This window comes from Microtus oregoni, unplaced genomic scaffold (assembly GCF_018167655.1).
Source record: "Microtus oregoni isolate MIOR12 unplaced genomic scaffold, Mior012 000067F_ref0000223, whole genome shotgun sequence".
Taxonomy (NCBI): Eukaryota; Metazoa; Chordata; class Mammalia; order Rodentia; family Cricetidae; genus Microtus; species Microtus oregoni.
In genome coordinates this window covers 1,070,232-1,141,452 of record NW_024543974.1, presented here as the reverse complement: position 1 = coordinate 1,141,452, position 71,221 = coordinate 1,070,232, and the positions used below count along the sequence as shown (strand labels likewise).

Genomic DNA, 71,221 nt, shown 5'->3' with positions numbered 1-71,221 from the left:
TAAAGCTGGCACCAACGCGGTGAGGTGTCACCCGAGGACAAAGAGACAGGGCTGGCTGAGCACCAGTCCTTGGGGCTTCGCGTCAAACAGTAATAGCCAGAACCTTTCCTGTCCCACGAAAGAGCCAGCACGTACCCACGGCACACTCACGGGCCCAGCTCACATTCACTCAGGATGGCTGCAGGCACCTACCTGTGTGCCTCGTGTGTCTGTCTAGTGATCCCACGTCTCCGCTCTGTGAGTATCTTTCGCTAATATATCTGTAACCAGGAAAGAATGGCTTGTCCCCATTGTCATGGCAACCACAGTGTCATAGGAAAAACGTTCTCCCCTAGTAAGAGGCCAGTTCTCGGTAGAAATCAGGAAGGAGGCTGCCTGACTGTTCACTTACATCTCTGTCACCTAGTTCCCCCACCATCCCCTGCAGCTGCACGCATGAAACAGAGTAAGCATGCACACAACGACAGAAGACGATGTTGCCTGCCATTCCAGGGTGCAGGGGCCTTGGTGCTGGGCTTTGACAAGGGGCCGGGACAAGGCAAGACAAGAGCTGACAGGCTCCGTTCTACCTTCTACTATAATAAGATCAGGCAGGGGCCAGGTCTGAGAAGGACACCTTTTCACCTGACAGAATTTGAAAGGCAGGCACTTTGTCTCTCCAGCTGGAAATAAGTGTTCTAGGTCACTTTGCAACAAATATGGAGGACCGGGAACCTCCAGGAAATCAGGTGGCAGCATCATTCCCCCCACCCCGTCCTCACAAAAAAAAATTACACGGTGAATCTCAAGCAGAAAGGAGAGAGAACCCACTTCAAATGGCAGGAAGCTTTGGAAACCTCAAAGCCATGCACAGTGACATATTTCCTGCAGCAGTGCCACACCCCAAAACAAACCCAAACAGCAGCCATCTAGGAGAAAAGAAGTATTCAATATCCCCAGGCGGTGGAGGCTATCTCATTTAAATCAACACACCACACACACTCACACACACACACCACACACACACCACACAAACACACTTATACACAGACACACTCTCACACAGACACCAAACAATACACACACACCACACAAACACACTCAGACACACTCTCACACAGACACCAAACAATACACACACACACACACACACACACACCACACAAACACAGACCTCTTACACCTGTTTAAGGTAATGGCAGAACAGAGAACAAAGTTAAGTTTAGGGGAAAAAATTAGGACCAGGGAATTGAAGGGGGCGTTTCTGACTGTTTTTTCCTGGAACTCACAAGAATTCTTAGGGTTTGTGAAAAAAGAAGTTTCAGACATATACATTGTATAAACAGTAGCATATTTATGTCAGAATGGCTGTGACAGATATTATTGCACAATGAAAAGTGTTAAGACTACGGAAGACAGCGTGTGAGAGAAATTTGATAACTTGTGTTCAAACTTGTGTTTATAAAAGCTCACACCTTTATAACCTGCAGGTCTTGTATTTGTATTTACCTGAAATTTGTTTGGTGAGGTTGTCCTTTTAAACTGACAAAACCTCTCAGCTGTCAAACTGCATCAGAGACCTTTGAGAAGGATGAAATTTTACTTGAATTACTGATTAAAAAACGACAGAGGACTTACTTGTTTGGCACCTAGACCTCAGGGTTCTCCGTGGTCACTGAAGGTCGCGTTTGTCTTTTGATGTTTAGAGCAGGGCCTGCCAGGCTCCAGAAGATCCTGCGGGCTACGAAATCTGTAGGCAGACAAGCCTACCTTGACCTGAGCAGCTAGGCTGTCGATTCCAGAGATTCTTTTCGTGTCTGGAGATCCTCAGTTCAGATGAAAGGCAGTTTTTCTCGGTGGTCAGCGCTTGGCAGTCGAAGCAAAGTGTGGATGGACGTTGTTCTGTGCCCATTTGCTTTCTGTCTTCTTTGAAGGAAGTAGAGTGCTGCTGCTAGGAGCCAACCTGTCTCTTTTTGTGAGGAAAAGTTTATTAATAATTAAATATTTAAATGCCATGTCTCCCAGATCTCGGAGCAGTTGTGGGCCGTTTATCAGGTGGAACTACAGTATAGAATCTGCCTGGAGAGCCGGGCCTGAGCTTGACTGTACCGGCTCTTAATTTACCAGGCAAGATTTACATTTGTAAAAAGACAGAAAGAAAAAAAACTGCTTGCAATAGAAGGTTAAGGGCAGAACTGACAATAGTAGAGAACATCTTACTACATTTTAAATGAGGTTTGGATCAAATATAAAGTGTTTTTGTAAGAAACTTAAAAGTACATGCCAGCATAAAACATAAGACTTATTGTTTCTGTAGTCTGAAATGAGATGCAATGAACAGACAATTATAACATTTAACGGTAAACATAGGTGCACCTAAGTTACATGTACGAACATACACACAGAGGGAACAGGAATTGGGCAAAGTGGATGTTCTTGGTGCGGCCAACCTAAGGCGTGCCACTGCACAAAACACACAAGCAACAGAGTCAGCACTGGGGGAGCAGACAGGGAACACTTCAGTAAAGATGACAGGACTTGGTCATCTACCTGGCTCTCAGTTAAGATGTCGGTGAAGTCATCTGACCTCAGTTAAGATGATGGTAAGTTCACCTGACCTCAGTCAAAATGGCAGCGGGACATATAGTGTATGGAAAAGCCACGAAATTTGAGCCGCAGGGATTTTAAGTTTAATAAAAAGAGAGACCCAGAGGCGTGATCCGCCCTGTACCGAACCACCATACCACAAGCCGTGGTGGGGAGCAAAAGGCTGGAATTGAAAACAGCCGCCTCATGGATCCGACCAATCTTGTTGGCAGCAGTAGCGGTGGCAGGGACAGTTTGAGGAATCTCCTTCCGTTTGTTTGTATGTTGACAGTAGTTAGAAAGCTCCCATAAAAGTGGAGCCTAGGGGACACTGGCGGAGTGAGGGAAGGAGCTGAAGAATTAGGACATTAAGGCCTGGGGTCTTAGGGCCTCTAAAAGGCACTCATCCCAGGGAATGGCTGGACTGACAGACATGGATGAAAGCCTGTGAAAATGGTGACACCACAAGGCCTATAGGGGGACATCTCCCATCTAAGGGCGGGTGACTAGGCTTCAGGGCCCGCGAGGTGATCATGGGCCTCACTTCCACCCTGGAGTGGACAAGGCCCAGAAGGGCTGCCTGGGAAAGCTTCCTGAAGGTGCTAGGGACCCCGACGCATGAGCAGGACCGCTTGTATGCCCCTGCAGAGACTCGGGGCCTTCCACATGGCTCGTTCAGTACCCTTTGAGCATTCCCGCCATTCCTCACAGGTCCTTACTTCCACATGTGGGAGCATTGCAAACAGGGAGCAGAGGTGTTCCGGGCACTTTCAGCCCTTCCTAGGTGAGTTTCCAGTTTGTGCATGCACAACCGAAAGCTCCAAGTCAAGTATGCTTCATTGCAGGGTCGGTCTCAAGACGGACCAGCGCCAGCCTGGCTCACATATGCTGACATGGTTTTCTATAGAGGTAGAACACTTCCCCATAGTGAGGCCGACCTGGGATGCCGGCCCCTCCCTCGCCCACCCGGAGGACCAAGAGCTAAAAGGGAGTCTGAGGATTGTGGAGAGCTGCGTCCCTCTGGGTGAGTGAGTAGTTACTGAAACCCAGGTTAGTCTCTGAGATGACGTCCTGAGCCCAAATTCCCCAGTGGAGTGGAGGAGGCCTGGAAGGGCTGTGTGGAAAGCTCTGATAGGAAGCAGGGACTGAGAAGAGTGGGCGGGACGATATGTGTGCTCACAAAGGACCAGGGACCTACCACATGGCCCTTTCTGATGTCTGGGCCAGTGAGACATTCATCCGGGTCCACAGGTCCACAGTTGTGCTGAGTCAAAACACGAGTGTGGGTGTTTAAGGTCCTCCCGAGCCTTAAAGGGAAATTTCCCCTCGACGCGTGCATACGTGTGTGCATGCCTGCGTGCGTACGTGCTTGTGCGTGGTTGTGGGCGGGCCTAAAGACATTGGACAGGAGCACGCATGCTCACGCGCCCACGCTTTTCCACAGAGGCCGACGATTTACCGGAAGTGAGAACTAACTGGCTGTGACCACTGCCGAGGGGAAGCCGGGTTTCGGGTCGCCCTCCCGAGGCCATTCCTCTAGGTGAGTGACCAGGTGTTAGGACCCAGGATCTTCCCTGAGGTGGTTGGTGCCTGGCTCCTGAATTCCACACCACATCTCCTCTCCTCATGGCCCAGGTTCCCGGAGGAAAGTCTAGGAATGCTTTGTGAGGGACGCGGGACTGAGAAGAGCGGACCAGAAACAGGGGTGCTTGGGGAAAGACTTAGGGACCTCCCCATGGCCCGTTCCGAGGTCTCTGGGCACTTCCGATGTCCTCCGGGACATCCGTGGAGGGCGGGCCTAGGTGAAAGGGGCGGTGGGTGTTCAGGTTCTCGCAAGCCTTAATCCGCTCTATTCCGGGACACGCGTGTGCCACCCCAACACTCAAGTCACGTATGTGTCATTGCCCCGTGGGCCTAGCTAGGTGTGACGCACCTTCGTGGGTAAGGAGGGTCTGTGGGGATCAACGTGAATCCTGTCCTCCTAGGTTTGTGACGAGGTATGGGGCCCCAGGAGAGCCCGTGATGTCCAGAGCCTCGCTTCTGAATGTGACTGGAAGAGGCCAGATTGAGCAGTCTGAGAAAGCTGTGCTGGGGCCCCACGGCCTGAGGGCACTGGGCAGGGCAGTTTTGCCTGCTGCTGGAGGGACTAGGGACCTTCCAGGAGGCACCTTTTGTACCTCTTGGGCATTTTCCAGATTGGTCCAGGGCAGAGAGCTAGACGGGCGGGCACACCGAGAAGAAGAGGTGCTCTGGGCCTTTCCCACCCTCGATAGTGGGGTCCCGTTTCAGCCATGTGTGACTGCAAGCCCAGAGTCCCTAGACATGATTTCTAGGTGAACCTTACCATAGAAGTGGAAGAGCCTAGGTTAGACCCTTGCCTACCCTCCTTTCCGCTCTTCCAGAATCAGGGATTCTTAGGTTCAGGAAGTGAGGACGAACTAGGTGTGATCCCCCTCGAGTGGAAGGACAGTCTCAGAGGATGGTGGTGAAGCAGGTCCACCTTGGCGAGTGACTGGTCACTAGGGCCCACCATGGTGGCCCTTGAGGTGATGTCTGGAGCCTCCCTTCTGCATCAGACTGCAATCAAGGACAGAGGGGAGATCTGAGAAAGCTCTGTCAGGACCGCAGGGCCCTGAAGGAGTGGGCAGGACAGCATGTGTTCTGGTGAAGGAAGTCCTGTCCCTTCGAGCCCCCGTCACTGCAGTTCCCGGACCAGTCGTGTGCACCTTCAAGTCCAGGTCAACACACAAGCTTCCTTACTTGCATGGGTCTAGTCCTTTAGCTCCTTGCAGCAGGCTCATCCATGCATGCCTGCATGCTTCTCCACCTGATCACACATCATCCCATTCGGGGATGTGGGGCCCACTCAGGTGGGACAAGCTTCCCAAGGGAAGAGAACTCTCAGGGAAATGTGGCTGAAGTGTGGTCACGTTATCTGGGTGGGTCCCTCTTCTGAAGATCTGGTGGTTCCAAAATCAGAGTCAGCCTGGATCCACAGTACTTGGTGCTGTATCACCTACCACACACGCCAGGCACTACCCCACCCCCATTCTGCCACACACACACACACACACACACACACTCACACACGCACGCACACACACAGACAAACACACACACTCTCCTCATGTCTGTGCACCAGCTGGGCCCACATGCGAGGCATCTCTCATGCATAGGAGTTGTTCCAGCCAGTAGGAAAGCATGCTTGTGGAGGCAGGCAATGTCTAGGTGTTACCTTCCTCTAAAGAGAAAGAGGTTTCTGAGGGAAAGGTCTTGGAGTAGGCTCCTCTTGGTGGGTGACTGCTTATTCTAAGAGAAACTGTGTCAGAGTGTGCGGAGGTGATCAGGCTTGTGCCTGGAAGATCCAAACTTGGCCTGTGAGGTGACTTGTCGAGGGGCAAATAGAAGGGCCCCCGGGGGCTGCACTTCATCACAGAGGGGTGTGGATCGTCATGGGGCTCCCTACAAATGCCACAGTGAAAAGAGTAACGATCCCCACGAGATCAAGATGAAATCTGTGTGCAAATACCTTAGTTATTTAGCAGATGTTGGTTCAAACTTCTAGAGGCTGACCCCAGGCGGGTTGTTTTTGACACGATTAAATAAAGCACAATTTGGGGGAAAAAATTCTTGGTAACGATGATCTCAGTAACATGTGCAGAATGAATATGGAGGCCTGACTACATAGAAACTCTCTTGCAACGTACATGTGACCTCTACCACGAAGATGGGTTCTATAGCTTAGGGACCTGGGGTCTGGTGTGGCTCAGTCACGCGGATAGCGTTGAGGTCACCAGGCCGTAACGTCCATGGGCCATCTCCCCTAAGGATGGGCTCTGTTGACCGAGAAACCAAACTAAAGGTGAAGGTCTAGGGAGGGAGAGTCAAACATAATAATCTGGGAGATCCGGGTGTGGCCTGGCTCTGCAGGCAGCACAGATCACCAGGCTGTTAACAGCATCCTCTCCAGGTCTTCTGGTTGGAAAACAGACGTAGGCATCCCTTCTGTTGACGAGACTAGCCTGGGTGCTTACCGTTCCTAGTTCCCATAGTGCTTGTCTGTGAGCACAGGGGCCTCATGCCCGCTTACAGGCTGTGTGTCACTCCCTGTGCGAGGGTATATTGGCGAACCTCTGCATTTGCCTCCATTGGGTCCTTCAAGGATGTTGGAGTCCATGTGTTGCTTCTGAGACATGCAGACTCAGAGTGGGTAGGGATTTCAGCTGAGTGTTCAGCAGGACTCAAGCGTGAAGTGCAGGGACTTGGCTCCAGTGACCCCATTGGCCGTCAGTGGGCTGGTGTCTGGGTTAATGGCCACTTGGTTTGGGGCCAGCCCAAGCAGTCCTATCCTGGGGCCAAGAAGTCAGCAGAAAGGGCCGAGACTGAGGGCTACAGGGCTGTGGAGAGCTCTGCATTCAGACAGAAAATTGGGACAGAATGTGATTGGATGTTGCGGGATATCGGTGTCATCCTCCTACCTCCTCTTGGCTGCAGCACAGAGAGTGCCAGGACTCATGGCCACAGCCTGTGCAGTCCGGGTCCCTGTTTCCATTGCGACCACGACATTCTTCTCGGTGTCTTTACTGTCTGTGTGCACCAACATTTCAGGAGTCGTCCCCAGCCCCGCAGAGCCCCAGCCATGTCAAGCAAGGAGCAGAAACATACAGAGAGAAGTGCCAAGCGCCCTAGGGTTGATCAGAATCTCCCACCAGATGACTTGCAGAACCCAGGTCGAGTCACCCCCGGTAACAACTGATATGGGGCATATGGGTGGGGGGATCCTAACCGAGGGGGGACATTCTGCTACTCCTCGACGGGTGGAGCACCGGGGTGGCCTAGTACTCACCGGGTCTTTCCCCGGAGTTCCAGGTGTGGGTGTGGGGATTCGCGTGCTGAGAAGTGATTCTCAAGCACGCTCTGGGTTTCTGTCCCCACCCGATGTTCTTCCCCGTGGCTGGGGTGCAAGGGAGTTGGCCTTGGCCAACAGGCCTCTGAAGAACCCGTGGGCCACGGTGGTTTTCCTTGCAAGGCTTGTACAAACACAAGTACCTGCTGTCCCCAGACTCAGGCCTAGTTGAATTTCACCTGGGTGGGACTGGGGTGGGTCATGAGTTCCTGGAAGAGTACTTTAAAACTGCCCTCGGCGATGGACTCTGTGGACCCCAGACTGAAGCTGTTTCCCACGTGGGACCATGAGAACAGCACACTTCATTCACAAAGGTTTTTCCTTTCTTCTCGGTGCAGCAAACAATCCGGCGGCTGATACCAGTGAGATGGGCAGCTGTTCCTCAGGATCAAACGTGCAGGAGGCCAGGTGATGTCTTAAAGCAACTTTGGCCTGACCCAGGAAGTAGTTTCAGTGTTGTTTTCTGCAGAAACTTCTGCCCTTTTCTGGGAGACGGCTACAAACGGAGAGTTTGGTGTTTCGTGAAATAAGCCAGCACCAGAGACGACAGTCAGCTGTTTTCTCTCATTTGAGGATCCCAGATTATAAATAGGTCCATAAAATGATATCACCCGAACTCAGAAGGGAGACTGGGGAGAGGCAGGCAATGGCCAATAGAGGGGAAGGTTTGAGGAGTGGAGGCCGACTCTGGAGGTGGAGTGTGGTCACGTGGCATGAAGGTTGAAGAGACACTGCTGGGTAATAGAGGAGGAGTAAGTAGCGGGAGGGGATTGAGGATGGAGGAGAGTGAATACGGCTGTAGTTCACGAAAGACGGCTGGGCACACCTCTATGAAACCCGTCAGTGCTGTACAGTGAATGGGCTCCGGTCAGCATGTAGTATACCAACCCCTAGGCTGTCACAACATAACACAAAGCCGCTGCTTGCGGAGAGGAGACTCTTTGTGGAGCCCAGTGCAGTTGGGCTGGGAAGGCCAGGGATGCAGTTTTCCTGAGTCATCCAGCACCCAGCCTGAGGTTGGTTTCCTGGGGATATGGCTGACTTTGAGTCACCCACGCTCCAGTAAGTAACCCTTAACCGTGTGCCCATATGTATCTGCAGTGAGCTCTTTGGTTCCCTGTGAAAACCTGAGTAAAGGAGTAAGACCAATGACCCGGGAGAGGCAAATCCGACTTTGCCTCACATGAGCGCTGGTCTCTCCGAAATCGCGTGCCTCGCCTGCCTTTCCTTCAGAGCGAAGTTAGGATGTTTGTCCTCAGTTAAGGATTCTTGTGTGCATTTTCCACAGGGAGCCTGTTCAGAAGAGGATACGGGATTTCAAAGGTGTGTTTGAGCAGGTCTTGCTAGTCCAGGAGCTTTCTTTCCGACCCTACAACTCAAGCGTGGTGAGAACGTGGTCGCCTGTCAACAGGACAACAGGAGTCTGTTAACAGTTCTGTCGCTCAGGGGATGGATTTTTATCATCATTATTATTAATTTTTGGAAGAGTAAATTGCCATTGTCGTCTAGGGGCTACCTTTAGCTTAACTTTTCACTAGCTGCTCTGAACAGGGGGATGTTGCAGCTGTCACTGAGGCGGGGAGATGGGGGGGGGAGAGTGTCCTGCTTCCTGCATTGCACTGGAGATGATGGGCAAGCAGGTTGATCTCTGCTTTTTATCTTACTGCACGAATGGTATGTGGCATTTCGGCAGCTGTTTTTCACCTTCTGAATTAAGTCACTTTTCTGGCTTTCCAAAGTTGCCCTCCTCCAGGAACCCCTGCCCAAGAAGGGCTTGGAGAGCAGCATTTAGGCCGTACACACCCGTGAGCCTGTCAGGGAAGGGTGAAGGCAGCCAGGCCGTGGCCCGGCAAGAAGAGTGTCATGGCGTGCGAACGAACATCAGCATCACGCATGCCACACTAGCTTGTGGTCTGTCGTCCACGGTAACCAAGTCAGAGTACCACACGCCCCTCAAGCTGAGACAGCTTTTTTTTATTACTTGTGTAGGTGACCCTAAAACAGCATTACAAGAGAGACATCGTCAATTCTTTGCCGGTGTATAGAGTCAGTTCATGCAAGCAAGGATGTCCGACAGCATTCCTTCTTTGTGGTACAAATGAACTGCTTGGTTTTTGAGGTTTCCAGAAAACGGTTTGTCAGTTCAGTGGTGGTCACTCGTCAAAGCACGATGCCCCCGTTTCTGTATTGCTAGCACAGAGGAGGTAGAGGCGGGAGAAACCAGAACTGGAGGTCGTGCTCGCTTACCTCTCAGGTTTGAGACCGGCCTGGGCTGCGCAAGAGGCGGTCTAAAATTTAAGAAAAGAAAAATAGAACAAAGAACAAAATGAACACCAGATCTGTACATACTCCTTCCTGTTACCGTGTAGGTGGTATGTCAGGGATGAAAGAGCGCCTCTTCCTGTGGATACTTGATTTAAAGTGATACCATTTCCTTTGTCGACTAGGGGACATTACCCGGTCCTTCCTGGCAAAGAGGAAGCAGTTTGAAAAGGATATACATGCCTCTTTCAGAATCCTGAATGCAAACCTCCACAGTATTTTCAAAGCGCAGCAGAAGTCAAGGTAAAGTTGTGACCGACCCTCTGTAAAGGAAACCTGTACCGCTTTCGCTCTTCCTTCCAAAGTCACTCCCGCCTGCCATTGTGACACTGTGCTGAGTGGAGTCGCTAATGGGACCTAGGTAGCACTGCATTTTCTCTGTGAGCTAGTCCTGTCCATAGCTGGAGGACCGCCCCCCTCGTTTATGCCGCTCAGGTGTGTTAGCTGCAGCAGGACTGGTAAGAGAACAGTTCCTCACCGGTCAGATGACAATACAGATAATGTCCTGTGAGGAAGGCCAGGCCTCTGTGGTCCTCAAAACTGTACCTTTTAGGATGTGCCATCGGCGCTCTCTTTGGTAAATCGTCGTCCCCGTGTGGGGAAATGGTTCTGTGCACTCTTTGTGTATGTGACTCCGAGAAGATGAAGGGTATGTTGCCTTCAGTACACGGACTTGGGCTTTCAGGATATCTAGGTTACTCCATAAGGGGAAGGGAAGATGAATCTAATTTTAAGCCGGAAATGCAATCTTGGGAAACGTATGCCTCCGAGCATCCTCGGCGTGCGAGAGGGAAGACGCACAAAGTGATGACACCGGTAGCAAATTAAGACAAGTTCTTCTGGGACGAGAGTGATATTTCCGCCTCTCAGGAGACAATTTAATTCATGCCCCCTTTCTCTTTTGCGCCTGGCTCTTGTCTCAAAATGTGAAGTGTGTGCATGCGTCCTTGCCGTAGCCTCACACAGCGTGACAGTGCTCAGTAATTGTGACTGTGTTTCACAGGCAAGAGCTTCACGCCATGCACTCCCAGATGTTTGAGTCGCTGCATCAGGGGTGGCTGGACGATGTGGAGAGTTCAAGGAAGCAAGAAGATCACCTCGCTGTGAGTGTCGCTCTTAGCTTGGAATAGAGCCACCTTGTCTGTTTCCGAAGTGGCGGGGCTTTGATGCTTTGATGCTGCATATCGCCACGGAAAGGGACCCGACAGGACAGGACGGGACATGAGCATCGGGAGACAGGGAGGGTGGTGCTTGTGTCCCCGAGAGACTGGCCGTCCTCTCCAGCTTGCTTCTTTTTCTGTGGAGGGGTGGTGTGGTCATGGCTTAGGAGCCAGCATAGGAGGGAGGCGGAGTAGGCACTGCTTGGAGAGCGCAGGAGAAGGTATGGGCTTGGGTGCTCAGAGGGAAAGCTATACCATCCGTGCAGTGCAGATGCCAAAGGTGCAGGACAGGGTGAGGGTGCGGTCCCAGGTAGACTTCTGACACAGTGACGAGGGAGGCAGAGTGAGAGCAGTGCCTGTGGCTGTGGCAGAGCAGGTGGAGGCTTAGCGTTCAGAGGTAGCTAAGTGTTCATGGACACAGACTAGTGCTGTCTTTGAGGAGTCTTTCATCCTGATGGAGGACAGGGCGGTACTCCCAAAGATGCTGACTTCCAAAAGTAGGGAAGCAGAGCCTGGAATCTGAGGGAGATGGAGACAGATTCCAGTCTGGCGGTGAGGAGCATGTTCTCCGGACCCCACTGATTGCCATGCAGCCATAGTCCTGCTGCTTGCTCCTCATGAAAACTCAGAAAATGAGTCACCTCCCTGCCTCAGTTTCCTAGGAGGGTGAAAGCAGAGCCGTGAAGAATCCCCGCCTTTCTAGACTTTGTGTATCGAGTGCTTGCAGTTTTTGACATGTTGCTGTGGAATGTTTGACCACAGGAGCTGCAGTATGTTTGCTATTCGTCTTCCCTGCCCTTCTTATTAGGTCGATAATACAGTTGATGGAATGATGTCACACTCCGGGGAATGACTGATTGATGAAGAACTTTTGGGTTGGGGGGAGGGTTGGGAGAAGGGATTCCTTGGAAGCTAGTCCGTGCCCTCGGTGTCTTCAAAATACTTTGTGAATAAACAAAGGAACGTTTTGTGCTTAATTTTGGCGAGTGAGGAGGGAATCCACAGATGAGGTGGGGCTTATGTTAATTTCAAACTGAATAACGATTTTATAGTATTTTTGCACCAGCTAGACGGACTATCTCCCTCTGTGACAGGTCAGGTCTTGTTATGTTGCTTTTGGCACTGAAGGGCATGTCTTCAAACGCGTTCTTGAAATGTCAGCACACAAAACATAACGGGAAGCGATTTCTGTGACTGGCAGCAGGGTTGGATGTTCAGTTGTACTGACATTTTGTCATTATTCTCCTACGTTTCAGCTTATAACTTGGAAGCAGATGAAGATTTTACAGAAAGCTATAGGGGATCACGAAACTACGATTGGAAACGCTAAAGATTTACGTGACACATTTTTGAAGGTCTGGTAGATTGCACTTGTCAACAGAACACACCCCTATGCCATGCCACGTGTCTATAAAAGGAGAAGACAGATTGGCCCTTTCTCAGCTTGTGGGAGAAGTAATTAGTTTTGCAGAGCATGATCACACTCTCTTGGGAAAATTTTCCCCACACCTAGGAGCGATGCTAAGGTTTGTTTGACCTGGGAAGCCGATGACAGTGTCGGGGGCAGCTTTCTAGCACAGGAGCTGGTGACGAGAGCTCTGCTTAGAGAGGATCACAGTGCATCGCAGTGATGAGTTATGGACCTCCGGTGACATTGCGATGGAGATTGGCACGTCTGGGGTTCCTTCTGGTTTTCTCTGACTGTTTGGATTGGACAGATCAGTGAAATACACAATGGGCAAGGGTAGCTTTTATTTTCTTTCATACATTTATAGTCTTCCGACATTAGCATTGTTCTCCAGTGTTGGTGGTCATGCGTTTCAGCATCTCCCCAAGAGATGTGGGAAATAAAAAAAACTGGTAGAGGGTTAATCCTCTTTGAACTGCGAGCTGGCAGTTCTACCCTTGCTGAAGCTCCAGGTCCTAAGTGACCTCTGTATATCCAGGGATTGAAGCAGCCCTTCAGTGGGAATTCTTTTTGATGCTCTCATTAAAATGCTCTGTGAAAGATCTCTCCTCAGACCCGACTCAGATGCCCTATCTAAAGTGCTCCATGTGTCATAGTAAATTGAATGTTTTCAGGATGCTGGCGAGAAGCTAGGTCTGTCTTCTCTGAGCAAGTGTGAGTACCCCTGTTGGTACCCTAGTGAATATTCCTAGCACCCCCGTGTACTCCAGGAATGTGCCTATAAGCCCAGAGTGGAGAGGGTAGAGACAAAAGGATCCCTGGGGCTTGTGGGACCACCAGAACAGTCAAACTGTAAAGCCTCGTGTTTCGTGAGAGACCCTGCCTCAAAACTTGATGTGGTGAGGGGTTCTGGAAGGCGCAGGTGTTCCCGAGTGCACACGTATGCTTGCAGACAGGTACACGTGAAGGAAATCACTTTGAATTTGTTATGACCTCTGGTCGCCATACTCAGACACATGTGCATGCACACTCTCCTGCACCCCCATGCACGCAGAAATATAAGTTAGTATTCAAGACCTTGAGAGCCACCTACATACATCTAGGCCTTTAGGAAGAGCTTAAGAAAGGGAACATGCAGCTCTAATGCAGCTGAGTACTGCCTGGGAGCCTGTTGGAAGAGCCGCCCAGAAAGGCTCCCTTCTAACTGTGGGTGCTCAGTGTGAGCAGCAGCAGTAGCTCAGAGGGAGCCTTGTGACTGGGTTTCTCTGGCTTCCCAGGTGGTCCCTTCTGCCCTGTGCTCTCTCTTCTCGCTCTCCCTCTGCTTCTCCACCCAGGCTTCCCTCCTTTCCTAGTCCTCAGTTCTGCCTCTGAGAGACTGTTGTCCTGAAACACGGCCTTTCCCTCTCCCAGATTTCCCGGTGGCCTTCTTGCTTTGTTCTCTCTGTTTCCTGTGTCCTCCGCACAACACCCTCTAACATACACACACACACACACACACACACACACACACACACACACCTTCTTGAAAGCTTCACTGGCTGCTTGCTTCTGTCTCCCCGTCTTCCCTCCCAGAGTACCAGCTTCTCCTGAAGTGACTCCCATTCCCTACCCATGCTTTGCTTCTGTTTTGTGCCCAGAAAGCACCATGTGTGCTGTCTTCCCTAATGTTTCTACTGCTTGCAGTCGCCATCTGTGTCCTCTTCAGCCGCCAGCCCAGCAAGCTCCCCTTCCATACCTGTGTTCAGCTAGTGTGCAGGTCATCTGTTCCTAAGCTGCTCTGGACCCTGGGAATAGGGCAGGGACTGGACCGGCGTTTTGCCCTTTTCTGGACAGAGGGCGACACACTTCTTTCTCCTCTGTGTCCACCCCTGCAGTGTCCTTTGAGAGAACAGAGGGATTTGAGTCCTGGCTTGAGCTTTCCTTAGACTGAAGGGTCGTGGGGTTGCACACTGTGTGTTCTTCGGTGAAAATCACATTCTATGGGCATGGCAAATGGCTCCTTCCTCTGGGCAGCCTTGGGGGTGTCCAGTGTGGGAATCCTTGGGGAGTCTCCAATGTGGGCCCATGCCTGGCCTCCCAGGTCTGCCCCACGTGAGGCCTTTAACATATCTCCACCCATTTTCCTGATAAGTCCCTTTGCTCTTCTTGTCCCACAATGATACCACCTTAAAATGGGGGACTGGAAGGTTTCCTGAAGTGGAGTAACTCTTTAGATGTGCTGAAGTAGCCACTGTTCTTACTCTGAATTCCTAACAAGCATCCTTTGGCTATGCAAAGTCGGTTCTTTTAAAATTACATGAGGTGAGGTGTCAAGCCAGACTCGAGTGGAGATTTGTTCGTTTGTTTGTTTCAGAAAGCCAAGGACTTGCATGAACATGGCAAAACTCTCATTGGTGGCGAAGAAAGTGAAGTGAAGAAACAAATCTCCAAGGCGCAGGACAGAGTTATCATGGAAAGTGTAAGTCGTGGGTCTGTGATGCTGTGTGCCTCGGAATGGCTTCCTAAGGGCAGAGATGGAACAATGATCCCCTAACTCTCCGTTTTCCCACAGCAAGAGCAGGATGTGTCGGTAGTTGAAACGTACCTTCAGTCCCTGGTCCTTACAGCTGTGAAGAAACCTTCTGAAGCTCACCTGGAGGAGGCACAGGGAGCAATAGCCGTGCCCAGAGGGTGTTAGTAGTAGTCAGTGCAGCTCCTTTCTCTTTACTTTGTCGGTTAGAAATAAGACTGAGACTCTGTTGACCATGAAGTGAACCCCAACAGTTCTGTGAGTAGCAACATTTAAGTGTGGACCCTCCTGACCCTGACATTCTCCCCAGCAGGGCCAGTTACATTCAGGAAGCCAATGTCATTTGATTCTACGACAGGCTGCTTTGGTTCTCTGTCACCTGCCCAAAGTGAATGTTACCTTGCTTATTTCAGGAAGAAATAAATAACGGTGGGATCCGCCTTTCCGTGCTTGCTTTCATCCATTCATGAGGTCACAGAGCCAACTGCATTGCAAATGGAAAACCAGCCCCACCTGCTCACTCAGACGTTCAGTAGAGCACAACTCTGTAGTTTTGTGCTCAGATGCGCTAGACTGTTAACACGGTTCCCGAGGCAGAGCCAGATCTTCATGTGTTGGCTTAGAGCTTGCAGTGGGGCTCTGGCTTTTCCCTAAGGCATCCAGACTCATTTCTGGCATTATTCAACACTGGCTGGAAGATCCCTGCCCTTCCCTTTGGTCAAAAATATTTTATCTGTGAGTGTGTGCATAGGCACTTACAGTTTCAGTATTTTCGGTGGGTGTTTCCACGAGCATTTTCTAGTGTTCTCTTTAGAGTTTAATTTTACTCACGTAGTTCTGCGTGTGCGTGCGTGTGTGTTTGTCTGACTCTTGTGTCATTCTCTTACTCTTGTCCTGTGCTGTATCTTTTGAAGGAATCCCGAGAATCTGTGTTCAGTACATTTGACATTTATCTTCCTTGTTGAGTCTTTGCGAGCATATTCCCAGTGTGTGTCGGTACCAGGAAGGTCAGACTTTAGGCTCAGTTCCCCTAGGGCTTGAGTTACAGGGGGTTGTGAGCTGCCCAAAGTCGGCAGTGGCTAGCTGAATCCCAGTCTTCTGGAACCACAGCTGGAGCTCTCAACCATGGAGCCATCTCTCCAGCCCTGTTCAGCACACTTGAAATTGCTTGACCTTTTACCCGGAGTTTGTGAGCTAAGCCTATTCTTTGTGTAGATTACAGAAATGAATCTATGATGGAGAACAAAAGCCTTCTGGGAGGGGAGAGAGGAAGGATGATCACATTCTCCTGTCCTTCCCGTCCTGTGGCTCTGCCTACCACTCTTTGTCCCAAATTTTCATGGTGAATTCTAGTCTTCCTTTGAAGGCCAACCTGATGGATTTTTTTCTTTTTTACAAAAATGTTACGTGTGTGTGTGTGTGCACGCACATGCACACGTACACAGATAGGACAGAGGATAGACCTTGGGAGTGAGTCCTGAAGTTGTCGGACCTGGAGATTGGACCCAACTCATCAGGCCTGGTGGAACGTGCCTGTTCAGCCATCTTACTAGCCCATTGACTTTACTACCACATACATCCCTCCATCCCTCTTCCCTCCCTCCATCCCTCTTCCCTCCCTCTTCTCTCCCTCTTCCCTCCCTCCATCCCTCCTCTCCCTCCCTAGTATTCCCTTCCTCCTCTTGTGTTTCACCCTCACCCCTGCCGTGTGTGTGACTGTGTAGGGCAAAGGCTGACACTGTGTATCATCTGTAACCCCTCTTTTCCCAGACAGGATGTGATATTTATTACTGAACATGATTTAGTAGGGTAGAGGGTAGCACCACAGTAGAAGCCCCGAGGAGTGCGGGGCCCGCCAATGCCCGTGGGACCAGGATTGGTGATGCAGCTGACCCCTCGGCCATCAGGAACGAGTCACTTCTCAGCGACTGTGTCCTTCAGATCAATCTACATTCAGTTTAGTGAAGCCTCACCTCTTTGAGAGAGACAGACAAAGAAGAACTCAGTGAGGAGGACCAGGGCAAGAAAGTGGGAGGAAGGGGCTTAATAACACCACTTGCCTCTGGCAGCACGGAGAGCTTGAACTTGGCTTTACGTAGGGCCTCGATCCGATGTTCCTTATTCTGAGGCATGATTCAGGTGGACGTGATGGCCTGGACAGTGAGACCCCTGGCCGTGGTGACCTGAGGCTTCCCTAGGGCACAGCGAATACCTGTCTGGGGCCTAGATTGGAGGCGACATTGAGGTCAGAGCTCGAAGAGCCTTCAGAAGATTGTCTCCAAGGTCCCTTCGGGGAGCCCATACAGGCAACAGGGTGAGGTCACTCCGAACGAGTGTGCTGTTGGCAAGCATTGCACACCAGGCCCCAGTGAGAAGCTGCTGGCAACCGTTGCACAGCGGGCCCCTCTGAGAAAGGGGACCTCCTGTGCAGCTTAGTTGGCTGCAGATTTACCTTATCTTTTAAGACACAGTCTCTCAGTGAACATGAAACTCACTGATTTTGTCAGGCGGAGTGGCCAGAGAGCTTTGCGGATGGATCCAGCACTCTGTCCTCCACGCCAGACATGCCGGCTCTAGGGTTTAAGAGTATTGCTGTGCCTGGATTTTCCGTGGGCGCTGGTGATCTGAACTCAGGTTCTCAGGTTTGCATGGGAAAACCTAACCCACTGAGCCATGATCCTTGCCCATCTTTAATTTTATGGTCAGTAACATTAGTGTTAGAAATGAATGACATCTGCGGTGCCATTTTATCCCACGTACACATGTGCATGGATGGTGTGCAGCCTCGCCATACTGCTACCTTCTCCCTGCTCTCAGATGCTAAAACTCACAAACCTCTTCACAGCCTGGCCTATCCTACTTTCTGCTCCCTGGGTTTCATTGTGTTTGTTTGTTTGGTTGGTTGGTTTTCATTATGAGATAAAAGGGAACATGTGACACTTGGCGTGGCTCTCTTGCTGTTCTGTGGTGTCCCGTTGCATCCATTTGCCTGTGGATGACAGGCTTTCCTTTGCTTGTCCCTCATGCGAATGTGCCATGTCATGTATGTGTTAAATACTGTATTCTGTATGTAACACAGCATTTTCTTCATGCCGTATTCGTTGATGGCCACCCAGGATACTTCCTTGAGCTTTTCAATGTCTCCTCTAACTATAAGGCAGCGTGTCTTTGTTGGTTTATGTTGTCAGCGTGGCTGGACTGACAGACGTCTAGAGTAGAATTAGGGAAGCTCACTTCTGGTGTGTCTGTTCTAGAACCATTGTCAGAGAGGACGGATTTCCAGGAGAGTAACAGGGGAAGGTCTCTCCCTGGGTGTGGATTTTCCATGCAGTAGTCTGGGAGCCCAGGCAGAATTAAAGAAGAGAAAGCCTGCCAGGGCAGCCTAACTCCATCCTTCCTGAGCAAGAGCATGTAGTACCGTCACCATCACTCATGGCCACAAGACTCCAGAGCCTCCAGCCATCTAATGGAGATGCACAGCAGCTACAGTCCAGGGAGCTTCCAGGCCTGGATTGCAGCTACATCATTTGTTCTCCTTGAGCCGAGGCTTCCAGCTTGTCAGTTTAGCTGATACTGAATTATCCCACTGTCTGGCATGCAGAAAGCCATTTGTGGACAATCCAGCACCCAATTGGGTAAGGCATTCAAAGAATTCCAGCCACCCCGTGAATGTGTGTGTGTGTCTGTGTGTGTGTCTGTGTGTATGTCTGTGTCTGTGTGTGTGTACATTTCTCTATTGGTTCTATTCACCTAGACAGCCCTGACTTATACCGGATTCTCTCTTATGCGTGTGTTAGGATGAGGGGTTTAAGTTTAATTGGCCATGTTCATTAGGTGAAGCAAAGGGGGCTTCTGATTGCTGGACTTTGGTAGTCAACCTCAGGAAGAGGAAGTGACCACATGAGTGAATGGACCTTGGTGGCTAGCTTTAGGAATGTCATCTAACAGTCTTCAGCAAGGCAGAGGGAATGGGAGAGAAGGGCAAAGCCTGCCAGAGCCATGCACACCAATTTCAAGCTAGCCAGAGTCCCTTCAGCCATCCACGTTGGTGCCAGGACTAGAGAGAGCAAACTCGACATGGCACCTTTTGAGAGTCCTAAAACCCGTGGATTGCAACCTGAGGGCTGCAGACCCTCGGGGGTGGGGTGTCAAATGATCCTCTCACAGGGGTCGCCCGAGGCCATCGGAAAATGTAGATATTTCCATTTCTGTTCATAACAGTAGCAAAATTAGAGTTATGCAGTAGCAATGAAAACGACGTTTTGGTTGGGGTCACCACAACACGAGGGACTGTATTAAAGGGTTGCAGCATTAGGAAGGTTGAGAACCACTGCTTTACACTCTCAAAGCCCACCTCCAGTGACACACCTCTGCCCACAAGGCCACCCTTCCTGAGCCTCCCCAAAAGCAACACCAACTCGGGAACAAGAATTGAAATATCTGAGACTATGGAGGTGCATCCCCTTCTGACTACCATAGCCCTAATGCGGCTGAAGGCATTGCAGCCATGAATCAAGCCTCACGATAAGGGCCCTTATGGGGGGACACGCCCTGGAAAGCCTCCTCGAATCTAATACATGGGCCCTGTTGGTCCCTGCTTCATGCATGCATCTATGTGCTGGACAGCCTCCCTCGTGAGCACACATTCTCCTGGTCTGCCTCATGCAGGCACGCCTCTGAGGCATCTCTCGGGCATGGCTCACGCATGAGCTTGCTGTGCTCACCTTTATGCCTGCTAAGCCCGCCACTCACGTGGGCATGTGCTAGGCCCCACCTGCTGGAACACCCTCTCCCAGCCAATCATAGAGATGCAATCTTGGGGAGGAGAGGGACTGGTTCCATATGTCCTCTTTCTGAGGAGAAAGGCACTGGGGTGATAATGGCTAGGTGGGTGATCGGATATTGGGGGATGCTGTGCTGAGGTTTTGCGGGTAATGAGAGAAATGAAAAACCGGTCAGACTGATCTAATTGCTTTCCACCACGCTGTTTAGGCTAGGCTAAAACATTTCATATGTGACAAGGGCCATCTAGTAGGAGACAGTAGCACATGGGAGAGCATTGCCTTAGGATAGCCTAGAACTGGCCAATTAAAAATATGTCCAAAGTATGCTTCATCTACATACCCCAAGGACAGATAGGAACCGGCCAACCAAGGACATACGTATGTCCATACTTCATTTGTGTAATGATACGCTTATTGAATATCGCACCCTTTTGTCTCGATCCGTAGACTGGGTTAGGGTCCAGGAGGGACCCCTGAGAGATTCTACCTGAGGTCTGACTGTTCGCTTTCAGAAGCTTCTGGACAGAATTGGGGAGGGAGAGGATAGGGAGCCACCTGTGGAATTTATACCTTTGACTTGGAGTGTCTTTGGGCATATCCCACCTTGGAGGAAGGATGGTCTTCCCCCGGAATTCCAGGAAGCCTTGGGAGTCTGGTCGTCTTAATTTGTCTTGTGATTGTTCTCGTTCGCTTCCTTTGTGGGATATTTCCCTATCTTCCCAGACCCGGAACTAGCATAACCAACAACATGGGAACGACTTGCTCTGCTCCTTTGGATTTAACCCTTGCACACTGGCAGGACATGCAGGACACCGCGAACAACAATAGCTAGCATGACTGTGAAGTAGCGTAAGTGGGTAACATTTTGCTCTGTTGAATGGCCTACTTTCAATGTTGGCTGGCCGGCAGAGGGGTAGAGGAAATAGATTGTCGTCCCCAAACTGGTCACCCAGACCAGGTTCTTTACATTGTGACTTAGCAGGGATTGATAGATCCGGTGGAGAGTCCCTGTCCTTGGGTTAAACAGAGTCAGGCTTACCTGTTGATGCCAGACTTTGGTCTCCTTCCTGCCTTTAGTTTCCTTCCTCTCTAAAATCCAATGGTGGCTGGTGGCTGTTTGGAGAGGCTAAGGAGATGAGGCCTTGCTGAGGGAAGGAAGTATGTCGCTGGGGTGTGTGTAAGGGGGGGGTGGCCTTCAGGTTTCAAAAGCCTCCTTTTTCACTTGACTTCCTGGGTTGCAGTTTGAGATGGGAGCCCTCAGCTCCAGCTTCCAGCGGGAGGTGCCCTGTGTGCCAACTGCATTCCCTGCCATTATGGACCCTACCACTCTGGAAGCATAAACCCCTAATAAACTCTTTCCTCTCTGTTGTTGCCTTGGTTATGGATTGTATCACAGCAATAGAAGCCCTAACTAAGACAGCCTGATAGAAGACCTGAAGGGCTGGTGTGGGAGTCCCCTCTGTGTGCTGTGATTACCATTAATGAATAAAGAAACTGCTTTGGACCTATGGCAGGGCAGAACTTAGCTAGGTGGGGAAAACTGAACTGAATGCTGGGAGAAAGAAGGGTGGAGTCAAAAAGATGCCATGGAGCCACCACCAGAGACAGAAGCTGGGAACTTTACCTGATAAGCCACAGCCACATGGCAATACACAGATTAATACAAATGGGTTAAATCGAGATGTAAGAGTCAGCCAATAAGAAGCTAGAGCTAATGGGCCAAGCAGTGATTTAATTAATACAGTTTCTGTGTGATTGTTTTGGGTCTAGGCAGGAAGAACTAGCGGCCCCCTTCCTACTACAAAGGTTCGGTCCCACGCATGGGTGCTATGTCAGCAAACCTAACTGTATCCTCTGGAAGGTGGCCTTTATCTGCATGAGACCCTCATGTCTATAAAAATAGAAATAAGCATCTGAGGTTACTCTTGTTGGATCAGGGTGGTGAAGGTGACTGACCATTAAGGGACTCCACGGTGAGGCTCCAGCCGTGGCAATCAGAGACTACCTTCCTCTACAGCCCTTGGGGAGCAGAGTGTGCATCGTGAGACGTGCCTGATGGCCATCCGTCAGGCATGCATGCAAGCCTGGATAGGCCACCGTACTCATCAGACCATGCTGTACCTGCCTCGCGTGTGAGCACGCCCTTCCAGCCAAAAAGGGGTGCATGTCCATCGGAAAGGCTGGGACTAACTATCTGTGGCTGGTTTCTGAAGGGAAGGAAGCTCTCGAAGGTGTGGTTGGGTTAGGATCACCTAGTGAATAACTGGGTGAAAGGGCATCTTCTGGCGAGGTTTTAGGCAAGTAATGCTTGAACCACAGCCCCTGGGGTTGGATGGTGGGGATCCCGGGGAGGCTTGCTCAAGAGGGCCTGTGATGCGATGTGCCTGTGTCTGGCCTTAGCCTCGAACTGGACTAGACACCTCTGGAGCATCAGAGGCGAGGTTTGAGAAATAGAGGGCCTGGGAGGTCTTAGCCGGACAGGGTGTTAGAGGAGGGACGTGCGGTATCCAACAGCTGGCCCCTGTGTACTATTCGGGGGCAGGATGAACACCTGAGACCTCTGAGATACAGCCACGGGCCATCAGCAACCAGAGCACCATTTGGAGAGAAAAGCACAGTGGACCTCTCAGGCATGCTCAACTGCTGTGCCCCAGGGTAAACGCCTGTCTCTGACTGATAGATCAGCCCAGCCCTGGAGTCTCGCCTGACCTCTCCCTGTAAGTGCTTATGTTTCATGTCCCGAGAGCAGCCCATGGGACCCACTGGCCCCCATGGCACATATACGCCCCTTCCGGTGGCATCCAATCAGAGACAGACACATACACAGGAAGATGGGCTTAACTGGCTGTGACCACGGCCCAATGAAATGAGGCCGTGGGCCATGCCTCAAGGGGAGGGCGTGACTGGTCAAGCTAGGCGTGCTGAACCCCTTGGCGCATGCGCATCATGTTGGCCCGCCCCTGCGCGTGCGACAAGGGGTATCAGGCCAGCCAATCAGAGAGTGTTATATTGCGAGGTGGGGCCAGACTAAACGTGGCCAACCTCTGAGTGGAGGGAAGCTGTCTAGCGGAGCCGAGGCACGTAGGTTTTGGGGGTTTCGGGGTACCGTGCCAGTGCTCCTGGGGTGGTTTAGAGGGATCAGGAAGACGAAAGCTCTTGACGCAGGACAGAGGGACCACAGAGCGAGAGGGGTCAGGGTGGCCTGTGAGGTGACTTTGGGAGCCTCACTTCCACTTCAAGCTGCAAGAGGCACCAGAGGCAAGAATGAAAAGAGGTGATGAAGGCAGCTGAGCCCTAGAACACTGGGTGGGGCAGAGTCAGGGGCCTGAGAGAGGCGGTAGGGACTCTCCACATCTGCTGTTTTGTGTTCCTTTCCTTCCTGGGGTCTGTGGGTCCTGACAGGACAACTGGGTCCTCCTGCGATGCTTCCACTGGCAAGAGTTCGACAGGCTCACCGGTCTGAAAGGGAACTCTGGGCACTTTAATCAAGCACATAGGCAACTGTAGGGCCCGAGTCGGGAATGGGCGACTGATGGACAGCGTCACACCTGTGCGAGGGCCTGCAGGCAGCCTCAGGAGTGCCAGAGGTGGGGCCTCTGTCTGACAGGGGCGGGAAAGGAGCCTCTCAGAGGGGCATTCTCAAGTGTGGTCACCGAGGTGAGTGGACAGGGTAAATAGCAGACTCGATCGCGAGCCCAGGTCAGCAGGGATGCACAGCCCTTTGGGGGAGGAGAGCGGGATCTTGAGGAGGAAGGGCGCAGGTTTATCTGTGAGGTGAAGTTTGAAAGACCCACTTTTGCCTGGTAGTGAAATAGGACGCTGAAGGCAGTAGAGGAAGGGGTTCTGAGGGTGGCAGGTTTGAAGAGAGCTGGGTGTGGCAGTGAGGTACAGAAGGGGAAGTAGTGACTGTCCATGTTTTCCTCCTTGTGTCCAGCTGGAGTCCTCAAGGGACATCTGGGGCCCACTGACATGCACCCAAGGGCCTTGCCTCGACAGAAATGCCTGTCTGCAGGGGGTGGGGCAGGACTGGGCCCCTTCTGCATCCAACGTCTGGGCAACTTCTGCATCCAGATCTCACAAGTGCCATTTCAGGCCACTTAATCCTGGGCGTGTATGCCTTTGCAGCCCGTCAGAGAGATGTGCATTGGGAGGTGGGGCCTAGATAGGCACAGCCACTCGCTGAGGAGAAGGAGGCTCCCAGGGTGGGAGAATACCTGCATGGATGATTTGCCATTGAGTAACTCTGTTATGAGTCTCCCCAGTTGTGATAGGGATCCGAGAGGAACCTTACTTAGCTCATGCACCAGGACAGTGGGATCTCAAAGAGGCAGGACCGAGGGAAACCTGTGGGGTGATCTCAGGAGCTTTGCTTCTAAATGGGACTGAGCAAGGCCCCAGAGTGCAAGGTTGGGGAGGGGTCAAGAGGGCTACAGGGATTGGGCAGGCTGAGTGGGACAGCTTATGAGCTGGGAGACGTGGCCCAGGTGACTGAGTAGGCCCTCAATGCGTTGGCGTTCCCAACCAGACACGGGCATTTGGTGCCTTGTTTGGCAGGCGGGAGGCAGTGTGTAGTGATGAGGCAAGCTGGCCTGCTTTTCCTCCCGCCCGGCTCCCGCATGGCTAGCTTTACACCCGAAATAACAACACACAAATCGTATTCATTTAAACACAGCCTGTCCCATTAGTTCCAGCCTCTTATTGGCTCATTCTCACTTCTTGATTAACCCATTTCTAATAATCTGTGTAGCACTACGAGGTGGTGGCTTACCGGGAAGATTCTAACCTACGTCCATCTCGGGCCGGAGCTTCATGGCATCTGCCTGACTCTGCTTTCTTTCTCCCAGCATTCTGTTCTGTCTACTCCACCCACCTAAGGGCTGGCCTATCAAAAGGCCAAGGCAGTTTCTTTATTAACCAATGAAAGTAACACATAGACAGATGACCCTCCTACACCGGCAGTGCCCAGGATTTTCCTACCCAAGGGTCGGGAACACAGCAGAGGACCAATCTTGAGAGGTAGTGGGTCTGAGAGCTCCACGTTCAGATAGAGATATGGTGCAGAACTGAACTGTGGTGACATCCTCTTGCCTTCTCCTTGCTGCAGTACAAGAGCCAGGGCATCTGGCCACATCCTGTGGAGTCCAAGTCCCTGTTCCCATTGCCATCCTGTAATTCCTCCTGGTATCTGTAGTGGCCGGAGTCCTGTCTAGCCCAAGAAGATTCTAGCCATGTCAAGCGGGGAGAAGAAAGCCCGTGAGAGTGCTGGCACGTGTCCAAGGCTGGATCCGAATCCCACGTGGGATGACACCAAGAACCCAGATGCAGTCACCCCAGGTAAAAAACAAAACCAGAAACAATAACAACAACAACAAGCCAGATAGGCCTTGTAGGGCTCTGTCCACCTGGGTAACGTCCTAAAGTCTTTTGGTGGGTGGGAAAGCCCCTGAGAGTTCTGAAACGCATCCGAGGCAGGTCTGATTCTCATGTCAGATGACACCCGGAACCCCGATTCAATCACTCCAGGTTTGAAGAAACAAGATGGGCTGCCATATGGCTGTGTCCACCACAGGGGACATCCTAAAATCTCTTGGTGGGTGGGAAAGTTCCTGACAGTGCTGGCACACATCCAAGGCTCATGCATATCACATTGCATGACACCAAGACCCCAGATTTCATCACCCAAGGTTAAAAAAAAATCAAACAACAACACCAAAAACAGAAGGGCCCTGTAGGGCTGTGTCCACCCCGGGGGACATCCTAAAATCTCTTGGTGGGTGGAGCACTGAGTGGATTATGTGCATGAACTTTTATTGGAATAGCAGGAGGTTTCAGATGCTAATAACTCTTGTTCAAGCTTCTTGGGGCCTTTAGGTTCCCCCACCTGAAATTTCTGCCACACAGGAAACCTGCCACATGCCTAGTCAACATGCCTCTCCGGGAGCACATGGGTCACAGTGACTCTCTGGAAGGCCTGTACAGGTGCCTGGACCAACTGGTCTGAGAGTCAAGCCTAAAGTGGTGTGTGTGTTGTGTGTATCTCTGTGTCTCTGTGTGTCTGTGTGTCTGTGTGTGATGTATATGTGATATGTATGTGTGTGTCTGTGTATCTGTATGTCTGTGTCTCTGTGTGTGATGTATATGTGACATGTATGTGTGTGTGTTCATGATTTCACGGATGACTATTGAAAAAGTGTAAGGAACAGATGCTGGCTATGGAATCTAGAAACACTATAATGACACTGCTTTCCGTGGGGGATGATGAGAACAGCACACTTTGTTTCAAAATAGTTTTCCTCTTTCGTTTTAAAACACCAGGAAGAGAAGTCATTGATGTCAGTGGTGAGGACGGTACTTCCTCTGGAACAGAAGGGCAAGAGGCCAGGTGATACGTTTTCATGTTTTCACGAAATAAATTTAGAAAAGTCTGGCTGGAGAGAGGGCTCAGTGGAAGAGTGCTTAAGGTGCAAACACAGGAGCCTGAGTTCAGGCCCTCAGCACCCACAGATAAAGCCATGCGTGGCCACACCCAGCCTTTAAGCCCAGAAGTGAGGGCTGAGGCATGGCAGAACCTGGGGGATATTCCGGGTCCTTGCTGATTGCCAGACTGACAGAATAAACGGAGATAGTAAGTAAGTAAGTAAATGCAGCAACTAAGGCGCATGCACCACGTGGATGTACTTGGGTGCATTGAGCTGAAGGATCTCAAAGCAGCATCCTACAGTAGATCAGATGTTCAATGTGGTAAGGAATGAAAATCTCATGCCTCCAACAAAGTACGGATCCTGTCATAGAGCCTGTCTGACAGGAATAAGGTGGCCTGTTCTTGAAATGTGAATTGTATGTAGGCTGTGTGGCACCCTCCACTTCTTCCACTCACTACAAGAATGACCTTTTATGTACATCGAAGTAAAAAGGTAATTTCTTTGCAGGAAGAAAATACAGAATTTATTTGAAGAATTTGAAGGTACATTCTAGGAGATATCAGGAATTTGAGAAAATTGTTTCAACCAAAGAAGTGCAAGGCGAGGGAGGTATCGCTTGGCAGACAAGAGAGTGTGTTTACTGCCTTGTTCTCAAACAGTGTCAAATAGTATTTATTAGATTACCAACTCTCTACTTCACGTTAATTGCCAATATTGAGAACATGGCACCTGTGGTGTGGATGCTGTTATTTACTAACAGTGGGATCTTTGAAAATTAGATGTAATTATCTGTCTTCAAGGTTTTGATTCGCACAAGTGATATGTCTGTTTCTAATATCACATTTGAAGCCAGCCGGTGGTGGCACATGCCTTTAATTCCAGCACTTGGGAGGCAGAGGGAGGCAGATCTCGGTGAATTCGAGGCCAGCCTGGTCTACAAGAGCTAGTTCCATGACAGGCACCAAAGCTACACAGAGAAATCCTGTCTCTAAAAACAATCCAAACAAAATACCACATATTACTTTACTTGTTTGTATTTCAGTCCAGCTCTCTGTCTCCTCTCTCTCTCTCTTTCTCTCTCTCTCTCACTCTCTCTCCCTGTGTGTTTGTGCGTATGTGCGTGTGTGTTGCGTGTGTGTGAGTAGGGGTGGTGGCCAGCCTCCCTTAAATACCTGACCACTGTTTAGTGTGTAAAGAATGGTACATGCAGTGGGGAGCTGAAGTCAGCACTGGGACCATTGTATGCGCAGACTGAGTCCTGCTTTAAATGTCTCTGTCAGAAGTCAGTCACACAAACAGTTAAAAAAAACATTGCAATCCGAGAACGTTCTAGGAGCTCTGTAGAGGTTTCTGACAGAGAATCGATTCTGGAAACTTCAGGAATCAGGATAGGGAGGTAGCTGAGTGGGAGAGCACTCGCCTTCTATGCTTAAGGCTCTGGGTTCCATCCCCAGTACCACAGACTTATCGATCAGTGTGGTTCCCCCGTTAGAATATTCAGGGTGTCTACCCTGTCAAATTTGCCTAAAAGCTCCAATGGCTACAATAGTTACAGTATTTTCATCTGACTGTGCAATAATCTCGGAGCCTTTGGAGATCTTTGTAAACGGACTACTGTTGTGTTTTGCACAAAGCGGCCCAACAGTCCCTCAGAATGTGTCCTTGAACTGGAGCATAAATATGTACATTGATTGAATTTTACCTTTTAATGATGCCCCATGAGGAAATTGCACAGCGATTTGAAACCCTTTCTTGCCAGTTTTGCTAAGTTCCCTTCACTGTGTTTTGTCTGTAAGATATAGACACTGAAGTCCAGCTCTCCAATCTCACCTCAAGGTCATAACCACTGAAATTCTTGACTGAAAGAAAGGAGGCAGATATTCTTGCCATTGACAGATTGTTTCCCTCTATTAATAGCAAGTGGTTTTCTAAGTAGAAAACTAAAGCTGGCGGAACTTTACAGTAATGGTTTCAAGAATGTGTTTCGATACAGAACCCAATAAGAACTTTCTTCAGGGCAACAGCGAAAGATTCACAGCGATCATCATGGAGTCTTCTGAAACCTTGGAGCTGAAATTTGAGGATATTCTAAAAATCCAGGGCGAGCAAAGGTACGGTTGTTGCTTCTTGGTGCTGTTATCCCGGACGCTTTGACATTTGGTTAGTAAGCACGATAGCTAGAGGTTGAGGAATAGCCGTGACCCCCACGGGCCAGAAGCTCAGTAGGAGAACGTGTTCGGCTTGGCATTTCTGTATAGGGTAGACTTCTTTAGTCATGTTATAGCCTCACATCATCACCGAAGTCAGCTGCGTTTCCTAGCCATGAATTACGATGACCGTTTTTTATTTTTGTTGTTGTTGTTTTTTTTTGTTTGTTTGTTTGGTTGGTTTTTTCGAGACAGAGTTTCTCTGTGGTTTTTTTTTGGAGCCTGTCCTGGAACTAGCTCTTGTAGACCAGGCTGGTCTCAAACTCAGAGATCCACCTGCCTCTGCCTCCCAAGTGCTGGGATTAAAGGTGTGCGCCACCACCGCCCGGCTATGATGACCGTTTTGACACATTGCTGTTGAGTCAGTGGAACAGTATGCATCACGTGAACGTGCTGGGCACCTGGAGCTTGAAATCCTCAAAGCATTCATCCCACAGTCGGTCGAGCCTCTGTTCGGTGCCATAGAAATGAAAATCCCATGCCTCCAAAGCCTTATAGCTATCAGGAGCAGTGTTCACTGTGCTACTGTACCGAGATCCACACTGGCACAGCGTGAGGAAGAGCAAGCAGGTAGGCCACCGCAGAATTCTCTGATGGGAGCGGATGTGCATGCTCCTTGGACCTGTTCTTCAGAAAGAGAGAACTAACCACAAGTTGTGTCTGTCAGACAGACGAATATTTGTGGAATGATAGTAAAACAATAGTTCTTCCTGAGCTTTCTGGCACAAAGGCGTGGGAAGGTACTTCTCTCTCAGCAGGGAGGAGCAAATGCTGTGATGTAAAATGAAATAATCCAGTCAGCTTCCTTTTCCCTGTCTGCATAGTTTAGAGGCCATTTCCACATCCTCCACCAATAGCGTTAGTGAGGGCAAGTCAGTCGTGCTTCAAATGTACTTTCTTCCTATTGGGATGGAGTATGGCACTATTCCTTGCTATATCATTCACAGGCAGAAACTTTATCAAGAATATTCTCTTCAGATGAAGACTTTGAAAAGAAAGTTATCCGAGGATGCAGCTGAAGTCAAGAAACGTGCAAAAAAACTCGCTGTGAGTGTCAAGCAGCTTAGCTTTCAAGGAATCCATTGTGTCAGCATCAGAAGTAGCAGGGCTTCCTGCAGCAAGTCTGGAGGGAAGGGACGAGACAAGAACTTAGGGAGGCAAGCAGGGTGGTGGATGTGGTGACAAGAGACTGGCCACTGACCGTTTCCCCCTGGTTTGTTCCTTTTCCCACAGAGAGATGACAAGGTCAGTGATGGTTAGCAGCCATCATGGGGGGGGGGGGTTAGCAGGTGAGCAGGCACTGCCTGGAGAGTGCAGGAGAAGGTATGGGATTGTATCTTAAGAGGGAGCCCTTTCTGATCCACCCAAGAAGTGCAGACACCAGGAGCAGGAGGCCCACCAGAGCCTTCTGACACAGTGACGAGGGAGGCAGAGTGAGAGCAGTCCCTGTGGCTGCGGCAGAGCAGGTGGAGGCTTAGCCTTCAGTGCTTGGAGTTCAGACCAGCCCACTCCCAGAGGTGAAGAAGGCAAGGCTTCAATCCGTGATAGCCATGGGATGACTGACTCTCCTTTAACCTGGAGATTTGAGTGAGGTTTTTATGAGTTTTGGGGCACAAATAAATGCCTGACACCGGACAGTGCCATCTTTGAGGGAATCTTCCTTCCTGGTGTAGGATGGAGCTGCCCTCCTGGAGATTCTGACTTCCAAAGTGGGGAGGCCGAGGCTGGGATGTGGAGGGAGATGGAGGCGACCCCCCCCCCCCCCCCGTCCAGTCGAGTGGGCAGGAGTATGGCCCCTGCATTCTGCATTCCCACCAGTTGGAACGCAGTCACGGTTCAGTCCCTTGCTAGTCACGCTCACTGGGGAAAATAATTTACCTCTGTGTCTCAGATTGCTAGGTGTGAGAGGAGAGATACTTAAGGTCCCCATCTCATGGAATTGGTTTCAAAAGACTCTTAGATGTGCATTCTTATATTGGTCCAGGACAGTATCCGACGTAAGTCTTACAGAATCCTTGCCTGTTAAGCAGGCCAGCTGTGGACTCTACTCTTACTGGCAAGAACAAAAGGGAGTGGGTTCCTATGTAGGGAGTGAGAGACACTGGGGCCATCTCAGGGTAATTTCTGTAAACACAGAGGGTTCACCAGCTATGACAGTCTCTAATGGATGGGTTTTCAAGTCTTCAGAAACTAACAGCAATGTTTTAGATACTGTTACGTAGGAAAACGTTCCATTAAATGAATGAGATTCTCATCACTATGGTAATATTTTAGTATTAGATAACTTGTGTGAAGTGGTCATCGTGCTTGAAAAATTGCTAGTGATTTCTTTGTATATGTTTTGCATAAATATGATACAAAGTCGCGTTTTTGTAATATTTCTGAGTTTCCCTGTATTGTTCTTACATCTTTTACTGTCTGTGTCTCAGAATATCTTCAAGGAGCAGCAAAAATTTATTCATCAGTCTCTGGGTATTCAGAAGAAGAGAATGGAAGAATTTAAAGATCTGTGTGAACAGTACTTGGAGGTCTGTTGTACATTCTGAAAGCAACCCACACACAGGGACATTGAATACTCTGGCGTTCCTTCCATGCTTTGGCTTATTCCTTCGGAACGTTACCTGTAAACATCTTCCTGTCAACAGAGGTTTCTGTCCCGCCTGGTCCCGCAGTCATTCAGTCCCAAAGAAGCACACAGAGGCCTACATTTTATTTATAAACTGGTTGGCCTATTGGCTCAGTCTTCTCATTAACTCTCATATCTTACATCTCAACCCACAATTCTTGTCTGTGTTAGCCACATGGCTTGGGACCTTTTATCAGCGAGGCATTCTCATCTTGTTTCCTTTTGGACTGGGTCACAACTGAAGACTTGACACTTTCCTCTTCCTGGAATTCTTCTGTTTTCTTGGCCCCGCCTCTACTTCCTGCCTGGCTACTGGCCAGTCAGAGTTTTACTGAAACAGTGCAAGACCATTGTACCAGAGCATCTTCCAGCATTTTCCTCATGGTGTCATGGTTCCATGTAAACCTAAGTACAAAATGAGTTTTTACTTTTAGAGTTCACATACGGTGGGTAGAGTCCTTTGAAGCAGGAATTGCTGCCTTGGTGATTTCATCCAGAGTTGTTCGTATTGTACAGGGCATTGATGCCTTTCAGACCGTCTGTTCTTGCTTCACAGTGCATTTTCCCTTGGGTGTGTGTGTGCACTGAGGCACACGCACGTGTACGTTCCTCTGGGTGTGTGTGTGTGAAGGTCAGAAGCCAGCCGTGGGTATCTTCAGTCACTCTCCTTCATATCATTCAGGATGGCTCACTGAACCAGCAACTCGCTTGCCCCTGTGGCTGGGCTGGCTGTTCACCAGGTCACAGGGGTGGCGTGCCCAAGGGAAGAGGTCTTGCGAAATTTTATAAGCTCCCCCCCCACAGTATTTCACACAAGCATTTAAATGTGGCATGTGCTATTTCACACACTACTGAAGGCACTGTGGGGGTGGAAACCATGAGTTTTAATTTCATGGTATTCAGTGGTACACGACAAGCTACTCCAGCTCCCAAAGAAATGAGTGGCAGTCAATGAGCTCATGCCTCATGCTCTCTGTTTTCATTGGGATTCATTCTTGATTTGCGGGGAGAGGGATCCATGCTAGGTAGGCAAAGCACCCTTCCCCCGAACCCTCCGCCCCCCCCCCCCCGCTAATGCCACAAGGTTGAACTTTCAGCAGTGGGTTGTGGAGTGGTAACGTCTGTGTCTCTTTGGTGGGTGACGGATCTCCATGTTGCACATGCTGTATGCTTGTTTTGGAATAATGAAACCATGTCTTTTCACCACATCTACTCCCTTTTAAATATTGCTGTTCGCATTTGTAAACAAAATGACCGGGGCTGATTTCTGCCCATGTCTCTTTCACTTTAGAAACTTGTAATACTGAGGGATTCTCGGGGAGAGTCCCTCATTGAAGAGCTGAGACGTCTAATAGCCACCTTGGAAACAAAACTTCTGATGCTGAATGTAAGTACTGAGCCTTTCAGGGTAAACTGAGGCTTGACGAGCACTGTTTATTTTAATATGTCCGTTTAATATGTCCTTGTGCTTCACAGCGCCAGCAAGAGAATGCTGCTGGTCAACTGTCTCTCCTGGATCTGTTATTCTCATAATACTCTGAAGAAATGAAAGTCGATACGAGGGGAGCGACTCTCTCATGGAAATTCTCTGGGAGAAGGTGCTTGTGGTTTGCGGCTTCAGCGACTACATCTTCTTGTGTTCTCCTGTTCCTAAAGATACCCCTTTCTGCTAAAACCCAAGTAAACCGAAGGATTTGTGTGACAGCAGTCCAGAGATGTCTATAGCATCCTCCAGCCCACGGGTCGTAATGGCAAGTTTTTCTTGGTAGCGTCGTAATTAATGGTTAGCAGTGCATTGGGGTCGATACAGTGGGGTCTTGTACCTCAGTATCACTTGACCAAATTAGAAGGCACAAGAGTGGTCCATCCTTGTCATCTTCAGAGAAATAGTTAAAGGAGGCACACTCTTGCCATTGTATACTGCTGTTACATTTGTTCAGTCATGGAGCCTATGGGAATGACGATAACCCTGCAAAGGGAATGCGTCCTGTAGACTTGAAAAGACTGTGCCCCAGAAGTAGTGAAATTGGTAGAATTCATTAGAACTCCTGAAGAAAAAAAGATGTAAGTATTGTGACGAGTATGTGAAAATGTCACTTCCCGACAAAATTTATAAGGTCTTTCAATGCAATGTGGTCTGCTACCTGATGTCAACTGCCTGTCACATTAAGAGTTGATCCTTAGTATGCCTATAGCTCACTTCCTCGTGGTTTATGTATTTCCTCCTTTGTATGGATAGCGGTAACTGAGAATGTTTTGTGATTCAAATTTATTGTGCATGTAGTATGTGAACATCAGTGATAGACAAGGTCTTCTGTACACTTAAGACTCTTATCCTGTGGTGTCCTTCATATATGTGTGTGTGTGTGTATACATACATACATATATATACATATATATATACACACATATATATACATACATACATACATACATACTCCATGGGAAATCATTACTTGGAAACATTTGGTTTAATAAATATGGAATTGTTTCAGACTTGCTGGTATGAGTCATGTAATTGCACTCCCTTCCCAACGTTTCATGCCCTTTTAAACAAAAATGGTCCCATGCTAACTCATGTTTCTGCATGGGGCCTCTCCTCGTCCTGACCACTTGTCTCATTGTGTCCTGTGATGCAGAAGCATTAAAAACAAGTGTGTGTTCGGCATCTCTCATTTTCTACAAGCAGAATTCATTTCTCCACAGTCAATGAGAGAACTTCCCCTCTGGCCAGAATCATGGTACTTCCTAAACTGTGAATCATCTAGGGGAACTTCCCCCTTTGTTCAAAATATCTGTGATCGTATGGACCTTCAGTAATGCTTCCAGCACTGAATATCTCCTACTTGAGATATTCTATCAGTAGGAGATGAAAAATACATTTCCCTATCATTGAATCTTGTATTATTCGAGTGTGTACTCCTGCGTGTATGAGAGAGAGACAGAGAAACAGAAAGAGACAGAGAGGGATGGAGAGAGGGAAAGAGAGAGAATATTTTGGTATGTGGTACATGTGTAAATGTGTTCCTATGTGTAGCACGTGTGTGTGAATACACGTGTATGGAGTATGCAGGTTTATGCATAAATCTTTTAGTATGCAGTACATGTGTAAATGTGTTCCTATGTGTAGCACATGTGTGTGTGAATACACGTGTATGGAGTATGCAGGTTTATGCATAAATCTTTTAGTATGCACTACATGTGTAGATGTGTTCCTATGTGTAGCACATGTGTGTGTGAATAGACGTGTATGGAGTATGCAGGTTTATGCATAAATCCTTTAGTATGCAGTACATGTGTAAATGTGTTCCTATGTGTAGCACATGTGTGTGTGAATACACGTGTATGGAGTATGCAGGTTTATGCATAAAACTTTTAGTATGCAGTACATGTGTAAATGTTCATATGTGTGGCACACCTGTGTGTGAGTGCATGTATGCATCTCTGCATGTTTTCAGATGTGTGTAAATCATTTGGTATGTGCTTCATATATATGTGTTCTATGTGTAGACACACTTGTTTTTGAATGCATGTGTCCACCTCTGTGTATGTTTGCAAGTGTAAATCTTTTGATATGTGGTTCATATATATGTGTTCATATGTGTAGCACACATGTGTGGTTATGTGTGTGAGAGAGTGTGCAGATCTTTTGGTATGTGGTACGTATGTTTATGTGATCATAGGTGTAAGTGGAGACTTCACGTTCATTTCCTGGCCAACCAGACCCAAATAGTCACAACAAAAACTTTATTAATTACAACACAGTTTTGCCGACGGCCCAGGCATATTCCTAGCTATGTCTTACATCCTAAATTAACCCATTTCTACTCATCTGTGTATCACCACGAGGCTGTGGCTTACCGGTAAGTTTCCGGTGTCTGTCTTTTTTGGCAGGTGCATGGCATCTGCCTGACTCTGCCGTCTTTCTCCCTGCATTCATTTTAAATTTCCCACCTAACTTTGTACTGCCCTGCCATTGACCAAAGAAGCTTCTTTATTAACCAACGGTAGTAAAACCTATTCATAGCATACAGAGGGGAATCCCACAACACATGTGTGTAGAACTCATGTGCGTGAATGCATGTGCACGCATGCGTGCGTGTGTTCACAACTGCATGTGCATATGCTGGCAGATATGATTTTGCATGTAGAAGCCATACATACTCCAGGCACCCACCTAACTTATTTTGACACAGGGTAACGCTGTGACCGTGGGGCTCATTGATTGGTCTAGAGCGTTAGGCCATTGAGTGCCAGGATTCTACCCTGTCTCTCTTCTTCAGTGCTGGTGTTATAGACACTCACCGTTGGCCTTAGATGTGGTATGTGTACGTATCTGTGCATGTGTATGTATGTGTATATGTATGTATGTGCAAATATGTTCGTTCAGGTTCCCAAGGAGGGTGTCAGACCCCACAGAGGGGGAGTTATCAGTCACCTGACAGGGTTCCTGGGATTTGAACTCGGGTCTTCTGGAAGAGCAACAAGTGCTCTTAAACACCGAGCCGTCTCTACATCACCTTGTGCTGAGGTTTTCAAAGGTTCTGGAGATCTGAACACATCTGGGCTATTTGGTATCTCTGGTCCTGGTTGTAGGAGCCTGATATGGCCTGGTCCAACAGATAGTGAAGATCACCAGGCTATTAATCACCTCCAATCCCCAGCCTTCTGGATGGAAGAACAGGTCTCACATCTTTTCCGTTGAGAAGACATTACTGCATGCTTAACGTTCCTGGTTTCCCAGGAGATCTGTGGGCACAAGGATCTTCCTGCTCCCCACAGACTGGGACACTGTGATTGGAGCTGAGATGTGACCCAGGAGACAGACCCACATTTGCAAAGTGTAGATGCCACACAGTGAAATAATGAGAACTGTCACAGAATGTGTTCTGTATGCATCATCAGTGTGGACAAGGAACGGATAAAATTTCTGAGTTCAAAGCCTATGAAACGAATATGTACGTGGAACTGGGGAGATGGCTCAGCAGGTAAAATGCTTGCTGAATTAGCATGAAGACCTGAGTTCAGATCCCCAGAACCATTGAAAAACTCGGCACAGGGTGCTGTAGAGACAGCTCGGTGTTTAAGAGCACTTGTTGCTCTTCCAGAAGACCGGAGTTCAAATCCCAGGAACCCTGTCAGGTGTCCCAAGACTGACTGATAACTCCCCCACTGGGGGGTCAGACACCCTCCACGGGAACCTGAACGAACACATTTGCACATACATACATGGACACATACACACACGCACAGTTACACACACATACCACATCTCAGGCTAACGGTGAGTGTCTGTAACACCAGCACTTGAGAAGAGAGAAAAATTTGTGAGATGTAGCATCTGAGAGCAGGGAGAAGGAAGCAGTATGGCGAGGCTGCACACCATCCATGCACATGTGTACGTGGGATGAAATGGCACCACAGATGTCATTCATTTCTAACACTAATGTTACTGACCATAAAATTAATGATGGGCAAGGATCATGGCTCAGTGGGTTAGGTTTTCCCATGCAAACCTGAGAACCTGAGTTCAGATCACCAGCGCCCACGGAAAATCCAGGCACAGCAATACTCTTAAACCCTAGAGCCGGCATGTCTGGCGTGGAGGACAGATTGCTGGATCCATCCGCAAAGCTCTCTGGCCACTCCGCCTGACAAAATCAGTGAGTTTCATGTTCACTGAGAGACTGTGTCTTAAAAGATAAGGTAAATCTGCAGCCAACTAAGCTGCACGGGAGGTCCCCTTTCTCAGCGGGGCGCGCTGTGCAACGGTTGCCAGCAGCTTCTCACTGGGGCCTGGTGTGCAATGCTTGCCAACAGCACACTCGTTCGGAGTGACCTCACCCTGTTGCCTGTATGGGCTCCCCGAAGGGACCTTGGAGACAATCTTCTGAAGGCTCTTCGAGCTCTGACCTCAATGTCGCCTCCAATCTAGGCCCCAGACAGGTATTCGCTGTGCCCTAGGGAAGCCTCAGGTCACCACGGCCAGGGGTCTCACTGTCCAGGCCATCACGTCCACCTGAATCATGCCTCAGAATAAGGAACATCGGATCGAGGCCCTAAGTAAAGCCAAGTTCAAGCTCTCCGTGCTGCCAGAGGCAAGTGGTGTTATTAAGCCCCTTCCTCCCACTTTCTTGCCCTGGTCGTCCTCACTGAGTTCTACTTTGTCTGTCTCTCTCAAAGAGGTGAGGCTTCACTAAACTGAATGTAGATTGATCTGAAGGACACAGTCGCTGAGAAGTGACTCGTTCCTGATGGCCGAGGGGTCAGCTGCATCACCAATCCTGGTCCCACGGGCATTGGCGGGCCCCGCACTCCTCGGGGCTTCTACTGTGGTGCTACCCTCTACCCTACTAAATCATGTTCAGTAATAAATATCACATCCTGTCTGGGAAAAGAGGGGTTACAGATGATACGCAGTGTCAGCCTTTGCCCTACACAGTCACACACACGGCAGGGGTGAGGGTGAAACACAAGAGGAGGAAGGGAATACTAGGGAGGGAGAGGAGGGATGGAGGGAGGGAAGAGGGAGAGAAGAGGGAGGGAAGAGGGATGGAGGGAGGGAAGAGGGATGGAGGGATGGAGGGATGTATGTGGTAGTAAAGTCAATGGGCTAGTAAGATGGCTGAACAGGCACGTTCCACCAGGCCTGATGAGTTGGGTCCAATCTCCAGGTCCGACAACTTCAGGACTCACTCCCAAGGTCTATCCTCTGTCCTATCTGTGTACGTGTGCGTGTGCGTGCACACACACACACGTAACATTTTTGTAAAAAAGAAAAAAATCCATCAGGTTGGCCTTCAAAGGAAGACTAGAATTCACCATGAAAATTTGGGACAAAGAGTGGTAGGCAGAGCCACAGGACGGGAAGGACAGGAGAATGTGATCCTCCTTCCTCTCTCCCCTCCCAGAAGGCTTTTGTTCTCCATCATAGATTCATTTCTGTAATCTACACAAAGAATAGGCTTAGCTCACAAACTCCGGGTAAAAGGTCAAGCAATTTCAAGTGTGCTGAACAGGGCTGGAGAGATGGCTCCATGGTTGAGAGCTCCAGCTGTGGTTCCAGAAGACTGGGATTCAGCTAGCCACCGCCGACTTTGGGTAGCTTACAACCCCCTGTAACTCAAGCCCTAGGGGAACTGAGCCTAAAGTCTGACCTTCCTGGTACCGACACACACTGGGAATATGCTCGCAAAGACTCAACAAGGAAGATAAATGTCAAATGTACTGAACACAGATTCTCGGGATTCCTTCAAAAGATACAGCACAGGACAAGAGTAAGAGAATGACACAAGAGTCAGACAAACACACACGCACGCACACGCAGAACTACGTGAGTAAAATTAAACTCTAAAGAGAACACTAGAAAATGCTCGTGGAAACACCCACCGAAAATACTGAAACTGTAAGTGCCTATGCACACACTCACAGATAAAATATTTTTGACCAAAGGGAAGGGCAGGGATCTTCCAGCCAGTGTTGAATAATGCCAGAAATGAGTCTGGATGTCTTTGGGAAAAGCCAGAGCCCCACTGCAAGCTCTAAGCCAACACGTGAAGATCTGGCTCTGCCTCGGGAACCGTGTTAACAGTCTAGCGCATCTGAGCACGAAACTACAGAGTTGTGCTCTACTGAACGTCTGAGTGAGCAGGTGGGGCTGGTTTTCCATTTGCAATGCAGTTGGCTCTGTGACCTCATGAATGGATGAAAGCAAGCACGGAAAGGCGGATCCCACCGTTATTTATTTCTTCCTGAAATAAGCAAGGTAACATTCACTTTGGGCAGGTGACAGAGAACCAAAGCAGCCTGTCGTAGAATCAAAAGACATTGGCTTCCTGAATGTAACTGGCCCTGCTGGGGAGAATGTCAGGGTCAGGAGGGTCCACACTTAAATGTTGCTACTCACAGAACTGTTGGGGTTCACTTCATGGTCAACAGAGTCTCAGTCTTATTTCTAACCGACAAAGTAAAGAGAAAGGAGCTGCACTGACTACTACTAACACCCTCTGGGCACGGCTATTGCTCCCTGTGCCTCCTCCAGGTGAGCTTCAGAAGGTTTCTTCACAGCTGTAAGGACCAGGGACTGAAGGTACGTTTCAACTACCGACACATCCTGCTCTTGCTGTGGGAAAACGGAGAGTTAGGGGATCATTGTTCCATCTCTGCCCTTAGGAAGCCATTCCGAGGCACACAGCATCACAGACCCACGACTTACACTTTCCATGATAACTCTGTCCTGCGCCTTGGAGATTTGTTTCTTCACTTCACTTTCTTCGCCACCAATGAGAGTTTTGCCATGTTCATGCAAGTCCTTGGCTTTCTGAAACAAACAAACGAACAAATCTCCACTCGAGTCTGGCTTGACACCTCACCTCATGTAATTTTAAAAGAACCGACTTTGCATAGCCAAAGGATGCTTGTTAGGAATTCAGAGTAAGAACAGTGGCTACTTCAGCACATCTAAAGAGTTACTCCACTTCAGGAAACCTTCCAGTCCCCCATTTTAAGGTGGTATCATTGTGGGACAAGAAGAGCAAAGGGACTTATCAGGAAAATGGGTGGAGATATGTTAAAGGCCTCACGTGGGGCAGACCTGGGAGGCCAGGCATGGGCCCACATTGGAGACTCCCCAAGGATTCCCACACTGGACACCCCCAAGGCTGCCCAGAGGAAGGAGCCATTTGCCATGCCCATAGAATGTGATTTTCACCGAAGAACACACAGTGTGCAACCCCACGACCCTTCGGTCTAAGGAAAGCTCAAGCCAGGACTCAAATCCCTCTGTTCTCTCAAAGGACACTGCAGGGGTGGACACAGAGGAGAAAGAAGTGTGTCGCCCTCTGTCCAGAAAAGGGCAAAACGCCGGTCCAGTCCCTGCCCTATTCCCAGGGTCCAGAGCAGCTTAGGAACAGATGACCTGCACACTAGCTGAACACAGGTATGGAAGGGGAGCTTGCTGGGCTGGCGGCTGAAGAGGACACAGATGGCGACTGCAAGCAGTAGAAACATTAGGGAAGACAGCGCACATGGTGCTTTCTGGGCACAAAACAGAAGCAAAGCATGGGTAGGGAATGGGAGTCACTTCAGGAGAAGCTGGTACTCTGGGAGGGAAGACGGGGAGACAGAAGCAAGCAGCCAGTGAAGCTTTCAAGAAGGTGTGTGTGTGTGTGTGTGTGTGTGTGTGTGTGTGTATGTTAGAGGGTGTTGTGCGGAGGACACAGGAAACAGAGAGAACAAAGCAAGAAGGCCACCGGGAAATCTGGGAGAGGGAAAGGCCGTGTTTCAGGACAACAGTCTCTCAGAGGCAGAACTGAGGACTAGGAAAGGAGGGAAGCCTGGGTGGAGAAGCAGAGGGAGAGCGAGAAGAGCGAGCACAGGGCAGAAGGGACCACCTGGGAAGCCAGAGAAACCCAGTCACAAGGCTCCCTCTGAGCTACTGCTGCTGCTCACACTGAGCACCCACAGTTAGAAGGGAGCCTTTCTGGGCGGCTCTTCCAACAGGCTCCCAGGCAGTACTCAGCTGCATTAGAGCTGCATGTTCCCTTTCTTAAGCTCTTCCTAAAGGCCTAGATGTATGTAGGTGGCTCTCAAGGTCTTGAATACTAACTTATATTTCTGCGTGCATGGGGGTGCAGGAGAGTGTGCATGCACATGTGTCTGAGTATGGCGACCAGAGGTCATAACAAATTCAAAGTGATTTCCTTCACGTGTACCTGTCTGCAAGCATACGTGTGCACTCGGGAACACCTGCGCCTTCCAGAACCCCTCACCACATCAAGTTTTGAGGCAGGGTCTCTCACGAAACACGAGGCTTTACAGTTTGACTGTTCTGGTGGTCCCACAAGCCCCAGGGATCCTTTTGTCTCTACCCTCTCCACTCTGGGCTTATAGGCACATTCCTGGAGTACACGGGGGTGCTAGGAATATTCACTAGGGTACCAACAGGGGTACTCACACTTGCTCAGAGAAGACAGACCTAGCTTCTCGCCAGCATCCTGAAAACATTCAATTTACTATGACACATGGAGCACTTTAGATAGGGCATCTGAGTCGGGTCTGAGGAGAGATCTTTCACAGAGCATTTTAATGAGAGCATCAAAAAGAATTCCCACTGAAGGGCTGCTTCAATCCCTGGATATACAGAGGTCACTTAGGACCTGGAGCTTCAGCAAGGGTAGAACTGCCAGCTCGCAGTTCAAAGAGGATTAACCCTCTACCAGTTTTTTCATTTCCCACATCTCTTGGGGAGATGCTGAAACGCATGACCACCAACACTGGAGAACAATGCTAATGTCGGAAGACTATAAATGTATGAAAGAAAATAAAAGCTACCCTTGCCCATTGTGTATTTCACTGATCTGTCCAATCCAAACAGTCAGAGAAAACCAGAAGGATCCCCAGACGTGCCAATCTCCATCGCAATGTCACCGGAGGTCCATAACTCATCACTGCGATGCACTGTGATCCTCTCTAAGCAGAGCTCTCGTCACCAGCTCCTGTGCTAGAAAGCTGCCCCCGACACTGTCATCGGCTTCCCAGGTCAAACAAACCTTAGCATCGCTCCTAGGTGTGGGGAAAATTTTCCCAAGAGAGTGTGATCATGCTCTGCAAAACTAATTACTTCTCCCACAAGCTGAGAAAGGGCCAATCTGTCTTCTCCTTTTATAGACACGTGGCATGGCATAGGGGTGTGTTCTGTTGACAAGTGCAATCTACCAGACCTTCAAAAATGTGTCACGTAAATCTTTAGCGTTTCCAATCGTAGTTTCGTGATCCCCTATAGCTTTCTGTAAAATCTTCATCTGCTTCCAAGTTATAAGCTGAAACGTAGGAGAATAATGACAAAATGTCAGTACAACTGAACATCCAACCCTGCTGCCAGTCACAGAAATCGCTTCCCGTGATGTTTTGTGTGCTGACATTTCAAGAACGCGTTTGAAGACATGCCCTTCAGTGCCAAAAGCAACATAACAAGACCTGACCTGTCACAGAGGGAGATAGTCTGTCTAGCTGGTGCAAAAATACTATAAAATCGTTATTCAGTTTGAAATTAACATAAGCCCCACCTCATCTGTGGATTCCCTCCTCACTCGCCAAAATTAAGCAAAAAACGTTCCTTTGTTTATTCACAAAGTATTTTGAAGACACCGAGGGCACGGACTAGCTTCCAAGGAATCCCTTCTCCCAACCCTCCCCCCCCCCAAAAGTTCTTCATCAATCAGTCATTCCCCGGAGTGTGACATCATCCCATCAACTGTATTATCGACCTAATAAGAAGGGCAGGGAAGACGAATAGCAAACATACTGCAGCTCCTGTGGTCAAACATTCCACAGCAACATGTCAAAAACTGCAAGCACTCGATACACAAAGTCTAGAAAGGCGGGGATTCTTCACGGCTCTGCTTTCACCCTCCTAGGAAACTGAGGCAGGGAGGTGACTCATTTTCTGAGTTTTCATGAGGAGCAAGCAGCAGGACTATGGCTGCATGGCAATCAGTGGGGTCCGGAGAACATGCTCCTCACCGCCAGACTGGAATCTGTCTCCATCTCCCTCAGATTCCAGGCTCTGCTTCCCTACTTTTGGAAGTCAGCATCTTTGGGAGTACCGCCCTGTCCTCCATCAGGATGAAAGACTCCTCAAAGACAGCACTAGTCTGTGTCCATGAACACTTAGCTACCTCTGAACGCTAAGCCTCCACCTGCTCTGCCACAGCCACAGGCACTGCTCTCACTCTGCCTCCCTCGTCACTGTGTCAGAAGTCTACCTGGGACCGCACCCTCACCCTGTCCTGCACCTTTGGCATCTGCACTGCACGGATGGTATAGCTTTCCCTCTGAGCACCCAAGCCCATACCTTCTCCTGCGCTCTCCAAGCAGTGCCTACTCCGCCTCCCTCCTATGCTGGCTCCTAAGCCATGACCACACCACCCCTCCACAGAAAAAGAAGCAAGCTGGAGAGGACGGCCAGTCTCTCGGGGACACAAGCACCACCCTCCCTGTCTCCCGATGCTCATGTCCCGTCCTGTCCTGTCGGGTCCCTTTCCGTGGCGATATGCAGCATCAAAGCATCAAAGCCCCGCCACTTCGGAAACAGACAAGGTGGCTCTATTCCAAGCTAAGAGCGACACTCACAGCGAGGTGATCTTCTTGCTTCCTTGAACTCTCCACATCGTCCAGCCACCCCTGATGCAGCGACTCAAACATCTGGGAGTGCATGGCGTGAAGCTCTTGCCTGTGAAACACAGTCACAATTACTGAGCACTGTCACGCTGTGTGAGGCTACGGCAAGGACGCATGCACACACTTCACATTTTGAGACAAGAGCCAGGCGCAAAAGAGAAAGGGGGCATGAATTAAATTGTCTCCTGAGAGGCGGAAATATCACTCTCGTCCCAGAAGAACTTGTCTTAATTTGCTACCGGTGTCATCACTTTGTGCGTCTTCCCTCTCGCACGCCGAGGATGCTCGGAGGCATACGTTTCCCAAGATTGCATTTCCGGCTTAAAATTAGATTCATCTTCCCTTCCCCTTATGGAGTAACCTAGATATCCTGAAAGCCCAAGTCCGTGTACTGAAGGCAACATACCCTTCATCTTCTCGGAGTCACATACACAAAGAGTGCACAGAACCATTTCCCCACACGGGGACGACGATTTACCAAAGAGAGCGCCGATGGCACATCCTAAAAGGTACAGTTTTGAGGACCACAGAGGCCTGGCCTTCCTCACAGGACATTATCTGTATTGTCATCTGACCGGTGAGGAACTGTTCTCTTACCAGTCCTGCTGCAGCTAACACACCTGAGCGGCATAAACGAGGGGGGCGGTCCTCCAGCTATGGACAGGACTAGCTCACAGAGAAAATGCAGTGCTACCTAGGTCCCATTAGCGACTCCACTCAGCACAGTGTCACAATGGCAGGCGGGAGTGACTTTGGAAGGAAGAGCGAAAGCGGTACAGGTTTCCTTTACAGAGGGTCGGTCACAACTTTACCTTGACTTCTGCTGCGCTTTGAAAATACTGTGGAGGTTTGCATTCAGGATTCTGAAAGAGGCATGTATATCCTTTTCAAACTGCTTCCTCTTTGCCAGGAAGGACCGGGTAATGTCCCCTAGTCGACAAAGGAAATGGTATCACTTTAAATCAAGTATCCACAGGAAGAGGCGCTCTTTCATCCCTGACATACCACCTACACGGTAACAGGAAGGAGTATGTACAGATCTGGTGTTCATTTTGTTCTTTGTTCTATTTTTCTTTTCTTAAATTTTAGACCGCCTCTTGCGCAGCCCAGGCCGGTCTCAAACCTGAGAGGTAAGCGAGCACGACCTCCAGTTCTGGTTTCTCCCGCCTCTACCTCCTCTGTGCTAGCAATACAGAAACGGGGGCATCGTGCTTTGACGAGTGACCACCACTGAACTGACAAACCGTTTTCTGGAAACCTCAAAAACCAAGCAGTTCATTTGTACCACAAAGAAGGAATGCTGTCGGACATCCTTGCTTGCATGAACTGACTCTATACACCGGCAAAGAATTGACGATGTCTCTCTTGTAATGCTGTTTTAGGGTCACCTACACAAGTAATAAAAAAAAGCTGTCTCAGCTTGAGGGGCGTGTGGTACTCTGACTTGGTTACCGTGGACGACAGACCACAAGCTAGTGTGGCATGCGTGATGCTGATGTTCGTTCGCACGCCATGACACTCTTCTTGCCGGGCCACGGCCTGGCTGCCTTCACCCTTCCCTGACAGGCTCACGGGTGTGTACGGCCTAAATGCTGCTCTCCAAGCCCTTCTTGGGCAGGGGTTCCTGGAGGAGGGCAACTTTGGAAAGCCAGAAAAGTGACTTAATTCAGAAGGTGAAAAACAGCTGCCGAAATGCCACATACCATTCGTGCAGTAAGATAAAAAGCAGAGATCAACCTGCTTGCCCATCATCTCCAGTGCAATGCAGGAAGCAGGACACTCTCCCCCCCCCATCTCCCCGCCTCAGTGACAGCTGCAACATCCCCCTGTTCAGAGCAGCTAGTGAAAAGTTAAGCTAAAGGTAGCCCCTAGACGACAATGGCAATTTACTCTTCCAAAAATTAATAATAATGATGATAAAAATCCATCCCCTGAGCGACAGAACTGTTAACAGACTCCTGTTGTCCTGTTGACAGGCGACCACGTTCTCACCACGCTTGAGTTGTAGGGTCGGAAAGAAAGCTCCTGGACTAGCAAGACCTGCTCAAACACACCTTTGAAATCCCGTATCCTCTTCTGAACAGGCTCCCTGTGGAAAATGCACACAAGAATCCTTAACTGAGGACAAACATCCTAACTTCGCTCTGAAGGAAAGGCAGGCGAGGCACGCGATTTCGGAGAGACCAGCGCTCATGTGAGGCAAAGTCGGATTTGCCTCTCCCGGGTCATTGGTCTTACTCCTTTACTCAGGTTTTCACAGGGAACCAAAGAGCTCACTGCAGATACATATGGGCACACGGTTAAGGGTTACTTACTGGAGCGTGGGTGACTCAAAGTCAGCCATATCCCCAGGAAACCAACCTCAGGCTGGGTGCTGGATGACTCAGGAAAACTGCATCCCTGGCCTTCCCAGCCCAACTGCACTGGGCTCCACAAAGAGTCTCCTCTCCGCAAGCAGCGGCTTTGTGTTATGTTGTGACAGCCTAGGGGTTGGTATACTACATGCTGACCGGAGCCCATTCACTGTACAGCACTGACGGGTTTCATAGAGGTGTGCCCAGCCGTCTTTCGTGAACTACAGCCGTATTCACTCTCCTCCATCCTCAATCCCCTCCCGCTACTTACTCCTCCTCTATTACCCAGCAGTGTCTCTTCAACCTTCATGCCACGTGACCACACTCCACCTCCAGAGTCGGCCTCCACTCCTCAAACCTTCCCCTCTATTGGCCATTGCCTGCCTCTCCCCAGTCTCCCTTCTGAGTTCGGGTGATATCATTTTATGGACCTATTTATAATCTGGGATCCTCAAATGAGAGAAAACAGCTGACTGTCGTCTCTGGTGCTGGCTTATTTCACGAAACACCAAACTCTCCGTTTGTAGCCGTCTCCCAGAAAAGGGCAGAAGTTTCTGCAGAAAACAACACTGAAACTACTTCCTGGGTCAGGCCAAAGTTGCTTTAAGACATCACCTGGCCTCCTGCACGTTTGATCCTGAGGAACAGCTGCCCATCTCACTGGTATCAGCCGCCGGATTGTTTGCTGCACCGAGAAGAAAGGAAAAACCTTTGTGAATGAAGTGTGCTGTTCTCATGGTCCCACGTGGGAAACAGCTTCAGTCTGGGGTCCACAGAGTCCATCGCCGAGGGCAGTTTTAAAGTACTCTTCCAGGAACTCATGACCCACCCCAGTCCCACCCAGGTGAAATTCAACTAGGCCTGAGTCTGGGGACAGCAGGTACTTGTGTTTGTACAAGCCTTGCAAGGAAAACCACCGTGGCCCACGGGTTCTTCAGAGGCCTGTTGGCCAAGGCCAACTCCCTTGCACCCCAGCCACGGGGAAGAACATCGGGTGGGGACAGAAACCCAGAGCGTGCTTGAGAATCACTTCTCAGCACGCGAATCCCCACACCCACACCTGGAACTCCGGGGAAAGACCCGGTGAGTACTAGGCCACCCCGGTGCTCCACCCGTCGAGGAGTAGCAGAATGTCCCCCCTCGGTTAGGATCCCCCCACCCATATGCCCCATATCAGTTGTTACCGGGGGTGACTCGACCTGGGTTCTGCAAGTCATCTGGTGGGAGATTCTGATCAACCCTAGGGCGCTTGGCACTTCTCTCTGTATGTTTCTGCTCCTTGCTTGACATGGCTGGGGCTCTGCGGGGCTGGGGACGACTCCTGAAATGTTGGTGCACACAGACAGTAAAGACACCGAGAAGAATGTCGTGGTCGCAATGGAAACAGGGACCCGGACTGCACAGGCTGTGGCCATGAGTCCTGGCACTCTCTGTGCTGCAGCCAAGAGGAGGTAGGAGGATGACACCGATATCCCGCAACATCCAATCACATTCTGTCCCAATTTTCTGTCTGAATGCAGAGCTCTCCACAGCCCTGTAGCCCTCAGTCTCGGCCCTTTCTGCTGACTTCTTGGCCCCAGGATAGGACTGCTTGGGCTGGCCCCAAACCAAGTGGCCATTAACCCAGACACCAGCCCACTGACGGCCAATGGGGTCACTGGAGCCAAGTCCCTGCACTTCACGCTTGAGTCCTGCTGAACACTCAGCTGAAATCCCTACCCACTCTGAGTCTGCATGTCTCAGAAGCAACACATGGACTCCAACATCCTTGAAGGACCCAATGGAGGCAAATGCAGAGGTTCGCCAATATACCCTCGCACAGGGAGTGAGTGACACACAGCCTGTAAGCGGGCATGAGGCCCCTGTGCTCACAGACAAGCACTATGGGAACTAGGAACGGTAAGCACCCAGGCTAGTCTCGTCAACAGAAGGGATGCCTACGTCTGTTTTCCAACCAGAAGACCTGGAGAGGATGCTGTTAACAGCCTGGTGATCTGTGCTGCCTGCAGAGCCAGGCCACACCCGGATCTCCCAGATTATTATGTTTGACTCTCCCTCCCTAGACCTTCACCTTTAGTTTGGTTTCTCGGTCAACAGAGCCCATCCTTAGGGGAGATGGCCCATGGACGTTACGGCCTGGTGACCTCAACGCTATCCGCGTGACTGAGCCACACCAGACCCCAGGTCCCTAAGCTATAGAACCCATCTTCGTGGTAGAGGTCACATGTACGTTGCAAGAGAGTTTCTATGTAGTCAGGCCTCCATATTCATTCTGCACATGTTACTGAGATCATCGTTACCAAGAATTTTTTCCCCCAAATTGTGCTTTATTTAATCGTGTCAAAAACAACCCGCCTGGGGTCAGCCTCTAGAAGTTTGAACCAACATCTGCTAAATAACTAAGGTATTTGCACACAGATTTCATCTTGATCTCGTGGGGATCGTTACTCTTTTCACTGTGGCATTTGTAGGGAGCCCCATGACGATCCACACCCCTCTGTGATGAAGTGCAGCCCCCGGGGGCCCTTCTATTTGCCCCTCGACAAGTCACCTCACAGGCCAAGTTTGGATCTTCCAGGCACAAGCCTGATCACCTCCGCACACTCTGACACAGTTTCTCTTAGAATAAGCAGTCACCCACCAAGAGGAGCCTACTCCAAGACCTTTCCCTCAGAAACCTCTTTCTCTTTAGAGGAAGGTAACACCTAGACATTGCCTGCCTCCACAAGCATGCTTTCCTACTGGCTGGAACAACTCCTATGCATGAGAGATGCCTCGCATGTGGGCCCAGCTGGTGCACAGACATGAGGAGAGTGTGTGTGTTTGTCTGTGTGTGTGCGTGCGTGTGTGAGTGTGTGTGTGTGTGTGTGTGTGTGTGGCAGAATGGGGGTGGGGTAGTGCCTGGCGTGTGTGGTAGGTGATACAGCACCAAGTACTGTGGATCCAGGCTGACTCTGATTTTGGAACCACCAGATCTTCAGAAGAGGGACCCACCCAGATAACGTGACCACACTTCAGCCACATTTCCCTGAGAGTTCTCTTCCCTTGGGAAGCTTGTCCCACCTGAGTGGGCCCCACATCCCCGAATGGGATGATGTGTGATCAGGTGGAGAAGCATGCAGGCATGCATGGATGAGCCTGCTGCAAGGAGCTAAAGGACTAGACCCATGCAAGTAAGGAAGCTTGTGTGTTGACCTGGACTTGAAGGTGCACACGACTGGTCCGGGAACTGCAGTGACGGGGGCTCGAAGGGACAGGACTTCCTTCACCAGAACACATGCTGTCCTGCCCACTCCTTCAGGGCCCTGCGGTCCTGACAGAGCTTTCTCAGATCTCCCCTCTGTCCTTGATTGCAGTCTGATGCAGAAGGGAGGCTCCAGACATCACCTCAAGGGCCACCATGGTGGGCCCTAGTGACCAGTCACTCGCCAAGGTGGACCTGCTTCACCACCATCCTCTGAGACTGTCCTTCCACTCGAGGGGGATCACACCTAGTTCGTCCTCACTTCCTGAACCTAAGAATCCCTGATTCTGGAAGAGCGGAAAGGAGGGTAGGCAAGGGTCTAACCTAGGCTCTTCCACTTCTATGGTAAGGTTCACCTAGAAATCATGTCTAGGGACTCTGGGCTTGCAGTCACACATGGCTGAAACGGGACCCCACTATCGAGGGTGGGAAAGGCCCAGAGCACCTCTTCTTCTCGGTGTGCCCGCCCATCTAGCTCTCTGCCCTGGACCAATCTGGAAAATGCCCAAGAGGTACAAAAGGTGCCTCCTGGAAGGTCCCTAGTCCCTCCAGCAGCAGGCAAAACTGCCCTGCCCAGTGCCCTCAGGCCGTGGGGCCCCAGCACAGCTTTCTCAGACTGCTCAATCTGGCCTCTTCCAGTCACATTCAGAAGCGAGGCTCTGGACATCACGGGCTCTCCTGGGGCCCCATACCTCGTCACAAACCTAGGAGGACAGGATTCACGTTGATCCCCACAGACCCTCCTTACCCACGAAGGTGCGTCACACCTAGCTAGGCCCACGGGGCAATGACACATACGTGACTTGAGTGTTGGGGTGGCACACGCGTGTCCCGGAATAGAGCGGATTAAGGCTTGGGAGAACCTGAACACCCACCGCCCCTTTCACCTAGGCCCGCCCTCCACGGATGTCCCGGAGGACATCGGAAGTGCCCAGAGACCTCGGAACGGGCCATGGGGAGGTCCCTAAGTCTTTCCCCAAGCACCCCTGTTTCTGGTCCGCTCTTCTCAGTCCCGCGTCCCTCACAAAGCATTCCTAGACTTTCCTCCGGGAACCTGGGCCATGAGGAGAGGAGATGTGGTGTGGAATTCAGGAGCCAGGCACCAACCACCTCAGGGAAGATCCTGGGTCCTAACACCTGGTCACTCACCTAGAGGAATGGCCTCGGGAGGGCGACCCGAAACCCGGCTTCCCCTCGGCAGTGGTCACAGCCAGTTAGTTCTCACTTCCGGTAAATCGTCGGCCTCTGTGGAAAAGCGTGGGCGCGTGAGCATGCGTGCTCCTGTCCAATGTCTTTAGGCCCGCCCACAACCACGCACAAGCACGTACGCACGCAGGCATGCACACACGTATGCACGCGTCGAGGGGAAATTTCCCTTTAAGGCTCGGGAGGACCTTAAACACCCACACTCGTGTTTTGACTCAGCACAACTGTGGACCTGTGGACCCGGATGAATGTCTCACTGGCCCAGACATCAGAAAGGGCCATGTGGTAGGTCCCTGGTCCTTTGTGAGCACACATATCGTCCCGCCCACTCTTCTCAGTCCCTGCTTCCTATCAGAGCTTTCCACACAGCCCTTCCAGGCCTCCTCCACTCCACTGGGGAATTTGGGCTCAGGACGTCATCTCAGAGACTAACCTGGGTTTCAGTAACTACTCACTCACCCAGAGGGACGCAGCTCTCCACAATCCTCAGACTCCCTTTTAGCTCTTGGTCCTCCGGGTGGGCGAGGGAGGGGCCGGCATCCCAGGTCGGCCTCACTATGGGGAAGTGTTCTACCTCTATAGAAAACCATGTCAGCATATGTGAGCCAGGCTGGCGCTGGTCCGTCTTGAGACCGACCCTGCAATGAAGCATACTTGACTTGGAGCTTTCGGTTGTGCATGCACAAACTGGAAACTCACCTAGGAAGGGCTGAAAGTGCCCGGAACACCTCTGCTCCCTGTTTGCAATGCTCCCACATGTGGAAGTAAGGACCTGTGAGGAATGGCGGGAATGCTCAAAGGGTACTGAACGAGCCATGTGGAAGGCCCCGAGTCTCTGCAGGGGCATACAAGCGGTCCTGCTCATGCGTCGGGGTCCCTAGCACCTTCAGGAAGCTTTCCCAGGCAGCCCTTCTGGGCCTTGTCCACTCCAGGGTGGAAGTGAGGCCCATGATCACCTCGCGGGCCCTGAAGCCTAGTCACCCGCCCTTAGATGGGAGATGTCCCCCTATAGGCCTTGTGGTGTCACCATTTTCACAGGCTTTCATCCATGTCCGTCAGTCCAGCCATTCCCTGGGATGAGTGCCTTTTAGAGGCCCTAAGACCCCAGGCCTTAATGTCCTAATTCTTCAGCTCCTTCCCTCACTCCGCCAGTGTCCCCCAGGCTCCACTTTTATGGGAGCTTTCTAACTACTGTCAACATACAAACAAACGGAAGGAGATTCCTCAAACTGTCCCTGCCACCGCTACTGCTGCCAACAAGATTGGTCGGATCCATGAGGCGGCTGTTTTCAATTCCAGCCTTTTGCTCCCCACCACGGCTTGTGGTATGGTGGTTCGGTACAGGGCGGATCACGCCTCTGGGTCTCTCTTTTTATTAAACTTAAAATCCCTGCGGCTCAAATTTCGTGGCTTTTCCATACACTATATGTCCCGCTGCCATTTTGACTGAGGTCAGGTGAACTTACCATCATCTTAACTGAGGTCAGATGACTTCACCGACATCTTAACTGAGAGCCAGGTAGATGACCAAGTCCTGTCATCTTTACTGAAGTGTTCCCTGTCTGCTCCCCCAGTGCTGACTCTGTTGCTTGTGTGTTTTGTGCAGTGGGCACGCCTTAGGTTGGCCGCACCAAGAACATCCACTTTGCCCAATTCCTGTTCCCTCTGTGTGTATGTTCATACATGTAACTTAGGTGCACCTATGTTTACCGTTAAATGTTATAATTGTCTGTTCATTGCATCTCATTTCAGACTACAGAAACAATAAGTCTTATGTTTTATGCTGGCATGTACTTTTAAGTTTCTTACAAAAACACTTTATATTTGATCCAAACCTCATTTAAAATGTAGTAAGATGTTCTCTACTATTGTCAGTTCTGCCCTTAACCTTCTATTGCAAGCAGTTTTTTTTCTTTCTGTCTTTTTACAAATGTAAATCTTGCCTGGTAAATTAAGAGCCGGTACAGTCAAGCTCAGGCCCGGCTCTCCAGGCAGATTCTATACTGTAGTTCCACCTGATAAACGGCCCACAACTGCTCCGAGATCTGGGAGACATGGCATTTAAATATTTAATTATTAATAAACTTTTCCTCACAAAAAGAGACAGGTTGGCTCCTAGCAGCAGCACTCTACTTCCTTCAAAGAAGACAGAAAGCAAATGGGCACAGAACAACGTCCATCCACACTTTGCTTCGACTGCCAAGCGCTGACCACCGAGAAAAACTGCCTTTCATCTGAACTGAGGATCTCCAGACACGAAAAGAATCTCTGGAATCGACAGCCTAGCTGCTCAGGTCAAGGTAGGCTTGTCTGCCTACAGATTTCGTAGCCTGCAGGATCTTCTGGAGCCTGGCAGGCCCTGCTCTAAACATCAAAAGACAAACGCGACCTTCAGTGACCACGGAGAACCCTGAGGTCTAGGTGCCAAACAAGTAAGTCCTCTGTCGTTTTTTAATCAGTAATTCAAGTAAAATTTCATCCTTCTCAAAGGTCTCTGATGCAGTTTGACAGCTGAGAGGTTTTGTCAGTTTAAAAGGACAACCTCACCAAACAAATTTCAGGTAAATACAAATACAAGACCTGCAGGTTATAAAGGTGTGAGCTTTTATAAACACAAGTTTGAACACAAGTTATCAAATTTCTCTCACACGCTGTCTTCCGTAGTCTTAACACTTTTCATTGTGCAATAATATCTGTCACAGCCATTCTGACATAAATATGCTACTGTTTATACAATGTATATGTCTGAAACTTCTTTTTTCACAAACCCTAAGAATTCTTGTGAGTTCCAGGAAAAAACAGTCAGAAACGCCCCCTTCAATTCCCTGGTCCTAATTTTTTCCCCTAAACTTAACTTTGTTCTCTGTTCTGCCATTACCTTAAACAGGTGTAAGAGGTCTGTGTTTGTGTGGTGTGTGTGTGTGTGTGTGTGTGTATTGTTTGGTGTCTGTGTGAGAGTGTGTCTGAGTGTGTTTGTGTGGTGTGTGTGTATTGTTTGGTGTCTGTGTGAGAGTGTGTCTGTGTATAAGTGTGTTTGTGTGGTGTGTGTGTGGTGTGTGTGTGTGAGTGTGTGTGGTGTGTTGATTTAAATGAGATAGCCTCCACCGCCTGGGGATATTGAATACTTCTTTTCTCCTAGATGGCTGCTGTTTGGGTTTGTTTTGGGGTGTGGCACTGCTGCAGGAAATATGTCACTGTGCATGGCTTTGAGGTTTCCAAAGCTTCCTGCCATTTGAAGTGGGTTCTCTCTCCTTTCTGCTTGAGATTCACCGTGTAATTTTTTTTTGTGAGGACGGGGTGGGGGGAATGATGCTGCCACCTGATTTCCTGGAGGTTCCCGGTCCTCCATATTTGTTGCAAAGTGACCTAGAACACTTATTTCCAGCTGGAGAGACAAAGTGCCTGCCTTCCAAATTCTGTCAGGTGAAAAGGTGTCCTTCTCAGACCTGGCCCCTGCCTGATCTTATTATAGTAGAAGGTAGAACGGAGCCTGTCAGCTCTTGTCTTGCCTTGTCCCGGCCCCTTGTCAAAGCCCAGCACCAAGGCCCCTGCACCCTGGAATGGCAGGCAACATCGTCTTCTGTCGTTGTGTGCATGCTTACTCTGTTTCATGCGTGCAGCTGCAGGGGATGGTGGGGGAACTAGGTGACAGAGATGTAAGTGAACAGTCAGGCAGCCTCCTTCCTGATTTCTACCGAGAACTGGCCTCTTACTAGGGGAGAACGTTTTTCCTATGACACTGTGGTTGCCATGACAATGGGGACAAGCCATTCTTTCCTGGTTACAGATATATTAGCGAAAGATACTCACAGAGCGGAGACGTGGGATCACTAGACAGACACACGAGGCACACAGGTAGGTGCCTGCAGCCATCCTGAGTGAATGTGAGCTGGGCCCGTGAGTGTGCCGTGGGTACGTGCTGGCTCTTTCGTGGGACAGGAAAGGTTCTGGCTATTACTGTTTGACGCGAAGCCCCAAGGACTGGTGCTCAGCCAGCCCTGTCTCTTTGTCCTCGGGTGACACCTCACCGCGTTGGTGCCAGCTTTATCCTTTCAGGCTCTGAAAGGATAGCTCGCCAACCTACATAAATGGCTGCCTCGTCGCTGTTTGGCAATGATTGTCACACGTGCTCTTGACAGAATGGCCGTGTTGGTGCGATGGCACCTTACCCGAGAGAGTTGTAGCTTGTGTTGTCTGAGAGAGAGAAGCTGGAAGGCATTTAAGGAGGAGGTAAACATGGATGAGGACTGGCAGTTCCCTTGGAGGATAGAAGCCGAGGTCTCCAGATCTCTTGGCCTGGAGACCTGACACAAGAAGGGAAGAAATGCCTCCAAAAGACAGCCGCCTCTAAAGTGGCCACTAATCGCAGCTAGGCAGACTGAGGCAAAAAAAAAAAAAAAAGTCAGTGCGGTATGAGAGCACCTGAAGAAGGGGCAGCGTCTGTTTCCTCGATGGGTGTTAGTTTGTGCCCGGGTCAGAGTCTTTGCTCTGCTCACAGATGGGTTAAGCATCAGCTGGGCTGTGTTACAGGGTGTGCAGCTGGGGTTTCCCTCTGACCCAGCAGCCCATCATCGGCATCTCTCCCTGTATCTCAGCCCCTGCGTGTGAACAATACGCTCTGTGCCCTTCTCGCACCCTCTCGTCAGACTGGGCCCCGTCTGTTTGTCTCACCACAGGGAGGGGAGCCATCTGGAAGTTCCCATCTGGACAAAACGTGAATGGATGTCGCACACGGAGACCGTGTGCGAGTTCTTGACAGAAGGCCTCGGGCACGGGGCCAAAGCATGTGTTGAGACAGGGATTTCAGGGTTCCATCTTGCACCCTTCTCCGTGCACCTCTGGGGAAGACTTTGCTGCTTTCATCGGAAAGGTAACTGTCGAAGGTAGTGCACTAGAGGTGATGCCTGAATCGATGGAGCCGGATGGCAAAACTGACAATATTTAAGCAGGTTGTAGAAAGACGGAGGGCTTTTCTAAGGCACGGCGCAGTAGGCCTGCACAGATGGAATACACACGCCGGGAAGAGCGTGGCCTGATAATGGGTGCAGACGCTTTTCTCTGTGACTGAGATACAGATGCTGCCTGGATGTCCTGGCATGTGGGCTTGAACACAAACTTGATATTCCCGGGTATGTTTTCTAACTCAGGAAGTGTGTGAGGCTGAGAACATCACGCCTGAGGGAAGCAGAAGCTCCTGCAGGCACCCCTGCCTGGGGTGGAAAGCTTGCATTCTATAACTATAACGCGGGCCTCCGTGATTGCTAAGGGCACCGAGTGAGCGGTGAGCTCTCTCGTGCCCGAGGTGTGGTACCCGCATATGGATGGGGGCATGGTTGCTTGGGCTAGATGGTGCTCAGTCAGCCTTGCTGGTGAGCATGTGCTCGGAAGGTCCAGCAGAGGGCAGCCGGAGGTAACTGAGGTGCCTATGTTTTCCTCTGTGTCCTCAGCAGATAGATACCTGTGGCCGAGGACTCCACGGAGGCTGGATCAGAGCAGGCCAACCCTGTGAGGTCACACAGATTTCTCGGAGGAAGAACCACTGCGGGTGATCCCTAAATTGGGCCCCAGATTGCACAGTCCACATTTACTATTGCATCACCCAGCAGGTGTGGCCTGGGCCAGACCTAGACTCCTGCATGTTGAGAGCCACTTTATGCACTGTGAGATCAGATTGGAAGTCGGTAAGACTTGAACGGGAATACGGCAGAGGGGACACTGTACATTTGAGCAGTGAATAGGGATCTGGTGCTAGAATTACCGACGGGTGTTTATGGATACAGAGGGTGGGAAGGGGAGGGCTGAGGGACTGAAGCGAATATCATTTGCCTCCCATATTTCTGTCCGGTCGGGAATTCCCATGGGTAAGGCAAGGCCTGGAGTCCCTAAGGGAGAGGTCGGGGTGCCCGCACTCACCGAAGGGGTCGTGGGCTAACAGGAGTCCCCAAAATGACCAGGGTCCTCAGGGAACTGCCTCAGGACCCCCTGGTCCACAGTGCTCTGCAGCGCTGTGCCTGGTGCTGGCCCGGTAATGACAGAAGCCGCCTGCGTCTTGGCAGGAACAGTGAGCGACTGTGGCTTGTGAGCCCTCCGTGGTTCTTCCGTGTGTGGTCATCGGCACCCTCAGTGGGCCTCTCCTGAGGATCAGACGGATGTGGGCTTTGTTTCCAGAGTGCATGCACGACACGCATGGCATGCTCACTGCTGATAGGAAAGCGCGGACCCAAGGTAAGAGCAGTCAGGAAAGGAGTAGACCCCTGACACACACCCACTCACAGTGAGCAGAAAGGGACGAGACTCCACTGAGAAGCACGGGGGAGGCCCTGTGTGGAGAGGCAGAGAATGGAGGGACATGGACGGGAGAGCTACGCTACAGATGAGATTGGACACCACTTAAGATTCAAAGCATGCCTTCTGGACTTAGGGATGGGCAAGTGACCATCCAGGGCATCAAACAGCCGCTTTGATTTCCTGTCTGTCTAAGACGACCCTGTGGATTAACATTATGGCACAGAGGTTGTGGGCAAGAGAGTTCTGTGGCCTGGGATCTGATGGTAGAACAGTGCCCATCACCAGCAGATATGGGTGTGCAGGGCCCATGGACTTGAGGCAGCAGCAGGAGAGTGGGCAATACCAATGGCGACACTTACCCTGTTGCTCTCATCTGACACTACTGAGTCTGCCAATTAGAAAGCATTTCTCCACGGTGAAGTGCTTTCCTTGGGGGGGCTCTCCTTTGTGCCACGCGTGCACTTGATCCCATAGCGAGGTCGGTCCAGCACGGAGTTGGGAGCAAGAGGTCAGAACCAAACTATGAGGGGGCGGGGGAAGGGGAGGGAGGCCAGAAGCTATGACAGTGACAGCAACCATCCTTACCTGCCATGTTATGCAAATCGCCATGAAGATTTCCGCACACACACGCACACACGCACACACACGCACACACACGCACACACACACACACACACACACACCGTTCCTCAACCTGGTATCATACTGGTGCAGAAGGCAAGGTGCACTAGGTGTGCACAGGCTTCCTGGGGTGGGGCACAGGGGGGGTTAGCTCCCTAGGAAAGAAAGCAATGAGGCTCCCCCCACCCGGACGGAATCCCGGGGAGCCCCCAAGGCATTGGATGGGCAGGAAAATACACAAGCCAAGTAAAGACACTCACCTCTCCGGGAGGAAGTTCACCACCCTAGCCTCAGGGTGGGTGACCGTGTGTCACACATCTGCTCTGGATCCTTCCATATCTTCTCAGGCACACACCCTCATCCCTGTGGAACGACAGACTTTGGGCACCCCCTTGCTTTCTCTCTCCTCACCTCACTGAGCTGTTGCTTCAGTATCCACTAAAGGCTAATTCCGTCCTAACGCAGCTCTGCTTCCCTCTCCCACACTTACAGGGCAGGCCCACATCACCCTGAGAGAGGCCCTCAGGTTGAGCTTGTCTACCAGATTCTGGAGGGAGGACAGCACCGCAGGCAGGGGAGCCAGGCCAGACAGAGACGACCAGCAGGGAGCAGTGCCCACCACAACGCAGGGGGTCACCCTGCCCTGATCAGAACAGCCCCAGGGTTCCATCGCCATGGACTCTGCAGAGTATGTGCTCTGTGGCTGGAAGGGCCAGCTGTGGCCTGCAAGGGTGTTGACCAGACCCAGGACCTCGGCCCATAGTAAGAGGAGAGGGGCCTCTTTCCTGGAGGTCCAAATTCTCTCTGTTGGTGAGAAGACCAGAGTGAGGAGCACAGAGGCGAGGCCCCTAACCAAGTCTGAAATCGTAACCATCGCCTCCTTGGCCGGAAAGGAGTCACAGGGCAGTGGCCCGCCAGGGCAGACCAGGGCATACAGAAGAGCCCTCAGGGTGGCCCTGGATGTTCTGGGCGAGGGAACCCGCTTGTATCAAGGAGAAAGGGCAGGTGGCCGAAGAACCAGCACAGTGGCTCCCAAGGTTCCAAAAGAGGAGACCAGCTCCAGCCCACGCCAGCGCCAGCACCCCCAAGGGCGCATCCAGAGAGGCCAAGGGCTCTCCCACAGGAGTCCTGGGAAGCGAGGCCGCCCAGGACTTGTGTTGATGGGCTCAGGGAATGAGCCTGCAGTGCAAGGGGGGGAAGCCCAGGCCCATGCCACTGTAGAGTCCCCTTACTCTGAAATGCAAGGGAACATGTTAAGGGGCACCAGAGCTCGGCCAAGTTCCTGCAAGACGCCAACAGGAAATGCTGGTGATAATCCTGGCAAGAGAAAGTTGAGCACCCGGGCCTCTAGGGAGGGTGCCCGTGCTAACAATGAGCATAGACCTGCCTCTGGGCCACCGAGGAGGCACGCCTCTACCTCGCCCAAAGCTCTCAAGCAGCAAGTAGGGTGTGGCGGCCTAGAGATCCAGGCCATTGGAGCCCAAAGGAAGACCACCCTCCCAGAGAACAAGGAGGATCCCGGTCCGCCGACCCCGAGGCCAGACTCAGAGGGGGCATCGGCAGCCTGCACGCCTCCAGTCCCGAGCCTGCGAAGATCAGTCCGCATTGCTGGCAGGAAAAGGAAGATCCATGTGCTGTGTGCACATTGTGGGCTCTCGGGACTGGAAACTCGAGTGCGCTCGAAGGTGACTAAGGCCAGGGTCAAGAGGAGAGCCCCTGGAGTTCAGGAAGACTGCCAAGCCACCAGTGTGGCTTCTGCCCAGGAGACGAATACCATCGAACGAGGGATGCTGGTCTGGTTCAAATTCCAGGACCATCCTTTCTGGCCGGCGGTGGTCAAGAGTGTCAGCAAGAACGACAAGACGGCCAGGGTGCTGCTGATCGAGGGCAACATGCAGTTTGAGCGCAGGGGTGTCCGCGTCCCTCTCCGCAAGCTGAAGCTCCTGGACTGTGGGGAGAGATTCTCCCTCCTGCGGAGAGCCAGCAAAGTGTACGGCCAGGGCATCAACTGGTGCCTCTCTGTGATCGACCGCTACAGAGAGGACCTCGCCTGTGGCTCCTTCCGGGGCTCCTTTATGGACTACTACACCGCCCGAGCCAGTTACCCGCTGAGGAGAGCCATTCAAGAGGGCGACCTGCGCATTGATTTCCCCAAGGTGAGCTATGCCGACTTGGAAGACTGGGAGGAGGAGACCGCCCCCGGTGGGAAGAGGCCCCGCAAGAAACTCCTGCCTGACCGCATGAGAGCCGCTTGGGACAGAGCCAACCAGAAGCTCGTAGACTTCATCGTGAAGAGAAAGGGGGCCGACCAGCACCTGCTGGACATCGTGAAGGGCAGGAAACCGTCCCGGTGGCTGGACGACCTCTGGAAGTCAAAGAGGGAAGTCTTCTGCATTGAGACCTACCTGGAGGATGAAGACCAGTTGCACCTCGTGGCCAGACATTTGCAAGAAATATCCAAGGAAGCAGACCAGGCCCTGCTCTCGCTGGCAAGAGGAGACCAAGTCCGGCTCACCATGGAGGTTCTTCTTCCAGAGGCAATCATCTGCTCCATCGCTGCCCTGGATGAGCTCAGCTACAAGGAGGCAGAAGAGAAGTACCTGCGTGGCCCACCTGTGCACTATCGTGAAAAAGAGCTCTTTGAGAAGACCATCCTAAAGGCGGCCCGGAAGAGGTCAGCAGCCAGGATTGGGGCTGGCAGGGACCCTCCTGCGCCCACTCCTTAGAAGGGAGCCTCCTCCTTTCTGCCATCACCCCCTGCAGCTCCACCTCCAAAAGAGAACCATCTGGGAGACTGTGGGGCTTGCTATGACCGCTCCTCACTGCATACGTGTTTCTCCACACACAGACCCCACCCCTACCCCCTGACCCCCAAAATAAACGTTCACGAACGTGCTTGACGTTGCAGATTGTCTACATGGATTCGGCAATTCCTGTTAGCTTCAGGCCGGGCCTAGCCCTCTGTGGCCTGTGCCCAAGCGTGGAGAAGTCCCTTGGGGTCTCCTCTCTGGACCGTCACCAGCTATGGGTGGGGTATTAGCTAGCTATGCGCAGACTTGCCCTCTCTGCACGGACCCCATGCACCCAGACAGCACACCAGGTTCCTGATGACACTGTGTCTCTCTATGTGTCTCTGACTCTTCCCCTTACTCCCTGTCCTCTCTAGGGTGCCTTGGATGGGGCAGGTCCCATTGCTTTCTCCATTACCTCCCTCTTGGCTCACTCACGTTGAAGGAGAGGAACGCATGTGTGCTTTGAGGCTGTGCTTTGAAGCCAAAGAAGGGGTTGGAAATGTTGTGACCCTAGGAATAGCCTGATTTCAAAGGACTCCCCCTGTCTTTGTGTGTGAGTGTCTCTCTGCGTGTGTCTCTCTGTGTGTGTCTCTCTCTGTCTATCCCTCTCTTTATCTCTCTGTGTGTGAGCACGCTTGCACGCGTGCATGTTTGTGAGTGTGTATGTGTGTGCTCCTTTTGATCCTCCTGTCTCTGTCTCCCTGGTGCTGAGATTAAACATACCTGTCCACATACCTTTTTTCAAATGAGTACTGGATGATGAAGGCAGATTTTACATTATTTCTTTCTGTTATTTGAATATAGTTTTTAATTCTTTGCCTATAAGTTCTTGCAAATTGTTCTTAATGAGAAACTTTACTCTGAGATCAGCAATTTTTGGAGAAAGTATATTATTTTTGTTGTTGTTATTTATTTGGTTTTGTGCTGGACTTGTACATCTAGATTTGGTTTGTTTCCTGAGTTTCTCTTTTTTCTTTTTTAAATTCTCATTTCCTTTCTTCTTTCACTGGGAATAATTACAATGTTTACAAGAGGACTACAGTCATAATAACTTTGCAGTGTTGTTTTCCTCTATGACGGGGATTTAGACCAGAGGCTCTATGTCTAGCCTTTCTCTGAACACTCCCGTAGGTTTTAGAATCGATGTTCCTTTGGGTCTTGCCCTGTGTCAAATCTGGTCCCTCCTGTGGGTCCGCAGCTTCCTTTGAAGCAGCAACAAGATGTGCATTCCCCTCACGTAGGGTTTTCCCGTCCTTATTCTGGGTCAACAACAGCTGCCTCTGCTGCTGTGAGGTGTCAAGACCAAAATTCCTATCTGCTCTGGTACCCAACTTCTTCCAGTAGGACCGCATCTAAACTATCTAAAACTAAATTAAGTGTCCAGCAACCCTCTCCCAATAAGTTACATCCTGAGGTAACAAGAGCTAGAGCCTTCCTCTTATGAGTGTGGATTTGTGGAAAATTGAATCCACATCACCCAGGAATCCAGGTCCCTGGAGTCTCCATGAGGTGACTAGCACAAAAGTGCATTTGAATAAAGACCTCTTTCTTGCAAGATGTTGACTTGTTCATGAATGTTGGTTGACTCCTAAAGTAGCTATCACCGAACCCCACAAGACAAAAGGGCAATCCAGGCAGACCATGTAGGCTGGTAATTTGAGCTAGAAGGAACAAGTGCCCTTGGGTTACATATTCATAACTCCAGGCTGGACAATCAGGCTGCTGTGTCCATCTGTGCTGCTGTAACAAAATGCCTAAGGCAGATCTAACTTACATGAAAACTGTAAATTTACCTCTCACATCTCTGGGTGTTGGGTCACTCACCCCTCTCTAGGCTGAGAAACTAGCCAGATGGTCTTCAAGGCAAGATCAATCCACCACTGATTTCCAGTGAGCTTGAAGCTAGCTAAATTGTATCATCATTTTATCTCTCTCATGTCTTCATTTCCCACTGTTCCCACACACACACCATAACGCCTGCACTTAGAACTGCAGTCGGGCAAGTGTCTGGGGAGTAAAGAACACATGGAGATGTAGGTCACTCTTGAAACAAGAATGCTAGTTTATTATGTTCCAGGGCAGCTTATATAGTGCTCTCCTTGATTAGTGATTATGTCCTAGCTCTCAGGATTTTCTACTGCAAGCCCACCAGAAACCACTTCCTTGTTCTTAGGAACTCATGAGGGTCCCATGTTCAGAGCAACTCTCTCTCTCTCTCTCTCTCTCTCTCTCTCTCTCTCTCTGTGTGTGTGTGTGTGTGTGTGTCTGTGTGTTTGTTTGTTTGTTTGTTTGTTTGCCACTGGCTCTTACAACCTAGAAGACAGACTCACTTGCCATCCAAGGCAATGTGATCCTGAAAATGTCAGGGCACACATAGATGTCAGCCCATTCCACTTTTTCTGAAGGCCAGAGAGTTTGAGCTTATTTTTGCTTTCTCAAAGTTGTTGACAGCAGGTGTGTCCACAAAGGAGACATGCTGACCTATGGTATGGTTAACTAGCATTTTGAGTGTTGAAGTAGATACCTCTACCAAAGTCAGAAAATTCAAGTCTATTCCTTGTGTCATGCTAATATAGTCTGTTATCTCCCCTCTCCACCTTTGGACTAAATTATAAGCCTGTGGAAAATAAGTGAGGTGGATTCAGTATTCCCTGACTGTCCCTCCCGATGCTGTTCTGTTTCTGTCTCTTATTTCTCCTATATCTCTGTTCCTTTTGCCTAATAATTTTAATCCTCATGCTCCTACCCTGGAACGTACAAGTTTTCTTGAAGCTGATTTTTGACAGGAAAGGCTCCTTTTAGTAAGGGCACCTGCTTGCTTTCCAGGAGGGAGTTCTCAATGCTCAAAAGCAGAGAGCTCTCCATAATTTATCTGGTGGTGACATGGAAAGAAGTGCTACTAAGAAGGATGAGCAGGTAGAGGGGTCAGAGTACAGGCATGAAGAGTAGGACACCGGGCTAGGAACTATGGAAAAGAAGGGCTGTCCTTGTTTGTAAAATTGATAACCTTTGGTAGTGAGTGAAATAGTATTTGGAGGGGAAAAACAAACGAAAGGAGAGGAGAGGAGAGGAGAGGAAAGGAATATGTTTGCCACCTTTGTTGAAGTAACCTGATAGACGGCATCTGTATAGGTGGGTGAAGCACAGGGAAAGAACAGGTATGCAAAGGTGCTTGAAGCACCCTAGTTGAAACATCTCAATTGTTAAATTCCTGAGGGGCATCCAAATGGACATTCTGATGCACATGGGCAGATCTGGAGGAGGGATCACTACCAGCATAGAACATCTCTGAACTACAGTTAGGAAATCACCCACACTATACTGAGCTCCAACAAAGGAACAGGAAGAGAAAAAAAAAAGAGGCGGAGAGGTTTGAAGAATAACTTCAGCTGAGAAGCAGGAAAAGAGGCAGAAGGTCAGTTCAAAGGCAGGAAGGAGTGTCCCAGAAACCAAGAAAGGAGAGATTAGAGAAGGAAAAGCTACTACCTGCTGAGACATAGAGACATTGTATACAAAGAAGAAACAAAGGAAGACAACTGAGGTGTCACTACCAATGTCCTAGAGCAGAGGGAGAAAAATGACCCTATAAAGAAGCAAAGTCCTCTCTCAGAGAGAAGGAAAGAGGGAAAGGAGCGACCAGCCTAAAAACTGGGAAATGTGTTGATTATCTGTTTGTAAGCCCACTGGGCCAGCTGGTAACACTAGACCATCCTGCATATTTATGTTCCCAAGGGAGAGCCTTCTCTGAGGAAAGACCCCAGGAAAATTACCTCCAAACCAAGAAAGAAGACAAGGTATTCATTGTATGATCCATGACAGGTCAAACAGGGAATTTCATTAGACGGAAATTCTCATATCAGACATTAACAGCAGTTACTGACCTGTATGAGAACAGACAGTGTGGGCCCTGGAAGCTGAGTAAGGGAGTGATTAGGCCAATTGACAAAGTTGGGTTGTAACAGAAAATTTAAAATTTTTTCTTGTTCCCAAAGCACTTGACTTCAGGCTGTATATAATCATAGAAGAGATTCCAGGGGCAAGAAAGAGAACCACACACGACAAACTGAAGGCCAAGTGTGAGATCAAGTAACCTGTTTGGGCATTGGTTGCATGTACACAATGAGAGTACCTTCAGGTTTGACACTAGAAACTTTCTCCTGAAAACAGGCCAAAGACCCATCTGTAGGACAGAGCTGGGCATGAGGAAGGGGCAAAGGAGATTCACAGAAGCTGAACCAGGAGTGGAAGATGAAATTGTAAGAGGATGCACAATATCATAACCTATTAAGGAAATACCAAACACTTATCAATGCATGAGATAGTAATTCTCCCCTTGGGGTGTTCGATGGTCAAGGCTGAAAGGCTGCTTGGGATGTAGGATACAGATGAGCACTCCCACACTGCTAATGGGAGAGGACATGGGTTGCCCCCCCCCATGGCAGATAATAGATTAATGGATATCTACTTGGATACAGCTCAAGTTTCAGCAACGTCATGTTTGGTCAAATGCCCCAAAGCCTTCCTTCCTGCCAGAGGTTCAGGAAAGCAGGTAGAATGCTGGTGGCAGTAGTGAGGGTCATTCAAATGGGCACTCTGATGCACACGGAGTATTCCAACATGACAAAAGCCTCAATAGAGTCCCTGATAATAAACCAAAGCAGTGTGAGTGAGATGGACACCATTGGGGAAACCTTTACAGTAGTGAAAGTCAAGTGGCCAGAGTATGACGCCCAAAGAAAGAAAATGGGGTCAAGAAAGAATACACAGAGGCATAATAACCTTCTGTGAACCTGCTTGCCCTCTCTCTCACTGGCAGAAATGTTGTGCATGTGGCCCTGGACTCTTGGTGACTGCAGAGAGTCAGAGTGATGAGACTGGCAGGGTCTGAAACTGTTTTGAGCCAGGATAGCACAGCTCTGAGTGGATGTCTAGCCCAGGCAGCAGAAGATATGGAGGGTGGGGGTGGGGACTAACTGATGTTAAAACCATAGGGAGGCTTCTGGGATCTCGGCCACCCATGCCACCCTCACACTGAAAGAGTCATGCCCCAGAGCCCGGAAGGCTATCAACACTGGAAGCAGGGAAAAGTTGAACACCTCACCACCATCACAGTGCTTCCTATATGAATTTAGGCAGAATTCCCAGAAACTCTAAACTTTTCGGCGACAAGAAGTGGAAGGGACTGGCCCAAAGTCAGCCAGTAAGATACAAGTCTAAGGGTTTGGGCTTCAAATCTGAAAAGCAGCTTTTCAAGAAGCTGGATATACAGCATGCAGAGCGGGAAAGGCCCGCCAGTGCTGGACCCTCCTGTGAGCTGGCCACTGGCACCAAGGGCAGGAAGGCATGCAGGCCCACAGTGGTGAAAGTGCCTGCAGCCCCTTCCACTGGGATGGGCATCACCCAGATGGTACACGCTTCATGGGGAGTGATGGGATGGGGTGTATGGGCTCATGTGTTATCTATTCCAGGGACTCTACCTAGAATAGGTGTTGCTTGCCCAGCTCTGTCACTAGACTAGGTCCAGATAGGGACTCACCAGGGCAAAAACCCTCAGAGTCCCTGCTCCCTGGCCTTGATCAGGAAACAGAGCTGGAGGGGGCAACACAGATTTTTGGTGCCCTTCTGTGGAGACCCCTGAGCACTCTGTCCCCTGTGCCAGGGGCACAGATGTGTGGTGGTGGTGGTGGGGGTCAGCAGCCGATGACGTCATCAGTGACTGGACCGGTGATGTCACCTGAGGTCCCAGGCTGAGACAGCCTTGTCACTTGACCCTCCTGCACCAATGGCCTGGCTAGTCTGCTTCTGGAGGACTAGGAGGTAGAGGATCCATGCTCCGGCGTCACCACACCCCCGCGCTAAATCTGCACTGCAGAGAGCAGCGTTAAGCTCGCATCACCGTTTGTGAGGTCCTGGATTCTATTCCCAGCACTGCAGAAAAATAGAAAGAGAAAACCACTCTTGGGAATATACCCAAGAGAGGCCCTATCATACAACAAAAGTATATGCTCAACTATGTTCATAGCAGCATTGTTTGTAATAGCCAGAACCTGGAAACAACCTAGATGCCCTTCAATGGAAGAATGGATGAAGAAAGTATGGAATATATACATATTAGAGTACTACTCAGCAGTAAAATACAAGGACTTCTTGAATTTTGCATGCAAATGGATGGAAATAGAAAACACTATCCTGAGTGAGGTAAGCCAGACCCAAAAAGAGGAACATGGGATGTACTCACTCATATTTGGTTTTTAGCCATAAATAAAGGACACTGAGCCTATAATTTGCGATCCTAGAGAAGCTAAATAAGAAGGTGAATCCAAAGACAAACATAAATATAGGCATCCTCCTGAATATTAACCTTCATCAGGCGATGAAAGGAGACAGAGACAGAGACCCACATTGGAGCACAGGACTGAAATCTCAAGGTCCAAATCAGGAGCAGAAGGAGAGAGAGCACGAGCAAGGAACTCAGGACCGCGAGCTGTGCACCCACACACTGAGACAATGGGGATGTTCTATCAGGAACCCACTAAGGCCAGCTGGCCTGGGTCTGAAAAAGCATGGGATAAAACCGAACTTGCTGAACATAGTGGACAATGAGGACTACTGAGAACTCAAGAACAATGGCAATGGGTTTCTGATCCTACTGCACGTACTGGCTTTGGGGGAGCCTTGGCAGTTTGGATGCTCACCTTACTAGACCTGGATGGAGGTGGGTGGTCCTTGGACTTCCCACAGGTCAGGGAACCCTGATTGCTCTTCGAGCTGATGAGGGAGGGGGACTTGGTCAGGGGAGGGGAGGGAAATGGGAGGCGGTGGCGGGGAAGAGGCAGAAATCTTAAATAAATAAATAAATAAATAAATAAATAAATAAATAAATAAAACAAAACAAAAAAGCTTGCATATGTACACTGGTCTGCGTGAGTGCGCAGCTATAAGGCTAGAGAGAGCAAGGGAGCTGGCTGGCGGGAGAACCTGGAGAACAGCCCGGGGAATCCTTGCTGTGCGATTGAAGGAGAAAGGGTTCTGCTCCTAGAAGGTACCAAATTCTGGGAGGGTATTACTGGCCCTGACAAACCCCCTCTCAACCAGCACGCCTGCCTGGGTTGGACTGTAGGGAGGTGCTGGGGAAGGCCTGTGTCTGAGGCACAGAGTGGGATGCAGAAGCATCATGTAAGGCAGTGGTTCTCAATATCCCTAATGCTACGACCCTTTAATACAGTTCTTTGTGTTGTGGTGACTCCCTCACACAACCATAAAACTTATTTCCATGGCTACTTCATACCTGTAATTTTGCTACTGTTGCAAATCATAAGGTAAATACCTGTGTTTCCCAGCGGTCTTTGGAGATCCCCTTGAAAAGGTCGCTTGACCCTGAAGGGTCACGAAGCACGGGTTGAGAACCTCTGCTCTAGGGCTAGTGGATGAGAAGGGGCTGGGGTGGGGAAGACATTAACCTCCTCTTTCCGTTTTTTGTTTCCAGGCTGTGGAGAGCTAGGCTGGTCTTCCTGAGTCCTAGCCTAGGCTCCTATCCCAACCTGATGTGCTTCTGGGGAAACTGTTTCCGGCCCCTAGTGTGAGCTTTGCTAAATTTTCAGATTATGGCGGTGGAGATGCTCCAGGACTGGTGCAGGTGGATGGGTGTCAGCGCTCGTAGGGGCTTGCTTATCCTGGGCATCCTGGAGGACTGCAGTGAAGCTGAATTCCAAGGGTCCCTGCAGGCTGCCCTGTGGCCCATGGGCCACTTTACTGTGCTTGGCAAAGTGTTTCATGAGGAGGATAATGCCACTGCAGCCCTGGTTGAGCTCGACCAGGAAATCAACTATGCTTTGGTCCCAAGGGAAATCCTAGGCACTGGGGGGCCCTGGAACGTGGTCTTTGTGCCCAGTTGCTCCAGCGAGGAGCTTCTTGATCGTGTTTTCCACTTCTTGGAGCAACGGGGGAGACAGTGGACAGTGTACCTGGAGACCCAGGTCTGGAGCTGGACAGAGTGTGCAGGCTCCAGTCAGTTAGTCAGGCAATCCAGCCCTGGGTGGATACCTTGCGGTACCAGCGTTTGGGTATGTTTTCTGGGAGCGTTCAGCCAGCCCCTGGGGAGGAATCCTTTGAGGCCTGGCTAGACCACACCACTGACATGTTTTGGGTGTGGCAAAGGGTCCCAGAAAGGGAGAAGAGGAGACGGTTGCTGGAGGGCTTGCGGGGAACTGCTTTGTACCTTGTACAGGGGCTGTTAGCAGAGAATCCGGCAAAGACTGCAGAGGAGTGCCTAGAGGCTCTGTCGAGTATTTGGAGACAATGAGTCTCAGGCCACCATTCGAATCAAGTGTCTGACTGCAAAACAGCAGCCAGATGAGCAGCTCTCTGCCTTTGTGTTGAGGCTAGAAGTTCTGCTGCAGAAAGCCATTTAGAAAGGGGCTCTCGAGAGAACCTCTACGGATGATTTGCGCCTGAGGCAGATGCTCACCAGGGCTAACCTGACTGAGCCTCTGGAGGAAGCTCTGAGGAGGCTAAGAATGATCAGGAGATCTCCAACTTTCCTGGAGTTGTTGGGCCTCAAACGGGAATCTGAGGAATGGGAGGCAAGACTAGCCAGCAACATGGTAGTCCAGGTGGAGGATGAAGCTGGCAATCTGGCTTCTGTCCAGGCTGATGGAAGAGCCAGTGCTAAGGCAGAAGATGAGGTGGAGGAGTAGGCAAAGGACAAGGTTGAGGAGGAGATATAAGGCCATAACTCAGACCACGGCCCTGTAGACCCAAGCCAGACAGGACCCTATGAGCCCCCTGGGACTCCCACCCCAGCACAGATGGGCAGTAATCTTAGAGAGTGCCCAGGAGGGCCCGGCTGCATGCTGGGCAGCCTTGCCTAGGCAGGAGAACATAAGGCAGAAGACCCCATCCTGTCCCAGTCTAGAAGTATTGCTGAAGGGTCAGCCCCAAAGTAAAGGAGCGGGCCTGCAGATATCTGCTATAGCCCCTGGCCTGGGAGAGATTAGGGAGAAATAGTCTCTTATAAGGGTCCTGACTGCCTGGCTCTTCTACCCAGTTAGCATCTCCAGGCAGGTTTATGACACTGCCTTTGGAATCTCATCCTTATCTGTTCTACTCACAGTGGCCCAGGTATTCAGTGAGTACACACTTTAATACTAGCTCTCCCATCCATCACACCCTAGCAAAGTATATCAGTCCCTGACTTACCCTGCTAGCTACTACCGTAGCCCAGCTTGTGTTGCGAACTTCCATGCCAGCCAAGGCCCTATTTGCTCTGCTCCTATCTCGTGTTGTGTATTCCTGGACAGCTTTCTTGATATACTTACAGGCCAGCAACTTGCTGCTTGTTCCCTGCAGATGTGTGTGTTCTTACCTGAGAAGGTGCTCTACAGAGATCCCAAGACAAGCCCTTGGAACCAGCAAAACAGTATGGGTGATGGCAATCAGCAACTGGCTGATGCTCATCTTGTGACTGATTACAATCTGGGGTGGGCACGAAGACCTGGACTAAGGATGGATGGGCTCGGAGAACCAAGATTCAATGTTCCACTCTTGTTGTTACTTTTGTTATTACTTGTGACAACAGTTCTTCAGTTTGGCAAGATGTTCCTTTCAGTGCTTTCCAGTGTCCAGAATAATTCAGGATCACCCTACAGTGGGTGATTCTTCTAGAGAGTTCCCCCAAAAGAAAGAACACTTCCAGATGCCATTATTCTGCAAAGAGGTGTATCAGGGGTCCCTTGGAAGGAAGAAGCTTAGGCAAGCAGGCCTCAGTGTGGCCAGTAGATGAGATCCTTTCTAATGAATCACAGAGTAGGAAAAGGTGGGACCTGTGGCCTCTAACAGCTGGGGGAAGTTCTGTGCTGTCATCCCCCCGCCTTCAATGACTTCAGTAAATGTATCTGTTCAATAAATTTCACGGATGTTACAGTTGCATCCTGCTTTTTCTTGGCTTGGACTGGACTGGAGCAAGATTGATTTATGTACAAGGCAAGAACATGAAGGGCTGTGGGGGTGGCAGGGGGGGGCTTGAATTGGTAAAAGCAGGCTGACAATGTGTATGGGGGCAGTGGCTATCTGGTTTCAGTGGGGAGGCACTTCAGGATGACAAGAGTTAGGGATACGTCAGTTATGTGCTCAAGTGAAGCTATGGAGCAGTAAGCAAGGCCCTTGGACCCAATGTTCATGACTGATGGGTGTTTCAGTTAGGAAAGCGTTCTCACAGATTTTAAATGCCATTTTTGATTACTAAAATATAGAAAAAAGAAAACCAAAAAAAATTTCCATGGAGCCACAAATAGCCAAAACCCTCCCCTGAGACAGAAAACCAAAATTGGAGGCATTATATTTTCTGATTTCATAATATATTACACAGATATAATGATCAAAAGAGTACCACACGCTTTTAATCACAGAGTTGGGAGGCAGAGGCAGGAGATCTCTGAGTTAAAGGCATAGCTGGTCTACATGGTGAATTCCAAGACAGCCAGGACTACATAGAATGACTCTGTCTCAAACAAACAAACAAAAGTATGGCATTGGCATCAAGGTGTGTATCAATGGGATGGGGAAAACATATAAGAAACCAGTCCCCACACCCACAAAAAACTGGGGAAAGTATGGTCTTTTCAGCAAATAGCACTCAGAAAGCTATGCATCTATGTGTAGAAGTAAGAATTTTGACCCTCACTTTGTTCTTGGAGCACTTTTAGTTATCACATTAAAACTTTAGACAGAAAAAGCATAAAAGATTTCCTCAAACGATAAATGTTATGCATAGCAAAAGGAAATATTCGAACAAACAAAATCACCATCTTTGGATTGGGGGAAAACATTTGTGAATTATAAACTTCATGGGGGTTAATATCTCAAATATCAATGAATTAGTACAACTCAATAGCAAAAAGCAAGCAAACAAAAACTCCCAAATAATTTGATTAAAAAATGGACAAAAGAACTCCATAGACAACAAGTATATGAAAATGTACGCAACATCACTAGTCAATAGGAAATGCAAAGCAAAACCACAATGTGAGACTTCCCCAGATGGGTTGAATGGCTACTATTAAAAACCACAACAGAGCCGGGCAGTGGTGGCACACGCCTTTAATCCCAGAACTCGGGAGGCAGAGGCAGGTGGACCTCTGTGAGTTCGTGGTCAGCCTGGTCTACAAAAGCTAGTGCCAGGACAGGAACCAAAAAGTTACAGAGAAACCCCCGTCTCGAAAAATCAAAAAAAAAAAATAGCCAGCTTCCTGGTTTGTGCTGGTTGCACAAATGCCTCTGGCTCTTTTGGGAGGTCCAGCTATGGAACACTTAAATTGGGTTTGTGAACAGAGTACCACAAATTGCTTAATGGCAACATAAACCTGCTGCATCCCTGGAGCTGGGGTAGAGAGCATGGCTTGCAGAGGCAGTGAACATACCTCCACCATGTTGTATAGGGCAGAGCCAATGGGCAGAGCCATGGAGTTGGTCCTAGCCATGCCCACTTAACATTTTTTAAAAAGGTACTCCTTGTCAAAAATAGCTATGCAATAAAGACAGACTCAGACAAAAGTGAACCTCTGAATGGGCCACAGCGTGTTTAACAACATACACAGGCTTGGGAAAGAGAGGGAAAAGAGTATAGATAG

General features: G+C 50.0%; 1 protein-coding gene and 3 pseudogenes across 1 annotated transcript; 3 read left to right on the top strand and 1 right to left on the bottom strand.

Moving 5' to 3' along the window:
- Window positions 1-17,140: 17,140 nt before the first annotated feature.
- LOC121440512 lies at window positions 17,141-17,316 on the bottom strand (annotated as a pseudogene).
- Window positions 17,317-24,882: 7,566 nt separating this feature from the next.
- LOC121440427 (X-linked lymphocyte-regulated protein 3A-like) lies at window positions 24,883-67,095 on the top strand. The gene is made up of 6 exons (XM_041641183.1): window positions 24,883-24,988; window positions 28,070-28,187; window positions 29,231-29,330; window positions 30,713-30,811; window positions 32,201-32,296; window positions 67,081-67,095. The coding sequence occupies exons 1-6, from the start codon at window positions 24,883-24,885 to the stop codon at window positions 67,093-67,095; spliced, it is 534 nt and encodes a 177-aa protein (XP_041497117.1).
- LOC121440494 lies at window positions 36,622-36,797 on the top strand (annotated as a pseudogene).
- Window positions 67,096-67,198: 103 nt separating the features above from the next.
- LOC121440426 lies at window positions 67,199-68,290 on the top strand (annotated as a pseudogene).
- The last annotated feature ends 2,931 nt before the right edge of the window (window positions 68,291-71,221 follow it).

Coding starts and splice junctions, on each gene's coding strand:
- LOC121440427 (XM_041641183.1), top strand. CDS start 24,883: ATGTCAAGCGGGGAGAAGAAAGCCCGTGAGAGTGCTGGCACGTGTCCA. Junction 28,188..29,230: donor AAAATCCAGGGCGAGCAAAG/GTACGGTTGTTG, acceptor TATCATTCACAG/GCAGAAACTTTATCAAGAAT. Junction 29,331..30,712: donor AACGTGCAAAAAAACTCGCT/GTGAGTGTCAAG, acceptor TCTGTGTCTCAG/AATATCTTCAAGGAGCAGCA.